Below are 71,909 nucleotides of genomic sequence, written 5' to 3'. Positions count from 1 at the left end.
ATTTTTGTAAACATTTTGTAAACAAAGGAAATACGGAGATAATACACAATAGTTTTAGTACTTATTTTGATAAAATACATTTCTGCTCTCAAATATAGTTGTTCTATAAGTACATTGGCAGCATTTATTTTTCTTTTGGATCAATTTTTTTAAATTACAGCTTTATTAAGGTAGTTGACAAAAAAAAAACTTGTAACACATTTAAAGTGTACATCATGGTGTTTGGATAAATGTCTACATTGTGAAGGGAACCCCATCTAGTTAACCCCCATTACCTCACATATTTATCTTTTTGTTTTGTTTTGTTTTGGTGAAAACATTTAAGTTCTGCTCTCAGAAACTTTCAGTGATACAATATAGTGTTACCAACTGTAGTCATCATATTTTATATTAGACCCTCAGAACTTAACTCATTTTATAACTGAAAGTTGATACCTTTTCACCAATCTCTCCCTACCTCCTGCTTCCCCTCCCCCACCCCATCCCCACCTCTGGCAAACAGTGTTTTTACTCTTTGAGTTTGATTCACCTGCAACACCTAAGTGACACCGTGCAGTCTTTATCTTTCTCTGGTTTTAATAAGAGAAAATCTACTCGAAGACGGCTGACCAAACCAGCAAGGAAATTCCAGTCCCTGTCTCAAAGCCCCTCCGGGTTCTTCTTTCCTACACCATTTCCCTCACACCCCAAAAGTTCCAAGTATGCAGAAATAGAAGGGTATAAATTACCTCCCTGCTTGTGCTCGGGGCTCAGACCTTTAGAGAACACTCTCCTCTGAGCCCACCAGTGTTAAATAAACCTCTGGTCCTCCAAAGTCTCCGAGTGCCCATTGGTTCTTCCGTCAGGATCCAGTCCGCGTTCCATAACAGTTTGTTTCACAGAACATAACACCCTCAAGGTCTATGTTGTTGCAAGTGGCAGGATTTCCTTCTTTCCTATGGCTGAAGAATATCCCATGTGTACATAACACATCATCTTTATTCATCTATTGATGGACACTTAGCTTGTTTCTCTATCTTGGCTTCCGACAATAATGCTACAGTGAATATGGGAATGCAGATACCTCTTTGATATCCTATTTTCATTTCCTTTGGGTTTATATCCAGAAGTGGGATTGGTGAATTATATGGTGGTTCTATTTTTAATTTTTGGAGGAAACTTGATGCTGTTTTCCATAGTGGCTGCACCAATACACATTCCCACCAACGGTACACAAGGATTCTATTTTCTCCACATTCTCATCAACACTTATCTCTTGCCTTATTTTTTAGATTTTAGATTTTATTTATTTATTTGTCAGAGAGGGAGAGAGAGAGAAAGCACAAGCAAGGGGAGTGGCAGAGAGAGGGAGAAGTAGGCTCCCCACTGAGCAAAGAGCCAAATGTGGGACTCGATCCCAGGACATGGGGATGGATCATGACCTGAGGTGAAGGGAGACACTTAACACTGAGACACCCATGGGTCCCTCTTGTCTTTTTTGGTAATAGCCGTTGTAATAGGTGTGAGGTGGTATCTCATTGTGATTTGAGGTTTGTTTTTTTTTGTTTGTTTGTTTTCTTTTTTAAGATTTTATTTATTTATTTGAAAGGGGGAGACGGAATATAAGCAGGGGCAGTGTGGAAGAGGGAGAAGCTATTTCCCTGCTGAGCAGGGAGCCCGAAGCAGGACTAGATCCCAGGATGCTGGGATCATGACTTGAGCCAAAGGCAGACGCTTAACTACTGAGCCACTCTGATGCCCCTCATTGTGATTTTGGTTTGCATTTCCCTGATGATTAGTGATGTTGAGCACCTTTTTCATGTGTCCGTTGGCCTTTTATATAAGACATATGTCTTCTTCAGAAAAAATGTCTATTCCATTTCTCTGCTCATTTTTAAATCAGATTTTTTTCTTTCTTTTTTAATTTTTTTTGCTACTGAGTTGTATGGGTCCTTTTACATTATGGGTATTAATCTCTTGTTGAAGCAGAGAGTGAGGTTCCTGTCCCAAGGAGTTGAAGAATGAATCTTACAGACAAAGTACAATGAGTAAATCAAAAGCATTTTATTAAGGGTATCAAAAAAGCTCTCAGGGGGGCACCTGGGTTGCTCAGTGGGTTAAAGCCTCTGCCTTCAGCTCAGGTCATGATCTCAGGGTCCTGGGATCGAGCCCTGCATCAGGCTCTCTGCTCAGCAGGGAGCCTGCTTCCTCCTCTCTCTCTGTCTGCCTCTCTGCCTACTTGTGATCTCTGCCTGTCAAATAAATAAATAAAATCTTTTAAAAAAAAAACAACCTCTCAGGGGTGAGAGGAGTCCCAACAGCATTGCCACTGAGGGCTTTTAGGATTGGTCTTTTACTGAAGGCTAACCAGGAAATTTAAATCTTTTTCACTTCTCTACTGGCAGCACCGTTCAGTAAAGACTAGTGATAACATCTTTAATGGCTTACTTCTTTGTAGGGTCTGTTTATTTTCTGTTGACTACAGGAGTCATCATAAATAAGACCACCCCCCATCACCTTGGACACCCATGGCAGGGTGGTCTGGTGTGTTCCTTTATATCTGATTTCCTTATACCTCCACATTTTGGGGATTTCTGTGGGCCTGATCACATAGCCCCCTATCTCTCTCTCCCTACCTCGCCCTGTCTGTTGCTTACTCATTATCAGGTAAATAATTTGTAAGTATTTTCTCCTATACTGTAGTTTGCCCTTTTTAGGTTATTATTTCCCTTGCTCTATAGAAGATCTTTAGTTTGATGTAGCCTCACTTATTTTAGCTTCTGCTGGCTTTGCATTTGGTGTCAAATCCAAAAATCATTGCCAAGACCAATATCAACCAGCTTACCCCCTGTTTTCTAAGAGGTTTGTGACTTTAGGTCTTATGTTCATATTGAATCCATTTTTAATGGATTTTTGTGTATGGTGAGGGATAGGGATCTAATTTCATTCTTTTGCATGTGATGGTCCAGTTTTCCCAGCACAGTTTATTGAGTTTATTAAAAGGGACGCCTGGGTGGCTCAGTTGGTTAAGCAGCTGCCTTCGGCTCAGGTCATGATCCCAGGGTCCTGGGATCGAGTCCCACATCGGGCTCCTTGCTCGGCGGGGAGCCTGCTTCTCCCTCTGCCTCTGCCTGCCTCTTTGTCTGCCTGTGCTCGCTCGCTCTCTCTCCCTCGCTCTCTGGCAAATAAATAAGTAAAATCTTTAAAAAAAAAAAAAAAAAAGGCTACCCTTTCCTCACTGTATGTTCCTGGCTCCTTTGTGTAAATTAATTGACCACATAGGCATGAGTTTATTTGTGGGGTCTCTATTCTGTTCCATTGATCTAGGTGTCTCTTTTTATGTCAGTGCCACACTATTTTGATTATTATAGCTTTGAAATATATTTTGTAATCTGTATCTATCTATATACTTTAAAGATTTATCCATTTATTTGAGAGAGAGTGGGGGGAGGGAAGAGGGAGAGGGAGAGAGAAACTCAAGCAGACTCCTCACTAAGTTTGAAGCCCAAAGTCGGGCCTGATTCCATGACCCTGAGATCATGACCTGAACCAGTGAAACCAAGAGTGGGCCACTCAACCAACTGTGCCACTCAGGCGCCCCTATTTTGTAATCTATTTTGAAATCAAAAGGTGTGATGCTTCTAGCTTTGTTCTTCTTTCTCAAGATTGCTTTGGTTATTTGGGGTCTTTGGTTCCATACAAATTTTAGGATTGTTTGTTTTATTTCTGTAAAAAATAGCATTGGAATTTTGATAGGGATTGCATTCAATCTGTATATTGCTTTCCAAAGTATGGACATTTTAACAATATCAGTTCTTCCAGTCGATGAGCATAGAATATTTTCCCATTTGTGTCTTTTTCAATTTCTATCATTAGTGACTTATAATTTTTAGTATACGGATCTTTCACCTCTTTGGTTAAATTTATTCCTGGGTAATTCATTCTTTTTCATACAAAAATTTATCCTAGTGGGGTCAAGTAGTATTTCATGGTTTTGATTTGCATTTCCTTAATAACTAATGAGGCCAAGCATCTTTTTGATGTAGTTTGAAGGTTGGGGTTCGGAGCCAGTGCCCAAGAAAGAATTGTTGAACCATCTTTGGTGAAAATAGGTGGTTTTGTTAAAGCAAAGGGACAGGACCTGTGGGCAGAAAGATCTGCTGCCCCGGAATTGTGAGGAGCAACTAATTATAAACTTTAGGGTTAAGGTAGGTCTCCAAAAGGATTTTCAAGGGAATCTTGGTTAACCAAGATTAACCAAGGCAGTTGGTTAAGCAACTGTCTTCAGCTCAGGTCGTGATCCCAGGGTCCTGGAATCGAGTCCCAACTCAGACTCCCTGCTCTGTGGGGAGTCTGCTTCTCCCTCTCCATGTTCTTACTCTCTGACAAATAAATAAATAAAATCTTTTTTTTTAAAGATTTTATTTATTTATTTGACAGAGAGAGATCACAAGTAGACAGAGAGGCAGGCAGAGGGAGAGAGAGGGAGGGAAGCAGGCTCCCTGCTGAGCAGAGAGCCCGTTGCGGGGCTCGATCCCAGGACCCTGAGATCATGACCTGAGCCGAAGGCAGCAGCTTAACCCACTGAGCCATCCAGGTGCCCTAATAAATAAAATCTTAAAAAAACAAAACAAAACAAAACAAACAAACAAAAACCTGATTTTCATATGCTTAAAAAGACTCACAGGATCCAGGAGGCTTAGGTACTGATAAAGCTAAGGTTGTTTTTCCCTCTAGCAAAGTATTAACATTGAGACAGTTGTGAGTTTCTGGAGGAATGTTACACTCCGTTTGCCTCAAGTATTTGTCAGTGGGCTGCAGGCTATAAGGAAATTTAATTTTTTTCCTTTGCCTTGGTTTCTCACATCATTTTCTTGTGCTTATTGGCCATGTGTAGGTCTTCTACGGAGAAATACTTCTCCAAATCTTTAGGGTAGGTCTATTCCTAATTAACTCTTAGCCCTTTGTGGTTTGTGCTTTATTGGGGTTTCATCTTTTAGAATCCATACTTTGGAAAACCCTGGCTGTAATCTGAGTCTCAGAATCCAGTGCTCAGGTTCACTTGGTTTGACAATACCCTAGCAGTGAAAACGGTTTCCCTGGTATATCTGACTGGTTTTCTGCCTTTGTTCCATTTCTGGTCTGAATATTCCTCACTTTCTTCTCAACCCATGGATGTGTTTAAGGGGATTTTTTTTTTCTGGTTGTTGTTTTTTTTTTTTTTTTCCCAGCATTTTAGTTGTTTTCAGTGGGAAGGTTCAACCTTGACTCCTACTCCACCATGTTGCCAGAAACAAAAGTTGAGTTTCTTGCAATATAAAAAGCTATTTCATGGGATGCCTGGGTGGCTCAGTTGGTTAAGCTGCTGCCTTCAGCTTGGGTCATGATTCCAGCATCCTGGGATCGAGTCCCACATGGGGCTCCTTGCTCAACAGGGAGCCTGCTTCTCCCTCTGCCTCTGCCTGTGCTTGTTCTCTCTCTCTCTCTCTCTCTCTGACAAATAAATAAATAAAACCTTTAAAAAAAATAAAAATAAAAATAAAAAAGCTATATCATGGGGTGCTTGGCTAGTCCAGTCTGTAGGGCATATGTCTCTTAGTCTGGAGCTGTAAGTTTGAGCCCTTTATTTATTTATTTATTTATTATCTTTATTTAGTTATTTGTTTATTATTTATTCATTATTTAAAAAGAAATAAATAAAAATAAAAAATATGTTTCTCTTCAGTTTGTTTGTTTTTTTAAAGATTTTATTTACTTATTTGAAAGAGAGAGAGAACAGAGTGAGTGAAAGGGAGAAGCAGACACTCTGCCCAGCAGAAAGCCTGACGTTGGGGCTTGATCCCAGGACCCTGAGATCATGACCTGAGCAGAAGGCAGACAACTGGCTGAGCCGCCTACATGCCCCTCTTTTCAGTTCATTTTTAATAATTAAATTTATTGAGGTGTAACTGATAAACAAAAATTCACCAATTAAATGTATAAAGTAAATGTATAGTTCAATGTGTTTTAATATATGCACCAGTCATTTCCTTACTCTACTGACAGTTCAAGACAACTGTTGACCTATTATCATTTTATTTGACTTCTGTCTTTTCTAGCACTTCCTATAGATGGAATCATATAGTATTGACTCTTGGGCCTGATTTCTTCCATTCAGCCCACTGTCTTGGAGCTTGATCCACATTCTTTTACATGTGTCAGTGGCTCATTCCTTTTTGTTGCTGAGTAGTAACCCAGTGTTTTTACATATATCACATTCAGGTCATTTTTGAGATAAGATTTCTGCATATTACAGGACAGAGAAAAAGGCGTCAATAAACAGGAAGAAGAGAGTTACTAACATGGAAGGTTAATATGTGAGATTTCTGCTATGTGTTCCTTATTAAAGAAAATCTTTCTTTCTGTTTCTTTAGTCTGTTAAGTTAAGATTTAAAGGACTGAATTTCGCTTTTAATGCTAACTAATGAAATGCCAGAGCCTGGCCGCTAAAAGCAAATCTTGGGGCACCTGGGTGGCTCAGGTGGTTAAGCAACGGCCTTTGGCTCAGGTCATGAGACTGGAGTTCCAGGATGGAGCCACACATCAGGACCCCCTGCTCAGCGGGGAGTCTGCTTATCCCTCTGACCTTCCCCCACTCTCATGCTCGCTCTCTCTCATTCTCTCTCAAATAAATAAATAAATCTTTAAAAACATGAAAATGAAATAAAAGCAACTCTCAGGGAACCTGGGTTTCTCAGTCAGTTAAGTGTCTGCCTTCAGCTCAGGCTACCATCTCAGGGTCCTCGGATTGAGCCCCACGTTGTGCTCCCTGCTCAACAGAGAGCCTGCCTCTCTCCCTCTCTGCAGTTCTCTCGCTTGCCCGCTCACTCTCTTTCAAGTAAATGAATAAAATATTTAAAAATAATAATAATAAAAGGAAGTCTCACAGTTTTTTTTTAAAAGATTTTATTTATTTATTTGAGATAGAGAGCAAGATCATGGTGCAGAGGGAGAAGCAGGCTCCTGCTGAGCAGGAAGCTCAATGCAGGGCTCGAACCCATGACTTCAGGGTCATGACTTGAGCTGAAAGCAGACACTTAACTGACTGAGCTTCCCAAGGAGCCCTAAGACTGACATTTTTATAAATGTTCTCAATTTAACTTGTGGTCAAATCAGATTCTTTGAACTAGTTTGATAATGCAGAGTGCTGTTGCTCCCTCTGCTGCTGCAAGGAAGAGGGAACATCTTCATTTCTTTCACAGATACTTTTGTTAAAATTGTCAGACTTGGAGTGCCTGGGTGACTCAATCAGTTAAGTGTCTGCCTTCAGCTCAGGTCATGATCCTTGGGTCCTGGGATCGAGCCTCTTGCCCAATGAGGAGCCTGCTTTTCCCTGTCCCTCTGTCTGCCACTCCTCCTGCTTCTGTTCTCACTCTCTTGTCAAATAAAGAAAGAAAATCTTTTTCTAAAAAAATGTCAGTCTTGTTTTCCATTTCCATTCATGCCAATTGGAGACTTGGTGACTATAACTATTACCAACTTGCTATGTTCTCTCTTAATTTAAATATCCCCTTAGAAGTGTAATTTGAATAAAGGGGTCATATAAGACTTTTGTCCTGGGAAAATCACTTAAAAAATAAACCTATAGGGGCGCCTGGGTGGCTCAGTGGGTTAAAGCCTCTGCCTTCAGCTCAGGTCATGATCCCAGGATCCTGGGATGGAGCCCCGCATCGGGCTCTCTGCTCAGCAGGGAGCCTGCTTCCTCCTCTCTGTCTGCCTCTCTGCCTACTTGTGATCTCTGTCAAATAAATAAATAAAATCTTTTTAAAAATAAATAAATAAATAAACCTATAGTTCATATTAGTTTTCTTACACATTTGTATGTTTGATTTATTACCCTAGTAATATTGTGCTAATTGGTATTTTTATGTTCCTAAACACTGTGAATATTCTAAGTATAAATACTGTCTCCTCAAATCAGAAAAGGATGATTGGCATAATGCAAAATATAAAAATTCCTAACTCTGCTAGGTTTTTTTATTTTCAGAAGAAGATTACATCTGTTCTCTTGTAAATTAATACCAAAGAATGAGAATAATTGTGAAAGAAGCGCCCTCCAGAGGCAGGAAAGCATTAGTTTATATTAATTTTATACTTAAGTATATACTTAAAAGTTTATACTTAAATAATGTGTGGTTACAAAATTACACAATCACACAGAGAAGTAAACATAGTTCATTTTCTATAAGTGATCAAATCTTCACAACCCCAATACCACTAGTGGGTTGGTGCCTTAAACCTGCCAATTAATAGAATCTCTGTGTCTTTTGGTTTCAACAGACTCTTGGTGGCCAAACAACTCCTTCAGGCTAATTCTGAAGTCTTGAGATTGTCTCCTTCTACTCTTCTTTCTGATAGGTCTCCTGGAGGGTGAAATGAGTGATTACCTCCTGGTAAATGGAGAGAGTCTTAGATTTGCTCTCACTGGGTGTCTGTTGCCCCTGGTTTCTGAAGTAGTTTTCTTTCTGCCTTTCTAATCACTTGGAATCTTGTTGCTACTGTCTTTGAAGTCTGCATGCGATGAAGTGTTGGTCTAATTTCTTCATCCAGTTATGACTTAACAGTACCTCCACTGGTAACTGTCTCATATGGGCTCCAGTTGGCTCTAAGAATCTCTCTGAGTCTCCCCCATGTCCTTGAACCATCTCGGTTCAAGCTGAAATACTATGAAACACTGAGATCTCAGGAAATCTTGGAGGCTATTTTATGCCTTCTTTGCCTAGTTAGGGCACATTACCAGGTCTGCAATTCTATGCATGGCAAGGGAGGGAGGTGAATAGAGATGCAAGTCACCCACTTCTTAAATCCCTCAAAGTTGGGTGCTTGGGTGGCTCAGTTGGTTAAGTGACTGTCTTCAGCTCAGGTTATGATCCCAGACTCCAGGGATTGAGTCCTGTATCAGGCTCTCAGTTCAGAGCAGAGTCTGTTTCTCCCTCTGACCCTCTCCCCTCTCATGTTCTGTCTCTCTCTCTCATAAATATATAAAATCGTAAATAAATAAATAAATAAATCTCTCAAAGTCCAAGTTCTTTGCCTTGCCTCTGACTTCCCTTTTCTTCCCTGACTCAAGGAATTTTTTTTTTAAATAAAGATTTTATTTATTTACTTGTGGGAGAGTGAGAGCAAAAGAGAACTTAGATGAAGAGAGAGAAGCAGGCTCCCCACTGAGCAGGGAGCTCAAAGATGCCATCAAGAAAGTAAGAAGGCAGAAAAAAGAAAGTAAGAAGGCAAGCCACTGTATGGAAGAAACTACCTGTGACACATATACCTGACAAAGCACTCAGAAGAATATATGAAGAATTCTTAAAAATTAGTAAGGGCGCACAGGCGAATTGTGGCTTTCCACAATGTCAGCTTTATTCAATCATAAAACAAAGTTAAATCACAACTATGAAGCAGGTTCAGGCTCCCAAACTTAAGGATAACTTAGCTTTCTACACAGCACACAAAGCAGGACAGGAGACAAGCCACACAACAAACAAGATAACAGCAGGGCGCGGGAAGTGAACGGAACAAACGCAAAGTCAGTCTGTGGGTGTGCAGTTGAGATAAGGCCTCAGTCTGGTTCGCTCAGCCACTGGCACTTACTGCTTCCGATGTTCAAGCAGGGAAGGAACTTGGTTCTGTTCGGAGATCCATCCCGCAGAGCCTTCCGTGGCAGTTAACCTTTTTTTTTTTTTTTTTTAAGATTTTATTCATTTATTTGACAGAGAGATCACAAGCAGACAGAGCAGCAGGCAGAGAGAAGGGGAAGCGGGCTCCCCGCTGAGCAGAGAGCCCAACGTGGAGCTCGATTCCAGGACCGTGAGATCATGACCTGAGCCTAAGGCAGAGGTTTAACCCACTGAGCAACCCAGGCGCCCCGGCAGTTAACCTTTTTTAAGTAGTCATAGAGGGGTCATATCTGAAGGGTCTGACAGTTTGCTGCCAAAATCCTTCCTTTTTTAAAGGGATTTAATCGGTTTCAGGTCCCCGCAGACCTCCTCTGGTTCTGCTCATTCTCAGTTCTGGAATGTCAGCTGACATTGGTCCCCACAATATCTCCTCGCTGCAGTGCCTTAACTGCTTGTGTCATTGCTTGACCCAGGCTCCTGCCTGACATGAGAGACTCCATTTTGCTCTCTACAATAAGAAAAAAGAGCACCTGGGTGGCTAAGTTGGTTAGGCGGCTGGCTCTTCATTTCGGCTCAAGTCATTATCTCAGCGTCCTGGGATCAAGCCCCACGTGGGGCTGTGCGCTCAGTGGGAAATCTGTTTGAGGATTTTGTCTCTCTCTCTCTCCCCGCCCCGCCCCTCCTCTGGCTTGTGCTCTCTTGCTCGCTCTCGCTCTCTCTTTCCCTAAAATAAATCTTTAAAAATAATGGATAAGAAAAAAAAATGGATAAGAAAAAGACAAGCCAATGGAAAAGTAGGCAGGGGAATTAAGCAGGCAATCACAAGGGGATATTTGAATGGCCAGTAAACACTTGAAAAGATGTACCATCTTATTTGTCTTTAGGCACAAGGAAATTAAACCAAACAATGATATAGTACTCATATCAGTCATGTCCACAGGATTCACAGAGTTATTGAGTGATGACATGGAGAAGCTAATGCCTTTGAAAGAAAATTTGTATTCTTTAGAGTTTCCAGGAGAGAGGGGGTACATATGCCACATAGGTCACCTGGGGAAGCATCAGGTTTGGTCATCAGGGAAAGCAGGAGTGAGGGAAAAGCATAGGTCACAGCCTTTAGGAGGTCTTTGAAAGAAAGGCAAGGCAAGGCAAGCAATTTAGGATTGGTTCATTTGAATCATGTCAGCTACAGGAGTCGTTCTAGTTAATCTGGTACCTACCCCTGGTTGATTTCGGCAGAGGAAATACTGACTTGGTATGAGGGTTAGATAAAGAGGGGTTGAAGGGATGGATGTGGGATTTGTTGTGAGGTTTGTAATATGACTTTTGCATGCTCACAAAAGCTGGATTACACTGGAGATACTAACAATTTGGGCTGTTAATTTGGCCCTGTAATTAATGGATGCCAAAGAGACAAATACAGAATCTAAGAAAACAGAACAGCACTACATCTACTAGAAAGGCTAACACTGAAAAGAAAAAACTGACAATACCACGATCTGGCGAGGAAGGACAGGAAGCAGCTGCAATGCTCACACACTGTTGGTATATGAAGTTCAGCAATAGCACAAACCAGTCAAGGTACTAGAAGTCAGAATGGTGATTTCATCTTCTTGGGGAGAGTGTTACTGAGAAAGGAGGGGCCCAAAAAGATATTGTGGTGGTGAAGTCTTTCTCTTGGGCTTCATTACAGAAAACAGATGTAATACAGAACCATATGCATTTATCACATCGTGTCTTGGTTACATAAATACAATTTAGTACATAGGGATTTTGACCATCTTACCCATCCCACAAGACTTCTTGCTGGATGTGACATAATAAGAAATATGTACTTGATCTCTTCCCTCATTCCTAACAAAGATCTCCTAAAACCCATATAATTTCCTGACTAATGGGATGATAGGAGCATCTTACACGAAGTTCTGAAATCCCTTAGAATATCCTGAGTGATTAGAATGACTTTGGTTCTAATGAGGTCCCTCTTGGTGGGATCCTGTCTAGGGGCTGGTCACCAGAAAGGCTAAGCCATGATTTAAAATTTGGAACTTTTAGCCCCAACCTCCATCCTCTGGAGAGATGAGAGGAGATGAGGCTGAGTTCATAATCAATGCCCATGTGATAAAATCTCCATCGAAATCCCTGAACCCCAAGGTTTAGAGAGCTTCCGGGTTGGTGAACACATCCATGTACCAGAAACCTAGCACAACGTGCTCAGGATCCTTCTGGATCTTATCCTATGGTTTCTTCCCTCTGGTTGGTCATCTGTATCCTTTATAATAAACTAATAATAGTAAATAAAGTGTTTCTCTGAGCTCCATGAGCTATTCCAGCAAATTACCAAACCTGAGAAGGGAGTCATAGACCCCTGATTTGTAGCCAGTTCAGACAGAAGTGAGCCACTGAATAGATGGCATCAGACACGCAGCGTATAAAATGGCAAGTGCCAGGGGCACCTGGGTGGCTCAGTCGATGAAGCATCTGCCTTCAGATCAGGTCATGATCTTGGGGTCCTGGGATCAGGCCTGTCAGGCTTCCCTGCTCAGCAGGGAGCCTGCTTCTCCCTCCAACCCTCCCCCTAATCATGCATGTCTTCTCTCTCAAAATAAAATAATAAAATAAAATAGAATAAAATAATAAAAAACATAACATAACATAAAAATAAAATAAAATAGCACGTGCCTTATGTGCTTTAGGAAAGAGGTATGTACCAAAGGACTGGGAGACTAAAGTACAAAGGGCTCTCACTTCATTGAGGTGTCCGTGATTTTGCACACAGCTGTCCCCTCCAAAATGAAGGACAAATGGCTTTACCTATGCTATCTGCCACTAAATGAAGAAACAAAGAGACCACGCTCACGTGAGTTTAGAGACAGTGTTTACCATATATAGGTATACTATTCTGATCTCCTTACCTGGTCCCCTGAAACGAAGCCACGTTTTGAGTGAGGCTCTGAGGAAGGGAAGCTTCTCCAGGTGGTCGAGTCAGCAGTGCAACATGGTCCTTATGATCCCCTTGATGTGCATAGTGTCTGCAGAAGTCCTGTGTGTAGCCTGTGGCAGGTTCTGACAGGAGAATGACAGCAGAGGTCTTTGACCATGACCTTTGTCAAGGAAATATTCTCTCTTTGAGAATCCGCTTTCAACTTGCTGCTGGGCCATGGACACAGAATTACCGTGGACCTCAAGCTGCTCATCGCGATCTCTGTCGTCCACCTGAACATGAAGCTGGGTGTCATCAAATAGAAATGATCTGTACAAGGTGATGTTTGAGCAGATCCTGGAGACACCAGCAGCTCACAGCACCCATACCCCTACTTCTGGGGCATTGCTGCTTCCATCACTGTGACCTGATGAGCTGTGCCCTGACAGCTGTGGTGGAAAGACATCAACATTAGTTTGTAGCCGACTTTACCTGATACGCAGGCATTAGAAAGAAATGGACTGCTACACTATTATGGCCCCAAATCAAGGGTAGCCCTGGAGGACATTGGGGGTAGGCAGGACTTCAAGAAATAATGCATATATGTAGTTTTCCCAAAAGAGAGAGGGCCTGAGGTAAAAATCTTCACTGATTCTTGGACAGAGGCTAATGGTTTAGCTAGATAGGGAATTAGAAGTAATATTAAAAAGGAAATTTGGAGAGATGCCTCGGTGGCTCAGTGGGTTAAGCATCTGCCTTCAGCTCAGATCATGATCCCAGGGTCCTGGGACTGAGTCACACATGGAGCTCCCTGCTCAGCCAGGAGCCTGCTTCTCCCTCTGCAGCTCTCCCTGCTTGTGCACTCTCTCTCTCTCTCCCTCTCTCTGACAAATAAGTAAGATAAAATCTTAATTAAAAAAAAGATAAAAAAGATTTAAAAATAAATAAAATCTTTAAAAAGGATTTAAAATCTTTAAAAGGATTAAAAACAAATAAATCTTTTTTTTAAGATGGCTGCCACCACCGTAAACTATCAGATTAATGAACTTGTAACCACAGAACCAATTTCTATGCTGTGAGCCACAGCAGCAAAGTAGATACCTTGCACTCTGCCTTCTCTGCTCTTAACTCAGTGAGTTCAGTTTTATTTTCTTGTTTTTTTTTAAATATTTTATTTATTTATTTGACAGAGATCACAAGTAGGCAGAGGCAGGCAGAGAGGAGGAAACAGGCTCCCCGCTGAGCAGAAAACCTGATAGGGGCTGGATCCCAGGACCCTGAGATCATGACCTGAGCCGAAGGCAGAGGCTTAACCCACTGAGCCATCTAGGCACCCCAGTCAGTTGTTTTAAATTCAAGTCTCATGTAAGTCCAAGATTGACAGAATCCCTTGGGGCGCCTGGGTGGCTCAGTGCGTTAAGCGTCTGCCTTCACCTCAGGTCATGATCCCAAGGTCCTGAGATCAAGCCCCTGAGATCAAGCCCTGCGTCTGGCTCCCTGCTCGGCTGAAGCCTGCTTCTCCCTCTCCCACTCCCCTGCTTGTTTTCCCTCCCTGTCTCTCTCTCTGTCAAATCAATAAATAAAATTAAAAAAAAAATTTCTACAACTCAATACCCCCAAAACAAATAATCCAATTAAAAATGGGCAGAAGATGGGGTGCCTGGGTGGCTGAGAGGGTTAAAGTCTCTGCCTTTGGGTCAGGTCATGATCCCAGAGTCTTGGGATTGAGGCCCACATTGGGCTCTCTGCTCAGCGGGAAGCCTGCTTCCTCTTCTCTCTGCCTACTTGTGATCTCTATCAAATAAATAAAAAATCAAAAAATTTTTTAAAATTAAAAAAAAAGAAAAAGAAAAAAATGGGCAGAAGATATGAACAGATATTTCTCCAAAGAAGACCTACAGATCTCCAAAAGACACATGAAAAGATGCTCAACATCACTCATCATCACGGAAATGCAAATCAAAACCACAACGAGATATCCCCTCACACCTGTCAGAATGGCCAAAATAAAAAAAGACAAGAAACGACGAGTGTTGGCAAGGATGCAGAGAAAAAGGAACGCTCTTGCACTGTTGGTGGGGATGCAAACTGGTGCAGACACTGTGGAAAACAGTATGGAGTTTTTCAAAAAGTTAAAAATAGAACTACCTTATGATCCAGCAATCACACTACTGGGTATTTACCCCCCAAATACAAAAACACTAATTCAAGGGGTTACATGCACACATTCATAGCAGCATTATTTACAATAGCCAAATTATGGAAGTGACCCCCTTCCATTTTTAAAGCCAGTAATGGCTGGTCAAGTCTTTTTCATGCTTCATCAGTGGCATTGAATCTCCTGCCTCCCTTTCATTTGTGAGGTAAATACTTGGGAGTACATTGGGCCCACCTGGATAATCTAGGACACTCTCCCCATCTCAGGGTCAACTGATTCATAATCTTAAAGCCATCTGCAGCCTTAATTCTTCATGCCATGCAACCTAACGCATTCACAAATTTTAGGAATTTAGGCGTGGCCATCTTTGGGGACCATTATTCTGCCTACCACATCATCGACTCTGTGCTCGGCTAGTAAGAAAGGTTTGACCGAACTGGCACAATAAGAGAGGGCCAGATCACCACTTGGCCATTTTGGACTCCTCAGTGGGTCAACAGGGAAAAATAAAAGTTCCAGCATTGACTAGAATCATTAGTCCTAATTTTCAAGGTGAAATAAGTTTGTGACTACATGATGGGGTCAAGAAGCATATGGATGGGACCCAGAGTGCCTCCAGGGGTACATCCTTACACAGCCATGCTCAGGACTAGAAGTTAATGAAGGACTCCTTCAGCCTCTTATATAAGCAGGACCATCTGAAGTCTTGCCTAAAGGCATAGAGAACGTGGACCAATTAGAGAGGGCAGAGGTCATAAATACCCACAGCCTTACGCCATTTGTTGTGGAAATGAGAACTGTAGTTTCTACCCCTATTTCCTTCCTCAATTTCTCCTAAATATGTTCTCATATATCTAAACTGATTTCTCTCTTTCCTGAATTCTTTTCCCACTTTTTAAAGTAGTTTACTTGTTTTCATCATATCTGTGCCCAGCATGGGGCTCGAACCCATGACCCCAAGATTTAAGAATCACATGCTCTTCAGACTGAGCCAGCCAAGTGCCACTCTTTTCCCACTTTTTGAAAAACATGAATGCCATAATTGATTGATAACTTTACAGGTTAATCTACAGAGACAGCAGGATGGACCTGGGCAAAAATAGGAGGGAAGCAGGCATCAGCAGACACTAGACTTGGCACAGGTTGCAGCAACTGTTGAAACCTGAGGTGGTCTTTTTGGGAAGAGGAAGTAAATGATTTCATTTGTTTAAAGAATATCTAGGGGTACCTGGGTGGTTCAGTCAGTTAAGCATCCGACTTCGGCTCAGGACATGATCTTGGGGTCCTGGGATTGAGCCCTGTGTAGGGCTTCCTGTTCAGTGGGGAGTCTGCTTGGTCCTCTGTCCCTCCCCCAGCTTGTGCTCCGGTGCATGCACGTGCTCTCTCACTCTCGCTCTCAAATAAAACTTTTTTTTTTTAAGGATTAAAAATAAATAAAATAGGGGTGCCTGGGTGGCTCAGTGGGTTAAAGTCTCTGCCTTCAACTCAGGTCATGATCCCAGGGTCCTAGAATCGAGCCCCGCATCGGGCTCTCTGCTCAGCAGGGAGCCTGCTTCCCTTCCTCTCTCTCTGCCTGCCTCTCTGCCTACTTGTGATCTCTATCTGTCAAATAAATAAATAAAATCTTTAAAATAAATAAAATAATAAAGTAAAAATTTTTTTAATTTGTCAGAGAGAGAGAAAGAGAGTGCACACACCCACGAGTACAAGCAGTGGGAGCAGCAGGCAGAGTTTTATTTTATTTTCAACTTAAGTTAGGCAGAGTTGAGATGTCTTTTTTTTTTAAGATTTTTTTTTTTAATTTATTTGACAGAGAGAGAAATCACAAGTAGGCGGAGAGACAGGCAGAGAGGGAGAAACAGGCTCCCCACTGAGCAGAGAGCCCAAAGTGGGGCTTGATTCCAGGACCCTGAGATCATGATCTGAGCCAAAGGCAGATACTTAACCCACTGAGCCACCCACGTGCCCCGAGAGTTGAGATGTCTTACTTATACCTAAAAACCCGATTGACACAGCTTCCCAGCCTGCCTTATCCCTCCTCTCTCTTCACACCTATCAGTTTCCTCTTCCTGAAAGACAGGAATGGTAAGATCACATTATTTTGTCATGTAGAAGCCTCCAAAGTCTTCCCCACTACTGACAAGGAAAATTCTAGACTCCTTACCCTGCAATGCTAGGCTCTCACCAGGCTGATGCCAAGCAGGCTTTCCAAATTCGTCTTTGCCTGCTCCTTTCTAAAAATCCAGCATTGGCGGGGGGATGGGTGGGGATTGTCTCTTGGGTGGCCAGAGAATCACCAAGAACATTGCAATGTAACCTTTTCTCAAGACAAAGGAGTATAGCCTTTGACCAACCCAGACTTCAAAGAGTTCTCCCTGCACAGAACTCTTGTTTGTGACATTTGGACTCTAGGATGCACCACTTCTTGACATATGTATTTTTTATTGTATCTCAAGAGGACTACAAATACCCGCATGGTGACATCTTCTGGAGGCAAAGCAACCCCTGATGCAATAGGACTGCTCTGAGCCAGTGAGACGCTGCACGACTAACTCCAAGACAGTGACTGACCTGCCCTTTCCTGCCCACATGCTGGTACCCACTGACCTTTTCCCACATTTTCCTGGAAATATTTTTGGCACTCTGAAGATCGTCTCTGAGATGCTGGTCCATGGTCTTCCCGGCGGTGGCCTCACTGAAATATGTTCTTTTCTTGTTTCATCACCACTTGTCTCTCTGTATTTGGATTTTGTCACAGTGAGTGGTGGAAACTGGTCAGTTTGGGACCCCTGGAGCCGGGTGCTCTTGCACCCCTGCGCCCCAGCTACAATGAATACATAAAATCTCTCTCTCTCTTTTTTAAAGATTTTATTTATCTGAGAGAGAGAGCAATTGGTCATAAGCAGGGGGGAGGGGTAGAGGGAGAAGCAGACTCTAGGGGGAGCAGTGAGCCCCATTTAGGACTCAATCCCAGGGTCCTGGGATCACCACTTGAGTCAAATGTAGACCCTTAACTGACTGAGCTCACCCAGGCATCCAAATAAGTAAAATCTTTAAAGATTTTAAAAATCTAGGATTTAATCTGCAACCCTTCTCCTTTCCCTTTCTGGAGGTCGATGGGTGGGGCTGAAAGTTTCCGACTTTCTAATCACTTGGTCAGCCCTATTTTAAGGGTATCTGAGTTCTCACCCTAAGTCACCTTGTTATCATAAACTCAAGTGTACTTATTAGGGGATCCTTAAGAATAAACAAAGACATTCCTATCAGGAAATTCCAAGGGTTTTAGGGACTTGGTGCTAGAAACTGGGGGAAAAGGCCAAATATATTTCATACTACACACAATAACCTAATAACCTTCTGTATTAGTCAGGATTCTCCAGAGAAGCAGAACCAACAGGATGTGGATATATATAGAGATTTATTTTAAGGAATTGGCTCATGCAGTTGTGATGGCTTGGCAACTCCAAAGTCTGCTGGGTAAGCCAGCAGGGAAGACCCAGGGAAGAGATGCACTTCAAGTCTGAAGGCTGTCTCCTGGCAGAATTTCTTCTTGCTTAGGACTATCACTTCTGTTCTACTAAATCCTTTGACTGATTGCATGTGGCCCACCTATATTATGGAATTAATCTGTTTTACTCAAAATTCACAAATTTAAAATATAAATCTCATCTGAAAAAAAAAACCCACTTGTACTAAGGCCTCCAGAATATTGTTTGTCTAAATATCTGGGCACAATGGCTGAGCCAGGTTGACACATCAAATTAACCATCACACCATCTAATTGATTCCATTTTTAGTTTAAACTAGCTCAAGTTGGTGCTGTTACTTGCAAAAAGAAAAAAATTTAAATATCCCTGAATTGTTTAAAACTATAATGATAATAGCTGCCAGGAACACTGTTAGGTTTTGGTTCACAATGATGAGTAAAACATGGTCCCTATCTTTGAGAAGTTCATAGGGTTTTGTGGTTTTGTTTGAGTCCTCAGAACTTAGCTCACAACAACTAATAATCTAAAGGAGATCCAACTTATGTCTGCTTCGGAAATTCACTCTAGCCATGGGTCTGATGAACCAGTGGCAAGGGCCTGATAAACTAGTCTAGGGACCATCCTTGGGAAAGAAATCATTCTAAGGGAAGAGAATGACTGACAAATAAACTTTGACTAATGACAAAATGTCTGTGACAATTAATTTTATGTGTCAAATTGACTGGGTCATGAAGTACCCAGGTATTCATATAAAAATTATTATGGCCATGTCTATAAGGGTGTTTTTGGATGAGATAACATTTGAATCAGTAGACTGAGTAAAACAGATTGCACTCCCTAATGTGAGTGGGACTTATCTAATCAGTCAAAGGCCTGAATAGGACAAAAAGGCTGTCCCTCCTGCAAGTTAGAGGGAACAACTGTATGACTCTTTGAGCTGTGACATCAGTTTTTTCCTACCTTCAGACTCAACTGACTCAAACTGGCTTTTGGACTAGAACTATATACCATACCCTGTCCTAGATCTCTAGCTTGCTGACTACAGATCTTGGGACTTCTGCACCGCCACAACTATGTGAGCCAATTCCTTATAATCTGTCTCTTCTTTCTCTCTCTCTCTCTCTCTCTCATTCTCTCTGTAGTCTCAGAGAAGCCACTTCCTTTGGCTCTCCATCAGAGTGCTGGACTTTCCACATAGTACCTCAGGCTCCTCAAAGCAAAAGCTTTCCCAAAGGGAGGAAGTGGAAGCTTCCAGTCCTTTTAAAGACCAGGAACAGAACTGGCCTAGTGTCATTTCCACCCTACTCTATCGGTAAATGTGAGTCATAGATTAACCTGCATTCAGAGTTGGAAGGGACTATGCAAGGGTATTATTACTGAGAATTGTAGATCATTGGAGGCCATCTTCACAAAGCTGCCATGGATAGTTTAGCTGGGTATCAGGTCTAAGTTGAAAATATTTTTGCTGCATTGTACCCTCTGAGAAGCCAATCCCACTCTGATCCCTAACCCTCTGTACGTGGCCTCTCTTTGTCTCTGAAAGATTGTAGGATATTCTTTTTGTTTTCAGTGTTCTGAAACTTCTGGGTCTTTTTCATTCATTGTATGTATTGGGAACTCAGAGGGCCTTCCAATTTGAAGACTTACCCTTCAGTTCCAGGAATTTTTATGTATCATTTTATTTCTTTCATAATTTCTCCCCCCCGACCCCCACCATCTATCTCTCATGTCTCTGGAATTCCTATTGGTCAGATGTAAGATTTCCTGAACTGATCATCTAATCATTTAAAGTTTTCTTTTTCCTCAATGTCCATCTCTTTGGCATTTGTTCACTCTCTAAGAGATTTCCTTAAGTTCTACTCTTCAATTAAAATTTTTATTTTTCCCATTATGTTTTTTTGAATGGTTTATTTTATTTCTTTTTTCAGAGAGAGAAAGAGAGTGCACATGAGTGGGGAGACGAGTAGAGGAAGAGAATCTTCAAACAAAGTCTCTGCTGAGCATAGCCCAGTGTGAGGCTCAATCTCATTCACAACTTTGAGATTATGACCTGAGCAAAACCAAGATTCAGAAGCTCAACCGAGCCACCTAGGACTCTATTGCCCATCATAGTTCTAACTTCCAAACAACCTTTCTGATTTCATTTTTATAGCCTATTTCTCTTGTTTCATGGTCAAAATACCATCTCATGTCTTTTTGAAGATATTTTTACTTTCATTTTTTATTTTTTAAAGATTTTATTTACTTATTTGAGAGAGAGATAAACAGCACAAGCAGGGGGAGCAGCAGAGGAAGAGGGAGAAGCAGACTCCCCACTGAGCAGGGAGCCTGATGAGGGGCTCAATCCCAGGATCCTGGGTTCATGACCTGAGCTGAAGGTAGACCTTTCATGGACTGAGCCACCCAGGCACCCTGAGAATATTATTACTATTGGTTTTAATGTTATTTTGGCTTTCTTTCTTTGTTTCTCTGAGTTTCATTTTCCTTTATTTTTCTTTTTAAGTATTTATTTATTTAAGTAATCTCAACACCCAATGTGAGGCTCGAACTCATGAACCCCAAGATCAAGAGTTGCACACTCTTCTGATTGAACAAGCTAGGTGACTACTCACCCCCAACCATTTTAAAAATGTCTGATGTTCAGGTTACAGGCAGTTCTCAGGTGGTGATCCTTGGCTGTTACTTGTATTTAAGAAAGAGGCACTAGGAAGCTGAGTAGCTCTAGGTGCATGGTTTGGCCTTGTGGGCAAGTGGGCATCATTGCAGAGTTCCCCAAATGTTGGTGTCTATAGACCTTTTCTCTGGGGGGTGATTCTGTTTCTTCAAGGGAGAATCCTTTCAGTCTCCTGGATAGGAATATAGGGTTGCCTGCCTGTATTCTAGAAGCAGGTTAAAAAAAGGATTGGACAGTCTTGCCAGACTGTTGTCCTGTTTTTTAGTATGATATCTCATCACCAAGCTCTGCTGTGGAGACTGCTCTAGAAATAACCTCCCATCTGTTGGGGAAGGAATGGGGCAGTCATCTGGTTACATGGGCTAGAGGAAGAGGTCAAGGGGTCCAACTGCTCCTTATACCAACTTAAAACCCAATTCTACTCTTTCAACGCCACCTCCAGCCCCATTGTCAGAGGTACTTGGGGTCTCTGAGCTCATCAGAGCTCTGTGTATGAATCATCTGGTCTCTTTTTGGATACCTCCCTGCATGCCTGTTTCTGCTTTGCTGAGTCAGTTAAGCATCACCATTTGCTTTCTGTTTTCCTAAATTTTGTCAGCATCTCTTGTCTGTTCTCATCATTCCTCTTACTTCCTTTGTCCTTGAATATTTGCCTTTTTTTTCTTGATCACCTTTTTTTCTTTTTTTTTTTTTTTAAAGATTTTATTTATTTATTTGACAGACAGAGATCACAAGTAGGCAGAGAGGCAGGCAGAGAGAGAGGGAGGAAGCAGGCTCCCAGCTGAGCAGAGAGCCCGATGTGGGGCTCGATCCCAGGATCCTGAGAACACGACCTGAGCCAAAGGCAGAGGCTTAACCCACTGAGCCACCCAGGTGCCCCATCTTTTTTTCTTTTTAAATTGAAGTAACATTGACATAACCAAAAAATTAACCATTTTATTTAATTTTTATTTTTTTTAAGATTTTATTCATTTAGATAGAAACAGAGCATGAGTGGGGTGGAGGGGCAGAGGGAGAGGTAGAAGCATACTTCCCATTGAGCAGGGAGCCCAACACAGGGCTTGATCCCCAGATCCTGAGATCATGACCTGAGCTGAAGGCAGACGCTTAGCCAACTGAGTCACCCAGATGCCCCCAAATTAACCATTTTTTTAAAGACTTTATTTATTTATTTGACAAAGAGTGACAGTGAGAGAGGGAATACAAGCAGAGGGTGTAAGAAAGGGAGAAACAGGCTTCCTGCTCAGCAGGATGCGGGAGTCAATCCCAGGACTCTGGGATCATGCCCCAAGCCAAAGGCAGATGTTGAATGACTAAGCCACCCAGGCACCCCACAACCATTTTTTTAAAGATTTTATTTATTTATTTGACAGACAGAGAGATCACAAGTAGGCAGAGAAGCAGGCAGAGAGAGAGGGGGAAGCAGGCTCCCTGCTGAACAAACAGCCCAACGCAGGGCTTGATCCCAGGACCCTGGGATCATGACCTGAGCTGAAAGCAGAGGCTTAACCCACTGAACCACCCAGGCACCTCAAGAATGTCTTTGTATGTTATTTTTATTGTGGGGAAAAAAACAGAATATTTAGCCTTTTAACCATTTTTTAAAAGATTTTATTTATTTATTTGACAGAGAGAGACACAGCAAGAGAGGGAACACAAGTAACAGTGGGAGAGGGAGAAGCAGCCTTCTCGCCAAGTAGGAGCCCAATGTGGGGTTTGATCCCAGGACCCCAAGATTGTAACCTGAGCCGAAGGCAGATGCTTAACCCACTGAGCCACCAAGGCACCCAGCCTTTTAACCATTTTTAAGTGTAGGGTTCAGAGGCATTAAATATACTCACATTGTTGTGCAACTATCACCACCATCCATTTCCAGAACTTTTTCTGTACCTGTCTTTTTGATGAACATATGTGCTTATTTTTGATGGGCATATATCTCAGAAAGGCTGGGTCATAGTATATGTTCAACTTCAGTGAATACTGCCAAAAAGTTTTCCAAAGTGGTTGTACCAATTTATATGCCCACTAGCCCTATATGAGGGTTCTCATGGGTCTGTGCTCTTGTTTACACTTGGTATTATTAATCTTTTAATTATTCTTTTTCCCCCCTTTCTCCTTCAGAGAGAAAGTGTGTGTGTGTGTGTGTGTGTGTGTGTGTGTGTGTGTGTGTGCATGTGAGCAGAGGTGGGCAGAGTGGGGGATGGGGGTAGGGTGGAGAGGAGAGGCAGAGGGAGAGGGAGAGAGAACACCATGTAGGCTCCATGCCCAATGCGGAGCCCAACTTCGGGCTCCATCTCACAACCTGAGATCATGACCCAAGCCAAAGTCAAGTCAGAAACTCAACCCAGGCACCCTTGTCTTTTAATTATTCTAGTAAATGTTTAGTGTAGTGTATCTTTTTCCATTTCTGTGATAACAAAAGTGGTTTAGCACCTTTTCGCTTTTTTTTTTTTTTTAAGAGGGAGAAGGTGGGGAGGAGCAGAGGGAGACTCTTAAGCGGGCTCCTTGCCCAGTACAGAGCCAGACATGGCCTTGATCTCATAACCCTGAGATCATGACCTGAACCCAAATCAAGAGTTAAGCACTTAACTGACTAAGCCACCCAGGCATCCCATAACTTTTCACATATTTAATAGTCATTGGATAGCTGCTTTTGTTAAATGACTGTTCAAGTCCTTTGCCCCTTTTTAATTGGATTGCCTATATTTTTCTTATTGATGTACAAGGTATATATTCTAGTGCAAGCACTTTGTTGGTTAAATGTTTTGCAAATATCATCCCTTGTTCCATGACTTATGTTTTCACCTCCTTAATAGTGTCTTTTGATAGATCAGTTTCTAATCTTGAATATAATATGTACTCATTTATTTTAGAGAGTTGGGGAGGGGCAGAGGGGGAGAGAGAGAGAGAGAGAATCCTGAGTGGGGAGCCCAACATGGGTCTCAATCCCAGGATCCCAAGATCATGACCTGAGCCAAAATCAAGAGTCAGCCACTTAACCAACTGGACCATCCAGGTGCCCCCAAAGTTTCTAACTAATACAGTCTTATTTACCAGTTCTTTCATTTACAGTTAGTGTTTTTGTGTCCTATTTAAGAAATCTTTCTTATTGAGAATATGAAGACTGTCTCTTATGTTAGCTTCCAGAAACCTTATTGTTTTATCTTTCACAATCTAAAATTTATCTGTAGATAGATTATCAATCTGGAATTAATTTTCGTGTATGGTACTAGGTAAAGGTCAAGATTCATTTTTTTCCCTGTAGTTATATGCCCAGTAAACCCCACATGATTCATTGAAAATATCTTCTGTTCCCCTGTGCACTGCAGTGCCACTTTTGTCTTAAATCAAGCATAGATTTGTTCCTGGACTCTGAATTGTACTCATTGGTCTGTTTGTCTCATTGTGCTAATGTCACACAGTTTTACTTTATAGTTTTCTAATAAATATTTCTCTTTCTTTCTTTCTCTCTCTCTTTCTCTCTTTTAGTAATTCTCCAACATTCAATGTGGGGCTCAAACTCACAATCCCACATGCTCTACTGACTGAGCCATTCTGGTGCCCCTGTAGATTTCCAATAAGACTTAATATCTGGTAGCATTCTTCTCGCAGAGTGCTTTTGCTATTCTTAGACTTTTGCATTTCCATACAAATTTTAGAACCAAGTTGTTGATTTCTATCAAAAAACACATTAGGATTACATTGACTCTATAGATCAATTTGGGGGAAAATTAACATTTTTACAATATTGAGTCTTTCAGTCCATGAGTATGGTATATCCCTCCAGTTACTTAGATCTTCCTTAATTAGTTTTGTTAATGTTTTATAGTTTTCTATTTAGAGATTTTATACTTCATTTATTAGATTTATTCTGAAGTATTTAGCATTTTTTTGATATTGTTGTAAATGGGTCTGTTTTTCCAATTTTATTTTCTTTTCTTAAGTATATAGAAATACAACTGATTTTTGTATATTGACCTTGCTTTCAATGACTTTGATAAATCCAACTAGTTTTAAAAATAATTTATTTGTGTATTCTTTTTTTTTAATTATTTTTTTGTCCATGAGATTTTGCTCACCATTTTATTCACTCAGTCTAGCACAGTGACTACAGATTGGTATTTCCCAATCCTTGTTTTTTTTTTTTTAAGATTTTATTTTATTTATTTGACAGAGATCACAAGTAGGCAGAGAGGCAGACAGAGAGAGAGAGAGAGAGAGAGAGGAGGAGGAGGAAGCAGGCTGCTCACTGAGCAGAGAGCCCGATATGGGGCTTGATCCCAGGACCCTGAGATCATGACCTGAGCCAAAGGCAGAGGCTTTAACCCACTGAGGCACCCAGGCACCCCTGTTTGGTTTTGTTGTTTTTTTTTTAAGATTTTATTTATTTATTTATTTGAGAGGGAGACAGCATGAGTTGGGGGAAGGGGCAGAGGGAGAGGGAGTGGGAGAAGCAGACTCTCTGCTGAGTGGGGAGCCAAACAGGGGCTTGATCCCAGGACCCTGAGATCATGATCTGAGCCGAAGGCAGATGCTCAACTGACTGAGCCACCAAGGCACCCCCCCCAATCCTTATGTATTTGAATTGCACCTTCATGATTTTTCCTTTAAGAATACTACTAATACTACAGTTTTCTTAACATTATTAAAAGTCAACTTTAGGGGCACCTGACTGGCTCAGCTGGAAGAGCATGCTCTCTCTCTTGCTATCTCTGTCTCTGTCTCTGTCTCTCAACTAAATAAATAAAAATAAAAATCTTTTTAGAAATGACTTGCTATATATATATATATATATATATATATATACACACACACATATATATACATACACACGTGTGTGTGTGTGTGTGTGTGTATGTATACGTATATACATATATCCCCAACATGGGTCTCGAGCTCACAATCCCAAGACTGAGAGTTGCATGGTTTACAGATTGAGCTGGCCAGGTACCCCTGTTAGTGTTAGTTTTTTAATTATTTTGTAAGCAGGGGTGCCTGGATGGCTCAACTGGTTCAATGTCTGCCTTCAGCTCAGGTCGTGATCTCAGAGTCCTGGGATCAAGTCCCAGATTGGGCTCCTTGCTCAGCAGAGAGCCTGCTTCTCCCTCTGCCTGCTGCTCCACCTTCTTGTGTGCTCCCTTCTCTCTACCTCTCTTTCTCTGGCAAATAAAGTCTTTGAAAATTTATTTTATAAGCAGTCTTTTTTTTTTCTCATATAAGCAGGCTTTTCTATTGGTCACACAGACCAACCCTGCCACCATATAGGAAGGGACTATACAAGAGTGTGAATATCAAGAGACAGATCATAGGGGACATTTTGGGGGCTGGCCGCCATATCTTAGGAACATAAATTGCTTGCTAGCACACAAATAATGCCACCTGGATTTCAAATTTCATAGGCTTCCCTTATGTTATAAAAATTTAACCCTTTTATATTGTAAAAATTTTCATACTGTATATAAACATGCTTAAAACATAAATGTGCATTTTACTAAGTTATGAAAAAGCTGTTATCTGTGGACAATCACCCAAGTAAAGATATGGAACAATGTGAACACCCCAGAAACCCCTCCCCATTCTCCTGAATCACACCACCCCCCCACCACACTTAGGATGATCACCATGCTGATTTTTATGGTTTTCAGGTTGCTTTTCTTTATAATGTACCACCTAAGAATGTACTCCTAGTCACTACAGTTGGGTTTTGCCAGTTTAAAAATGTTTTATAAATGCAATCATGCAGTATGTAGTAGTTTTGTAACTATTTTCTTTGGCTCAGTGTTATGTTCTTTAGATTTATTTATGTTATTGAATTAAGCAGTTTGTTAATTTTCAACTCTGTACAATATGCCATACTATAAGCAAGCCAAAATGTATCCATTTTACTGTTGAAGACTATGTGGACTGTTTGTCTATTACAAATAAAGATTCTGTGAGCATTTTTTAAGATTTATTTATTTATTTATTTATTTATTTGAGAGAGAGTGAGAGAATGTGCAAGCAGTGTGCAGGGGCAGAGGGAGAGGGAGAGAGAAAATCCCAAGCAGATTCCCCACTGAGCATGGAATCCAATCCCACAACTCTGAGATCATGACCTGAGCCGAAATCTAGAGTCGGACACTCAACTGACTGAGCCTCCCAGGTGCCCCTTATGTGAGCGTTCTTTTTTTTTAAGATTTTATTTATTTATTTGACAGACAGAGATCACAAGTAGGTAGAGAGGCAGGCAGGAGAGAGAGTCGGGGAGGGGAGGGGAAGCAGGCTCCCGCTGAGCAGAGAGCTCAATGTGGGGCTCGATCCCAGGACCCTGGGACCATGACCTGAGCAGAAGGCAGAGGCTTATCCCACTGAGCCACCCAGGTGCCCCATTATGTGACCATTCTTGTATATATCTCCCAGTACAGACCTGCATATGCATTTCTTAGGATATATGCTTAGGGAAAAGATTGTATAGTCGTTTTCAACTTTAGTAGACAATGCCAAACTGCTTTCCAAAGTGGCTGTGCCAACTTACACTTCCATCTGCAGCATATGTGAATGTCACTTGTTTCACATCCTCCCCAACATCTGGAATTTAGCTCTGTTAGTAAGTGTAAAGTGGTATTTTATTATTATTTACTTTGCATTCTCATGATTATTTGTGAGCTTTTTCATGTTCACTCGCCATTTGGATTTCCACTTTTGATCAGATACTCAAGTATTTTGTCCATAGTTTGATCAAAGTACCTGTCTTTTCCTTATATTACAATTGTTGTTTATATAGTGTGGCTATGAGTCCTTTTTATGTGCAGCATGAGAATGCAAAGCATATCTTTTCTGACTCCATTCTCTTAATGGCATCTTTTGAGAAGCAGGAATTCTTAATGGCAATGAAGTCAAATATATCTATCTTTTCCTTGTCAGTTGTGTTAGCCTGGTTCCCTAGAAACCAGAGCCTCACTGTATTATTAGGGAGTCCAGGGAGCAGGTGTGAGGGACAAGGAGAGTGAAGCAGGAAAGAAAGCAGAACTAACAGGAGGATGGTTTCACCAACTCGGCCACTAAATCAAAGTGATTGCTGGATCTGGGGACTGTGTCCTCAATAAACAAATTGCTTCTCAAGACCATCCTGGGAGAAGTGAGGTAATGGGAGAAGTGGAAGAAAATTACTCATTGGCTCTTGTCTTTCACTGATCAAAATTCCACCCCACCAGGAATTATCTCCCTCACACTTACAGGTGGCATGTATGAGGGTATGCCTTAAAAATCAGACAAGTGAAACCCTTTCCTGTCATTTTAGAAGAGTTTAGGGACCTAACAGTGACAATGCATGGATTGAATCCACCATGTTTAACACAAAATCGTATTTTCTAATTAGCTATTGCTAATATATAGAAAGTAGTGATACCAAGGTCCTGCCGTTCCATTCACTGAGCAATGAGAGCCTAGGCTCAGTTCTCAACTAAGGACTGTCACTTAAGTTGGGCACTTAACTGAATGAGTCAACCAGGTGCCCCTTCCCTTTTCAAATTTTTTCTGTCATTGCTATTTGTCTGCTACTGTGTGTGTGTGTGTGTGTGTATGTGTGTGTGTGTGTAAACCCATCTCATCATTTTCATCAGGAGTAAAGTTAGAGGAGCACCTGGGTGGCTAAGTTGGTTAAGCATCCAACTCTTGGTCTGGCTCAATTCTTGATCTCGGGGTCATGAGTTCAAATCCCACATTGGGCTCCACACTGGGCTTAGAGCCTGGTTGAGAAAAAAAAAATGTCTAGTAAGAGTTTCTTGAATTGATGACAGACAACAATTGTGACAGGATGTTAATTAGATTCTTCCTGTTGTCTTTGGAGTTTTAGCAAAAGGCCTCAAAAGCAGAAAGAAACACAACAGATGCCAGGTACTGCTCACCCCCACCTCAAAGGGAGATGGGAAGAGATTGTTACCAAGTGTGCCAGCTTTACTAATGTTCTATAGTTTGTATAAGAGAATGAGAATTGTGTTGGAGAGTTGTGTATGTTTTGAATTTTCTCTTCTGCAGGGAGTAGGGTTGTTCCCTTTACCTAAAGCCAGGTGAGTTAGAAACCTCCACTGGCACCTCTCAGAATGTTTGTCTTATATTTCCTGGAATGGGGTTGGCAGTCATTAGGGACTGATATCCTAACTCCAACCTGATGAAGTGTGAAAGCAGGATGCAGGCTGACTGGCTTTCCTGGGATGGCAAGTAAGGTGTGTGGCATGAAGAATGAGCTGTACTGCCCTTGTCAGCAGGGCAAAGATGCAAAAGTTGTCCTGTGGGCCAAGTGCACCTAGAAGGAAACCAACCTAGAATCATTTTAAAAGGATCCTGTCAGGATGGCTAAAGTCAACCACATGAGAAACAACAGGTGTTAGTAAGGATGTGGAGAAAGGAGAACCCTCTTGAACTGTTAGTGGGAATGCAAACTGATGTAGCCACTGTGGAAAAGAGTACAGAGTTTCCTCAGAAAGTTAAAAATAGAGCTACCTTATGACCCAGGAATTGCACTAATAGGTATTTACTCAAAGAATACAAAAACGCTAATTCAAAGGGATACATGCACCCCAATGTTTATAGCAACATTAGCAACAGTAGCCAAATTATGGAAACAGCCCAAATGTCCACCGACTGATGAATGGGTAAAGAATATGTGGTGTGAATATAAATATATACAATGGAATATTACTCAGCCATAAAAAAGAATGAAATCTTGCCATTTGCAACAACGTGGATGGAGTTAGAGAGTATTATGCCAAGCAAAATCAGTCAGAGAAGGACAACCATATGATCTTACTCATATGTGGAATTTAAGAAACAAAACAAATGGGGCACCTGGGTGGCTCAGTCAGTTAAGCATCTGCCTTTGGCTCGTGTAGTGATCCCAGGGTACTGGGATTGAGCCCCACCTTGGGCTCCTGCTCAGCAGGGAGTCTGCTTCTCCCTTTCCCTCTGCCCCTCCCTTCCCTCTTTCTTGCTCTCTCTCTCAGATAAATAAGACACACACACACACAAGCAAAGTGGGGAAGAAGAGAGAGAGGCAAACCAAGAAACAGACTCTTAACTATAGACAACAAACTGATGGTTACCAGAGGGAAGGTGGGTGGGGGAAATGAGGGAAATAGGTGGTGAGGATTAAGGAGGGCATGTATTGTGATGAGCACCAGGTGTTGTATGTAAATACTAAAGCACTAAATTGTACACCTGAAACTAATATCACACTGTATGTTAACTAAGTGGAATAAAAACTTAAAATTGATTAATTGATCAATCAAGCCTTCCCATGATGTATGCCTGGAGAGGAAAGGGACTCCAGCAGAATGAGTTTTATGTGGGATGACTCTACAAGACCAGGGGCTAGAGGTAGAAAAGTAATAGGCAGTCAGCTAGAGAAGAGACATTATCTAGGTCCCAGCGGAAGAGTCATAAAAAAGCCCACAAATGTGACATAGGAGCAAAAGAGTCAACATTTGTGTATCCTTCATGCCCATAGGGAACCAACTTTTTTTTTAAGATTTTATTCATTTATTTGACACACCGAGAGAAATCACAAGTAGGCAGAGAGGCAGGCAGAGAGAGAGGGGGAAGCAGGCTCTCCACCAAGCAGAGAGCCCGATGCGGGACTTGATCCCAGGACCCCAAGATCATGACCTGAGCTGAAGGCAGAGGCTTAACCCACTGAGCCACCCAGGCACCCAGGAACCAACTTTTGAAGATGAGAGTATCCTGCATCACCCAGGAAAGACTGCCCTTTCCCTTAATCCCTTCTTTTCCTGCACCAAATGCTGGGGGAGGGCAGTTCAGAAATAGCAGCTGGCCAGTGAGAGAGGACAAATATACACTGAGGAGTAAAGGCTGGGATGTGGAGAAGCCTGGCACACCTCCCTTCAGCACAGTAAGTTTCACATCCGTAGCAGGCAAGAGCTGGGGAAGGAGAGAACCTTTAGCTTGAATGAAGTTTATAGAGTTGTACTTGTTACCATGGACAAGGTATTTTCACTACTGCGGTAAGACTACTCTTGTGACTGAAAAATACTTAACAAGTGAAGGGATCTGCAAGAGGTTTCGTGCAGGGCACGGAAAGAACTATGCAGAAGGCAGATGTGAAGGGGAAGCAGGAAAGTTTTCCAATTTTATCAGATGGAGGCCAAATCCCTTGATAAAAATCATTATTCCGTATTACAGAAGGATTGAAGAGGAAAGGTTTTTTTGTTAAGAGTTTATTTGCTTATTCGACAGAGAGAGGACAGAGAGAGAGCACAGGCAAGGCGAGCAGCAGGCAGAGGAAAAGAGAGAAGCGGACTTCCCACTGAGTAGGAAGCCCAACCCTGGGATCACGACCAGAGCGGAAGGCAGACATTTAACCAACTGAGCCATGCAGGTGCCCCGAGCATGCAGCTCTTGATCTCGGGGTTGTGAATTTGAGCCCCACATTGGATATAGAGATTACTAAAAAATAAATAAATTTAAAAAAAATTTTTTAATGTATGGACCCCAAGTATCTGTAAATACCTATTAACGTTTTCTTCAGCATGGGTAACCAAAATTCACATATAAGCTAATAAAGATAGGGTATACCCCTCTGGCAGATTTTTTATTTTTTAAAATTTTATTTTTTAAGTAATCTCTACACCCAACATGGGACATTGTTAGGGTACGGAGTCGACCACCCCTCAATTAGAGAGAGGACACTCTCAATAATGCAAGTCACACAGCAAGGTTTATTTGACAAGCTTAAGCTTGGGCCCAAGTATACCTGACACAGAGGAGTAGGGACTTGGACCCTGAGGTGACATGCTTACGCTTGGGCCCAAGTATACCTGATGCAGCAGAGTAGGGACTTGGACCCCGACACTAGTTAAGGCAGGGGTTTTTATGGGTCATTACAAGAGGCTGGGCAGGGGGAGGAGGAGAAGTTCAGACTTTTCTGCAGTAAGCTGATTGGCTGTTGCCAGGGTGTTGCACGGTGGGGTACTTTCATGGAACTAAAGCAGGGTGGGGTCCCTGGAACTAAAGTAAAGTAGGGGAAAGTTCAGCCCTTTGTCACAGGGGCCTGAAATGGCTGCCAAAGCTAAGATGGCTATACTTATGCTAAGGCTAAACCTCAGGTGGGATGGCCTTAATTTTTCTCAGCCTCCACAACATGAACTCATGAAGTGTGATCAAGAGTAACATGAGCCAGCCAGGTGCCCCCATATTTTAAATTATTTTTTCATCAAAATAATTTAATGGGTTTTTTATTTTATATAAGTTCTATAAATAACCCCAAAGTCAGAAAATACAAATAAGAAAAAAACAAAACACCAAAAAACACCTTCATAATAGTCACATTTGGGAGGTTTTACTATGGTAGGAAATTATCTGTCAAAATCTCGGTGTTTTACACAACGAAGCTTTATTTCATGCTCATGGTATATGTTCTACTCAGGGTAGCGTGTAGTGACTGCTCTACTGAGTCACTCAGGGACTCAAATTGACAGGCTGTACCATCTGGAACATGTGGCTTCCTCAGTTGTCCCAGCAAGGGAGGAGAGAACATGGAAGTCTTTTAACTGTTCTTTCCTGATTGGGCCTGGAAGTGCTTCCATTCACAGTCTGTAGTGGATAGAAATAGTCACATTGCCCCCTTTCTGATAGAGGGAATGGAGTAACCTTCTTTGTGCCCCAAATGAGAGGAAACACAGATGTCAATGTGCCCGGCTAAGGTCTGTCAGATTCCCAGATCTCCTGATCTCACTAAGCCAGAGATGACTAGAATCATCTTATCCGGACTATTTTATTATTTCAGATTTTATTTATTTATTTGAGAGAGAGAGAGAGAGCAAGCAAGCAGCGGGAGGGGCAGAGGGAGAGGGAGAAGGAGTCTCAGACAGATTGTGCTCTGAGCAGAGAGCCCCAAGCAGAGAGCCCCAGGCTGGACTGGATCTCACCGTCCTGACCTAAAACCCAAAAGTCAGATGCTCAACCAACTGCACTACGCAGGCACTCCTAGACTATTTTATATGGCAGCTCAGCTTACATACACTGTCACCCTTTAGTTGTTACTGTAAGGTTTTACAGGCAAGATATATACCACACCAGGCAAGATAGGCACAAGGCAAGGTTTATTAAAGGCGCCCTTGGGCGAGGTTCCGAGACTCAGGAGAAGAGAGTTGGGGAAGTCGTGCCCGGGAAGGGGTCAAGTGGGTCTGTTATTTGGGTTAAGACAGGGCATAGGTTCACAGCCATATAAAGTAAGGTATTCGGGGCGTCGGTTCACAACTATATATGGTAAGGTATTTGGTGGTTGGAGGGTAGGGGGAGTCCTGACGTTCCTGTTCCTTTCATAGGTATCGGTTTACTTACAGTGACGTGTCCTCGGCATATGTCCTTCTGGCGGGAGAGTCATAAGGGAAGAGGTCGGCCATTTTATTGTTCCTCCTGCATTCCCAGAGCCGCCGACCCAACAGTTACCTAAGCAGGTTCATTTTGCCCCATGTACAGCAGGCCAATCACTGAGACTTGGCGGTAGATGGCAGAGAAAGGAATTTATTTGCAAGGCAGCCAAGCATGGAGATGGGAGAACCAGTCTCAAAACTCCCTTCCTGTGCAAAGGAGTCTTGAGCATTTGTGGGATTTTAGGGAGAACATGGGTGAATGGGATTGGAAGTTAGAAAGGGTGATGAAAGGTCAAGGAATTGTTGATCTACACAGGTGCAGTGCATTGTCATGCCTGTTCAGAGATGGTGTATTGACATGATCAGAGGGCGGAGATTTCAGTCCCTTCCATGTCAAAAGGTCACCTGTGGACATTTGCGCAGGCCCAGTAAGAAGTTCTTGACAACTGAAGCAATATCATGTGACTTGTACCTCAGGTAGCTTTCCTCATAGAAGCAGTCCTCCATCCTTACGATGTGTTCCGTGGGCTGCCTGCTGTTTGGAAGCAGGCGGTTAGAAAGTTCATTGTTTGAAAAAAATGGGTCATAGGTGATGGTTTGACCAGGAGTCTTCCCCATTTCACTCTGACAGGCCTTTTACGTTACTTAGCTGGTGTGCCAAGTGGAGGTCTCTGTTGCATAGGACACATTATGAAATATGTTCTAAACTATACAGAAACCTTACATATAACTCATACGTTCTGATTAAGAGCCATCACTTTTTCGGTGATCGATGTCCATCATTGATACTGGTATTTTATTTTTTCACAAAGAAATCCCATTAACAAAATCTTTTTTTTTAAAGATTTTATTTATTTATTTGACAGAGATCACAAGTAGGCAGAGAAGCAGGCAAACACAGAGAGGGGGAAGCAGGCTCCCCACTGAGTAGAGAGCCCGATGGAGGGCTTGATCCCAGGACCCTGAGATCATGAACTGAGCAGAAGGCAGAGGCTTAACCCAGTGAACCACCCGGGCACCCCAACGAAATCTCTTTACTATTAAATTACACAACTTAAAAGAAAACAACAGAAGTGGACTGAGATGTGAATGATGAGCATTTGCCAAGTTTCTTTCATTCCCTCACTGTTGCAGTATACACTACACTGGTAATACCAATTCATGTTTGAACAAAATTGACTATCCATCCATGAAAAGTGATTTTAGATTTTAACTTAATAGAATGATTATGTAAGGATTCATTCATACATAAAATTCCAGATAAACTAACCTGGGAAAACAAAATCATTTAAGTGTTAAAATATACATGGAATATATTGATAATCTTGACATGATGAAGACCTTAAGACGTGAAACCCAAAAGTCAAGGATCAAAAATGCAAATGCTGGGGGTGCCTGGATGGGTCAGTTAGTTGTCTGCCTTTGGATCAGGTCATGATCTTCCGGTCCTAGGATCCAGTCCTGCCTCTGTCTTCTTGCTCAGCAGGGAGTCAGCGTCTCTGCCTGCTGCTCCCCTACTTGTGCTTTTTTTCGCTCTCTCTCTGGCAGATAAATAGGTAAAAATTTTTTTTAAAATGTACTTTGTTGTTACTGAGCTATGTTATAAGCAAATGTCATTATACAAACACGTAATATTGGATATATTTTAGATTTAATATGGAAACATAAATTATGGGGCGCCTGGGTGGCTCAGTTGATTGGGCAACTGCCTTCAGCTCAGGTCATGAGACCAGAGTTCCAGGATCAAGTCTTGCACGGGGCTCCCAGCTCCACTGGGAGGCTGCTGCTCCCTCTGACCTCCCCTCTCACAGTCTCCCTTTCTCTCTCTCTCTCAAATAAATAGAAATTTTAAAAAGAAAAGAAACATAAATTAGAAAATGGAAATTTTGTGGTTAAAAAAATTTGTTCTGCCTTTGCTTTGGAAATAGAAACTTGATTTTCTTACCAATTTCAAATTTTGTGTTTCTAGTTGAGAGATGAAAATCATCAAGCCACTGTTTTGTTTGGAAGAGTTTGATAAGGGTCAACTTTTTTTTCATGTTTTTGACCACTGTTTTTCTTCTTTTGTGTGTTTACTTTTTCTTGACTTTTGCAGGCTAAAACTGGGGACTACTACAGCCAGACGTCCAGGAAAATTCTGGTCTAGACTGGAGGTTCCGAATCGCTCACAAAAACTCTCTAGGCCTCCTGTCATTCTACAGACCCTTTGGCAGTGAGTGACTTTCCCCACGACCAGAAGTATTCTGGTTGAGAGAGCCAACAATTTACTCTGATGTCTGCTCTGGGTTTGACTCTTCGCCCCTCAACCCATCCCCATTCTGCATTATCCTGTCCTCAATTTCAGTCGCCAGAATTCAGGAGAAATGGAAAGTAAAATGATGGCTGAGGCTCCTGTGGGGGCCGGGGCGTTGGTGGTCATCCTTGCTATACCTGCGCCATAACTGTTTTGGGGGTTATTTGTATCCCATAACTTATAACCACTTACTGTCCCCACGTAAATTAGAAGGTTTAGGGAACAGGGCGAAGATGCTCCCGCGATGTCCCCAGGCTTCGAGCACCCCCAGAAAAGCCTGTTTCGCTCCCGCTAATCCCGTCTCTTCCGCCAGGCTCTACCCGCGCGGAGGCCCTCCAGGTCACGTGGCCACCGGGGGAGGGGAAGTGGGCGGCCTTCCCGCCGCCATCTTGCCGGCTTGGGGCGGAGCGTGCCGGGCGCAGGTCGCGCGCTCCGCTTCCCCTCCCCTCGGCCTGCCTCGCTCAGGCTTTTGCGCTCCTCCCCACTTCTGGCTTCTGTGGCCGCTCCCTGAGTGGAGGAGCGGGGAGCCCCGGAGGGCGGGGGGGTGTGTCGGACGCGTGCTCGCGCGTCCAACCGCCAGCCGCGGCCGCGCGCTCGGCCGGGCCCCAGGGGCGGCGCGGGGCCGAGGGGAGGGGGCGGCTCCGGCTGCGGGGGCGGCGCGTGGCGGCCGTGGCGGCCGAGGCTGCAGCTGCAGCGGCGCGCTGGGGCCCCGCGTCCAGGGGGCCCCTGGGTCGGAGCTGCCGTCGTGGCCGCTGCTGCCAGAGCCATGTACCGCAGCGGCGCCCGCTCCTCCGTCTCTTCGCACCGGCCTAAAGAGAGCGGCGGGGGCGGCCCGCGCACCGGCCGCAGCTCCGGCTCCTCCTCAGGCCCGGCTCGCCGCACCTCGCCGCCGCCCTCCGGCTCCTCCTCGTCGCGGAACGCTGCTCGGCGGCCCCGCTCGCCTTCAGGGCACCGCGGCCGCCGGGCCTCTCCGTCCCCTCCGCGGGGTCGCCGCGGCTCTCCGTCCCCGCCCCGCGGCCGCCGGGCCTCGCCTTCCCCGCCGCGGGGTCGTCGCGTTTCCCCCTCCCCGCCGCGGGCCCGTCGTGGCTCCCCATCGCCGCCGCGGGGCCGACGACTCTTCCCGCCGGGCTCGGCCGGTTTCCGAGGCAGCAGCCGGGGGGAGTCCCGCGCCGACTTCGCCCGGGACGGCCGCGGAGACCATCCAGGCGACAGCGGCAGCCGGGTAATCCCACCCCTCAACCGAGACTCCCTCTTTACCCTAGCCCCCTCTCCCGGGCTTCCCGCCTCCAGAAACGCCCGCAGCACAGGCGCCCCGAGGCCTCCAGGCCAGAGTCCCAGGATCGAGGGCCCTCCATCCCCCCACGGGCTCCCTCAGCGACGCCCGAACCTGGAGGTTCCCTGTCAGCCCCGGGACCCCTTTTTGCACAATAACGGGCTCGGGACCCAAACGGGCGCCTGGTCGGGAGGCAGTGCACCGTTTCTGGAATAGGCTGTTTCTCTCACTCTAGGTGAGATGCGGAAAAGTTTGCCAGGGCGAGGGGAATGCCCTCCAAACCGTGTGCCTGGTACTTGTGCAGTTTCCTCAGAATTCAGTGGTTTGGTATCCCCTTAGACATGAGCTGCTTCAGAGGTCTTGGAAAAGAAGCTGGAATGTCTTTGTGGCCAGTTAGGGTTGCCTAAACCCCATCAGCATAGACCCCTCGAGTGTAAACTCTTAGCAAACTGGAGGTACTTCTCCGAAATGAACTGTGCGTCCACAGTCATTGTAATAAATGCCACCACTTACTGAGTTATGTGGCAGGATTATGCCCAGCCCTTCGCTTTACACATTCTCTTTGAACAGTCACAGCCTTGTGAGCCGAGGCAGTGAAAATCGCGTTATTGACTAGCTGAGGTATTCAGAGAGGTTTGAGCAACTTACTGTCACATGGCTAAGAAGTGGTGTAGCAGTGATTCAATCCGTATCTACCTGGTTCCTGGCACCCGTGATTTTCACGGTTTTGTTCTCCTGCTCAAGGAACAGAACATGAGGTTAAGAAGTTTAGGGGGGCCTGTCCAGCTTAAGTTGGTAGACTGTGTGCCTTTTGTTCTCAGGGTTGTGAGTTCAAGCTCCAGGTTGGGTGGAGAGATTACTTAAAACATGAAATCTTTCTTTCTGTGTTTCTCTCCCTCTTTCTGTGTTTCTTTCTTCCTGCCTGCCTTTCTTAGAAGTAGGCTCCATGCCTAGTGTGGGCCTTGAACTCATGACCATGAGATCAAGAGTCGCGTGCTCCGTCAACTGAGCCATCTAGGTGCTCCCCCAAAATAAAATCTTAAAAAAAAAAAAATTAGATGTAATATTAAAAATGTAATACTAACCTATAACCACCTCTGGCCTGGGGCTGGTGTTTTGGAATTTGTTTTTATTTTCAGTTCACCAATCTTTTTTTAAAAACCCAGTGACAGAGTTTTTGTTTTCTTGGGTGGGGTGGCTTTCTAAAAATATTGGAGAGTACTCTAAGTACTCTGCTCATAGGTGAGTTGACTTGTCACTATGCTGAGATTTTCATAGCTGAGCAGGTATAGTCTGAGGAATCAAGCATTTCTACAGAGGAAGCAAAGAAAGTTGACTACTACTTTCCATAACGTCTCTTTTCTCCAGTGCTCTGGGCTTTTCTGTCTCAGTAAAAGACCTCATCCGTTGCTCAGCCAGAAACAGTGATTGTCTCCCTTTTCCAAGTGCAGGCTGTTGGTCACTTCATCTAATTTGTCAGCTCTCAGTCCAGGATACATTCCCCAAACTGTCCTCCTACCATCTCTCTAGTCTAAGTCCTATTACTTCCCATCTGTTAGGATCCTTTATATTCTTGTTACCACCCAGTTTATTCTGCATCCATCAATCAAAATCATTTTTTAAATCGTCATTATATACATTTGAGAAGTATTTATTAAACATCTAGCATTTATTAGGCACTGTTCGGGGCACTGGGGTTACAACATGAACAGTCAAAAAACCCTGCCCTCATAGAGCTTATATTCTACCAGAAGGGGGTCAGATAATAAATAAGATGGAGAAGTCAATTATTTTGGCATGTTAAATAGAACTAAGAACAAACAAGAACAGAGAAAGGAGTTAATACTTGTTAATAGGGTAGCCAGGGAAGGTCTGGGAAGGTGACTTTAAGAAAGACCTGAAGGAGATAAGAGGATGAGCAATGCAAGCATCTAGAGGAAGAATGTAGTCAGATCATATCACTCTTGAGCTGCAAATCTTTCTGTGGCTTCTTACTGCACTAAGAATAAAATTCAAATTTCCTAACTGGTTTCTGCCTGTCTTCTGTCACTTTGCTGCAGTCACACTAGCTGCCTTTCTGTTACCCAGAACACACTAAGCGTATTACAGAGCTTTTTCTTTTTGCCTGAAACATCCTTCCATCTGTTTTCAAGGCTGACATCTCATCATTCAAGTGTAAAGTTAAATAGTATCACCTCAGGAAAGCCACCTTTAACCCTTCTCTCTGAAGTAGCTCCTTTTCCCTAATCTCTTTCATGTTATCATGTTTTAATAATTTTATAGCACTTTCCGCTATCAGAAGTACTTAAAAAAAAAAGGTTTTTGCTTGCTTGCTTCACTATAATGAAGAGTGAGTGTATGTAGAGATTCTGAGAAGAGACTTAATTTACTCTTCTCGTCCCATGCCCAGTACTAGTAAATGAAAAAATGAAAGGGCACTGGTGGGGAGGGTTGGAAGTGTGGCCTTTCATCTAAGAAAATGATTTGTTGGGGCACCTGGGTGGCTCAGTTTTTAAGCATCTGCCTTAAGCTTGGGTCATGATTTCAAGGTCCTGGGATCAAGTCCCACATAGAACTCCCTGCTCAGCAGGAAGCTTCTTATCCCTTTCCCCATTCCTCCTGCTGTGTTCCCTCTCTTGTTGTGTCTCTATGTCAAATTTTAAAAATCTTAAAAAAAAAAAAAGATTTTTTTAAATGTGCTTTATTCTGGGGATAGGATCTTACCATAGCCATTCCTCTCCGTGTTGGGCTACTTTATAATTAAGGAGGAGTACATTTTTGGGTATAGGGATGTCTTGATCCTATGGACTATTACATTATCTTTTATGTTTGTAGAGGCGCTCTCCTGGTCTGCGTTCTGACTCTTCTTTGGAACAGAGCTTAAGGATCACTGTTGGCAATGACCATTTCTGTGTTGGCATACCAGAACGGCGACGGCTTAGTGATCGACTGGGGTCACCAGTGGATAATCTGGAGGACGTGGACAGGTAGGCTTCATGTGAGGAAGGTAGAAAAGTTGCTCTTTTCTGCATGATGTATTTGAAAGAGTGGTGCCAGCACTGAAGTTATGTCCTATATCCAGTACAAAGTACTGCATTGGAAAAGGCTTTCTGAGTGGGGATAGTATATTGATGTAGACTCTGTTGCTGAAAGAGTTATGTAGAAGACTTCAGAATGTCGTCCTTGTCCATCTGGAAAGCTGAAGGGACATAAGCAGAGTTCCCCAGATTAAAACAGTTGAGATGATAAGGATTCTAAGATACTGGAACTAGGATCCTTTCTACAAAGGAAAGTTCTGGACAAAATAGGAAATCTTTTAGTGGTGTTGTTTTTCAACTTGATCAGGTTGAAATATAGGTTCAGAAAGGGCTTAGATAAATTTATGTCTAATGTATGTATCTAAATATGTAAGCATTAATGGAAAGTTAAAGGTCTTTAAAAATGTTTAATTTCAGTTACTACTTTACAATTGTTGGAATGCTGAGGAAGGACAAACACACTCCGCAGAGTGTAATAGGTCCCAGGTATTAGGAACTTAACTGTATATGGGAAGTAATCGCATTAGGTATGTCTCACCACAGGAAAGTAAATAAATAAGAATGGGAGTACAGGGAAAGCAATCTTTCTGAGAGCTGAGAGCCATGTCTCTTACAGTCTCTGCCCAGTATACTGGGAGTTTTCACAATGATGAGCAGTAGCAACAAATCGATGTGATAGTCTTACAAACTGAGACTGTTCATGCCGTGGTACACCTAGCATAGGCAGACAGGTGGGGGACAACTGGGCAGGAAGTCTGAATACCAGTGCTACCCTTTGGTAATATTTTCTTAGAAGCCGTAGTGGCAATTTGATGTGGCAAAGCAAGGCAGGACAGTTCTAGGTCATACAACATAAGCTTCTGAAGATAGGGCTTCAAGGTATGTGACTGTGTCCCTTAACTGAGGCAAAAGCCCTTGCCCTTCTGACTGCTTCTATTTTGGGAGATGATTGAGTAGGTGGTGCATGGTGTGACTCTCTTCCTTCCTTGTTAAGGTTTTGAGGTAACTTTAGCATTTCCTCTTGTCAGTTCCAGGCTGTCACCTCCCCTTTCCATAAGCTTCGTTATGCACGTGTGCTTCAGAGAGCTAATTGTCTTTTTTTAAGTTGTAAAAATTAAAATTTTCCTTTTAGGGAGTTTGGGACCCTAGTTTTCTTTCCAGAATCATGTGTTTCAGAGAGACAAGTCTATTTTAGAGAAAATGAGATGAAGGTTCTAAAAGGAGCTACCAGTGGGGCACGTGGCTGGGGCAGTTGGTAGAGCATACGTCTCTTGATCTCACAATTATGAGTTTGAGCCCCATGTTGGATGTAAAGATTATTTAAGGAAGAAGAATAGAAGGAGGTACCAGTCCATTATTTTGATGTTTGTTCTGTGTACTTTTGCTCAATATGGTTTGTGTGGATAATTACGGTCTACTAAAATCGGGTCATAGGACCATTGACATTCTCAGGATGTCTCCTGACAGCGTGTCTAGTCTTCAGCCTGACCATTTCTAGGTCCAGGCCATTTTTGTACTCTGTATATAGGTGTTTTAAATTTTTTCCTGGGCACACCTGGCTGGCTCAGTCAGTAGGGCATTCAGCTCTTGTTCTTGAGGTTGTAAGTTCAAGCCCAACGTGGGATATAGAGATTACCCAAAAATAAAATCTTTAAAGTTTTGGGGTTTTTTTTAAGATTCAGAGAAAGAACAAGAGAGCAAGCACAAGCAGGGAGAGCAGAAGGCAGAGGCAGAGGCAGAGGCAATCTCCCTACTGAGCAAGGATCCCGATGCGGGACTCCATCCAAGGACCCTGGGATCATGACCTGAGCCAAAGGCAGATGCTTAACCAACTGAGCCACCCAGGCATCCAAAAATAAAATCTTTAAAAATAAACCAATAAACATTTTCCTGGGACTCTGGTATTCTTTCTCTTCCCTTATTGAATATATTAAACTTTATATCCAGTTTGGATTACAGCCAAATTGCCAGAGTTGTCTGCGTTCTCACCTTGGCATCCCTGTGTGTATTAATCTAACTTACTCTGGAAAGGGAACATGAATAGGTTGTAAGAAAACAGTCAGCTTTTGAAGATTTGTGGATGTGAGGTCAGTTTCCCATGTTATCAAAGTGTTCCATTCATGGAATTCTTAACCCTTCTTGCCCTAACATAGGTTGAAGGAGCAGGATTTTTTCCCTCCAGTTTGCCATAGGGAAAAGACAGAAGCACACAGTTTTCTTCCAGCATTTTGGGGAATCAGCAGAGGAAAAGAATGGGATGTTTGGGCTCTGGAGGATCTTTTTCCTGTTTTTATCGTATATATATTTTAATAGCTTTATTGAGCCATAATTCACATACCATAAAATATACCCATGTAAAGTTGTACAGTTCAGTGACTTTTAGTATATTCTTAGAGTTGTGAATTCACTACTGTGATTAGTTTTAGAATAGTTTTATTACCTCTACTCTTAGCTATTTATTAGTTAACCCTACCACCTGCCCTAGCTTATCACTAATCTACTTTCTGTCTCCATAGATTTGCCTATTCTGGACATTTCATATGTGACTTGCCTCTTTCACGTAGCATAATATTTTTCTTTTTTTTTTTTTTTAAGATTTTATTTATTTATTTGACAGAGAGTGAGATCACAAGTAGGCAGAAAGGCAGGCAGAGAGAGGAGGAAGCAGGCTCCCTGCTGAGCAGAGATCCTGATGCAGGGCTCAATCCCAGAACCCTGGGATCATGACCTGAGCCGAAGGCAAAGGCTTTAACCCACTGAACCACCCAGGCGCCCCAGCATAATATTTTTCAAGACTCACTCATGTAGTAGCATATAATAGTACTTCTTTCCTTTTTACTGCCTGTAATACTTCATTGTGTGTGTTTTGTTTATCCATTTATCAGTGATGAATGGATAGATAAATTTGGGTTGTTTCCATGATTTGGCTATTGTGAATAATGCAGCTATGAACAATTGGTGTATAAACTTTTATGTGGATATATGTTATATTTCTTTTGACTGATACAGTGCAATTCATAAGTAGAAAAGTACAGAGAGGGAGCTCCCCTCTACTTGCTAGATGAGATGCTGCCCAATTCATGAATAGCTTAATAATGCTAATTAAATCTTAAAAAAAAAAAAAGTAGAATAGGACAGTGAGCCCTCACGTACTCATCACCTACATCCAACAGTCAATTTTTTAAATAGATAGACCTTATTTTAGAAAAGAGTTGGATTTAACTAAAGCTTTCAGAGAGAGTGGGTCCCTGGACTATTCTGAGCTACAGGGTATGGTTACCTTTTTAGGGCTTACTTTTACTGCAGCTAGTGCTTTCTCTTATCCTTTGGGAGACCTGGGAAAGGAGTACATGGACTTCTAATAAGCAACTTAATTTCTGCCCTGTGTTTACATGATGGCTCATTCTTTAAACTGTTAATGTGCAATTTTTCATTGTGGATTTTTTGTTTTGTTTTGTTATGGAGGTTTTTTGTTTTTGTTTTTGTTTGCCTCCTTTTGCTGGAGATTATAAGTCTGGACGGAGACTCTGGGAGGAGTCTGACTTCTTGATATACAGGGGTGGATTAGATCTTGAGCTGGTATGTCATTTGGTGTAATATGTAATAGTTTTAGTGTGGAGCTGAACATAGAAGTATGGATGAATTTGCCATTACCTGTGGAGCCTGTATCTTTCCCCCCTAAACTAATACAGTCAGAGTTTTCTATGGTAGATGGTAGCAGTGGAGCAACTCACGAACATTCTTCCCTGGAAATAGGTATGTTCATGGCCAACAAACTTAAAGAGCAAAATGTTTTACTCTGGTTTGATTTCAGAGTTTGTCCTTTGTTCAATCCCATTTTTTTCCCTATTTTATGCTATATTGAAAGCTCAAAATTCTCCTGATTCTTGGGGAGCAGGTGAGTTATAGGAACATGGATTCCCATGGGTGGCATTCTTTTAGTGGACGTGATAAAGTTTATCTTCAGTAGTCTTTCATAAGGTTATTTATAGCTATTACCCAGGTCTAAAACAAAGACAGGACTGGTGAATAAGAAAAGGCCATTCTTTGATGTTCTGCTAACTCAGTCCCAGAGAAAGCAACTAAAAAATCAAACAAAATGAAAGAAAAGCTAATTCTTAGAAACTTTCAAAAAATAAAGGTAGGTACTGGAAACTGTAGAAAACACCAGTGTGAATGGAATGTGAGTGACCTGTAAATTTTTCATTCATATTATTTAAAAGTTGTATGCTCAAAGTGCTGGAGGATCTTTATTTCCACCTGTGATTAAATCAGAGATTGTTTCGGGGGGCAGTAGAAGCTCTGTAACTACAGTACCCAAAAAGATTAGGACTTGTGTGTAGTACAGAGCTCTGAACAGACAGGTGTTCCAGCCTATATTTTTATCTTCATGCCACAAAGGTCCAAGACTGTATTATTTTTATGAAATAAAAATATATAGTGAGCCAAACAATCACATACTTTTTCCAGACCCAGGACTAGCAGGGTGCCTGTGGATATCCAAGCAAAGTAGAAAAGAGGGAATTAAATAGGCTGTGAAGGAATTTTATGGCTTTTAATATGTGAACTAGCGAAACAAAGCATTGGAGAACCTTCTAAAACTTGTGAGAAAATAAAGCCAGTTAGGTAGCTCAGTAGTTTAAAAAATTTTCCCTACAGTGAAACACTTCTTTTCCAAATGATATATAGAATTTTATCTCATAAACAGATAAAATTAGAGCTAGTACAGTTTCAGTGAGGTGGAAGACCCAGAGCCATGCAGGCTTTGCTTTTTTTCTTTCTTTCTTTCTTTTTTTAAGATTTTATTTATTTATTAGAGTGAGCACAAGCAAGGGGAGGGGAAGAGGGCAAGGGTGAGAAGCAGACCCCCCTCTGAGCATGGAGCCCAATGTAAGGCTCTATCCCAGAACCCTGAGCTGAAGTCACACACTTAACTGACTGAGCCACCCAGGGGCTGCCAGGGTGTGCTTTCTTAACATGTCTTTCTTTTAGGCACCTCCTGAGCAGTCTTTAGAATCTCTGTAGAACATAGCTTGAAAATCATTGATCTGGCCTAGTGTTCCTCATATTTTAAAGTGCATACCTATTACCTGAAGATCCTGTTAAAATGCAGATTCTGGTTCAGTAGGCCTGGATGGAGCCTGAGAGTTCACATTTCTAAAAAGTTCCTGGGTAATACAGATGCTGCTGATTCACACTTTTGGTAATAAAGAGCTAGAATTTAAGCTAGTGTGGAGTTGTGTAATCCCGGGCTTTTTGTAATCTGGTAGTGATATTTTCAGATCTCCCAAGCCCTAGTGTGATAGTGTGCATCTCCAGAGTCTACTCAAAGAGATTAGCCTACGAGCTCTGTCCAGACAGACTAGTACTATCTCCCTTTGGTTAGAGGCTAAAGTTGCTTGTGTCCTGGAGAAAGGCAGAAGAAATGTTCCATGGGTTTGTTCTTGGACTTCATGATTATTGTGTTTTGTCTTGAGTATTCTGTAGCCCCTTGCTTGAATGTCAGGCTCTTAGTCTTGCCTGGTCTCGCTGTTTCCAAGTCCATTGTATTCAGTGATGCTTGTCTCTTTCCTCAGGGATGACCTGACTGATGATTCTGTCTTCACTCGAAGTTCCCAGTGCTCTCGAGGTCTTGAACGATATATTTCTCGGGAGGAGGGACCTCTTAGTCCATTCTTAGGACAACTTGATGAGGACTACCGGACAAGAGAAACTTTCCTGCATCGTTCTGATTATAGTCCCCATATTGGTTGTCATGATGAGCTGTTGCGAGGAACAGAAAGGAATAGAGATAAACTCAAAGGCTCCTACTCCATAAGACCTGAGGAAAGGAGTCGGGAGGCCAAACGGCCCCGTTATGATGACACAGAGAAGATACACAGCATGGGAGGTGATCACTCAGGTTTTACATCAGGGACCCGCAACTACCGACAGCGTAGACGAAGCCCAAGCCCTAGGTTTCTAGATCCTGAGTTTCGAGAGCTGGACCTTGCCAGGCGAAAACGAGAGGAAGAGGAGGAACGAAGTAGGAGCTTGAGTCAGGAGCTGGTTGGAGTTGATGGTGGTGACAATAGCTGTCCCATTCCTGGACTATCAGGTGTCCTGACAGCATCGGAGCCAGGATATTCTTTACATCGGCCTGAGGAAGTATCTGTGATGCCCAAGAAGTCAATTCTGAAGAAACGGATTGAGGTGGACATGGAGCCTTCCATTCAGGTCTCTGCTGCATTTCTAGGGTCTCTTGCTAGTTCCTCTAATGTCTTAAAACTTGGTTACTTTCTCAGGGGTGTATGTTTCTAATGATATCTTTGTAATATATCCTGGAACAACCTTGTTAGGTTTATGAGCTGTATCTTCCAGGATTCTCCAAAGGAAACTGTAGGCCTAACAGTGCATCAGTAGAGGGCTTCTATTGTCATATATTAGGCTTTCTAAATAAACATTTTTGGGTATTTATTGTAAGTTTTTTCTCTAAATTGGATAGCCATGTAGGAATCTTGGAATGTGGATATCTTCGAAATTAAGTTTAAAGGCCAAAGATAGGAGATGATCTGAATTTTCCTCATTTCTCTTTGGAGAGAAGACAAAATTAATCAGTGGTAGGACACTAGACCAGAAATCAGGAGATTCTGATTCTGGTCCCACTGCTGCCAACTTGCTGTGCGATATTTAGGCAAGTCACCTCACCATTCTGGGCCTTGTTATTTTTTTTCATCTGTGAAATGATGATCAGGCATGAGCACTATTTTTTAGCTATTCTCTTAGGAGTTAGAGGTTTCTGAAGAAGTACCTAAGGGGGCATAAGGAAGGAAGGGAAGGCTGATCAGTTAGGGTTTCACAGTTTCCAGATCCCACTTGAACCAAAGCAGCTACATTTTTATATGCCTTTTTTTCCTCTTTGAGGAAATATGAATATGAATCATATTCTTTGATAAGGGTTACAACAAATGGGCAAAAGTGAGAATTCATGCTAGTCTACCTTACTTCTTATTTCCCCTTGCTTCAGCAGAAGCATCTGGAGAGATGGAAACCCGAATCTTGAACCTGCCTAAGCATACTGTACCTCTTTTTCATTCATACTTATCATTCTCCTATTAATTCAAGAAGAACAAAGTATTTAAGTATCTATTTCAATTATTAGTTTTCTGAGATTCTGCATCGAGGCTAAATCACTTGTGCTTGTCTTTGCAGCTTGAGAGTTTTTCCAGCAGTACCAGCTCCAGCCAGGATCACCCTGTCTACTCTGGTCACCCATCTCTTCCACTAAGTGGTGCTATTGCTGCTTTTGCCTCCGAGATTGAAAACAAGGGGGCTATGGTAGAGACTACCCTAAAGGAACCTCAGGGCAACCTTTACCAATGGGGTCCTCTCCCTGGGATACCCAAAGACAACAGTCCTCTCAGAGAAAAGTTTGGAAGTTTTCTGTGCCACAAGGAGAAATTGAATATGAAGGCTGAGGGGCCTGAGCGACACACAGATTTCTTGCTGCCCCATGAGAGGGCTAGCCAGGATGGCAGTGGTTTTTCCCGCATTTTAAGCATGTTGGCAGACTCTACCAGTACACAGGAAAAAAGGCGCCGTAGTTTCCCTGATATCGAGGATGAGGAGAAATTTCTCTATGGGGATGAAGAAGAGGATTTAAAGGCCGAATCTCCACCAAAACCCCTTGGGGGCTCTGAGAGTGAAGTCTTGAGACAGAAGGCAAGCTCCCTGCCCTCTTCAGCTCCAGCTGTAAAACTAGAATCAAGAGAAGAGACCAATCCAGAATACGCCAAGATTCATGACTTGCTTAAGACCATAGGGCTGGATATTGGGGTAGCAGAGATTAGTAAACTGGCTGCCCGCACCCAGGAACGACTTCATGGCAAGAAACCGTCACGTTCCTCAGCCGACCGCCGTTCGTCAGTTGACCAGCACTTTTCAGCAGACCACTGTCCCTCAGTTGACCACCGTTTCTCAGCTGATCGGCACTCCTCAGATCCTCACAGACTGGAGAGCAGGGAGGCACACCATAGCAATACCCACTCCCCAGAAGTGTCCCATCCACATCCAGTCTCCCCTGTAGATCCTTACCTGCTCACAAAAAACAGCCCCCCGTTTCTAAAGTCTGACCATTCAGTGGGTCATATTGCAGGGCCAGAGGTAGTTGGCAGTGGTTTTCAGTCATCTGTGGCCGTCAGATGCATGTTACCATCAGCCCCGTCTGCCCCAATTAGACTTCCACATCCTGCTTCATTATCTCAGTTTCATATGCCAAGGGCATCTCAGTTTGCTGCAGCTCGGATACCTCCAAACTACCAGGGACCTGCCATTCCCCCTGCTTCCTTCGATGCCTATAGGCATTACATGGCATATGCAGCCTCTAGGTGGCCCATGTACCCTGCTTCTCAGCCATCCAACCATTCTCTACCTGAACCACACAGGGTAATACCTGTTACCAAACAAGCTACTCGTAGCCGTCCCAATCTCCGTGTGATCCCCACTGTGACTCCTGATGAGCCCAAACAGGAGGAGTCAGTGCTAAGCTCACTTCCTACTGCTCAAGTGCCTGTCCAGGTGTCCATCCCATCACTCATAAGATACAATCCAGAGAAGATCTCTGATGAGAAGAACCGTGCTTCCCAGAAACAGAAGGTGAATATTAGCTTTGGCAACATGTACCTGGGCCTTCCTATTTTAATGTAAATTGGTATTTGTCTTTTAGAGGGAGTAGGGTCCTTGAAGTGAGGCTGCTGTCCTCTAAGTAATGCATATACACCCCCCCCCATTTTTCTTATTAGGACTAAACTGAATTCTGGCCCTAGGTCCCACTGTAATTTCTTGACTTCCTTTTTTTTTTCTTTTTTAAGTGTCTCTATCAAAATTACTGGCCTTAGAACCCTATGGGTAGGACTTGAGAGCCTTGAAGTTTTCAATATGACCTCGTCAGGGAGCGAGGAACCAAAATTGGATTGGGTGAAGCAGAATCAGTAAACCTGTTTTCACCTTAGTGAGTTTTGGATCTTTTTCTTATAGTGATTATGCAGGTTAAAAGCTAATACCTGGTTGTTGCTTGGTAATTAAACCCAAAAAATAAGTTTTGCTTGTTCTGATTTGTTTTAGAGTCCAGGAATAACACCGCTTTTTTAATGACACTTTTAAAAAAAAATAGTCTTTATACTACAAAGTTCATTGTGTTCTCAGGTATAGGAAGGGAGCAGTGGCTGGGGTAATGATGTAACAATTCTAGGTGTTTGAAAACAGTAGGTAAAAATTACATAGGGGTGAGGAATACAGAATAGCAGAAATTCAAATGGAAAAATTAATGCATTCCCTTAGTAACTAATAACTCACTTTGTTTAGGAACATAAAAATGTAATATGTATAAATTTGTTTTGCTAGTAAAGTAATGAAAACCTGAGGAGGAAAAAAAAGAAAGGGAAAAAAATGAAGGGCAAGTCATTTTTTTTCTGGTTTAAAGGAAATGTAACTAATTCTTGGGAAGACAGAAATTAATTCTTGATACTCTAAACTCCAGAAAGAGGAGGATAGGTTCAATACAGACAAAACCTGAGACTGCACAGACACTTTGTAGACTGAATGCTTTCCCTTTACTACTCCTTCAAGAACCTAGCACTAAGTCAGGGCTGATAATACGTGGGTTTTCCACACTAATCCATTATAGACAAGCTGTATTTGTTTTTTCCATCAAGTAGTAGTAATACAGTTGAAACATTGTGGGCATTTGGCTATATGTACCAGGATTTGATTTGACTTGATTTGATTTATATACCTAGATTTTACATTTTTCTCTAAAAATTACTTATTTGAGAGAAAGAGAGACCACAAGCAGGGAGGAGGGGCAGAGGCAGAGGGAGAAGCAAACTGCCCGATGAGCAGGAAGCCCGATGTGGGACTCAATTCCAGGACCCTAGGATCATGACCTTAGCAGAAGGCAAACACTTGGACAACTGAGCCACTCGGGTGCCCTGGATTTTATGTTTTCTTACTGTATGACCTTGGGTATGTTACTTAATCTTTCACAACCTCAGTTTTCTTACTGTAAAACAGATAATGTCATGAGGATTAAAGAAGATATATGTAATGCACCTAACACAGTGTATCCCCTGTAACACTTACTGGTTCCCTTTGAGCTCAGAACCCCTGTCGAATAGTTGCTGTCAGTAGCTTTAGGTTACTATCAATAGTATAACATTTCCTGGAGCACCTGAATGGCTCAGCCAGTTGAGCATCTGACTCTTGGTTTTGGGCCAGGTCATGATCTCAGGTGATGGGATTGAGCCCCTTGCTGGGATCTATGCTGTGGAGCCCACTTGAGATTCTCTGTCTCCACCTCTCCATCTGACCCACCCCCACCCCAGGAAAAAATATATATAGTGCTTTGTGCATAAAAATAACCCTTTCTGGACAATGTAGCTCTGAAGAGGATAATTTTATTCTGGAATTTGGGTCAGAATGAAATATCACCTTTGATATAAAGTCAGAACTTTTGTGTGCAGACATTTGGATCCTTGGATTCTAATACCATCTAGCATAAAGGCTGATGGAAGAGAGCAATAGAAAAGGGAGGATGTTGGAGGCTGAAGGATTTTGTATTTTGCAGGTTATTGAAGAGAGGGAAAAGCTAAAGAGTGACCGGGAAGCTCGCCAGAAGAAGATGTACTACCTCAGGACTGAATTGGAGCGGCTTCATAAACAACAAGGTATCAGACACTCCTATGCGTGGCTGCCTTTTTGGAGTAACTTGAGTAGGAAACCCAGTTGAGCTGTGAGGACTCTCGGGTTCAGTGACCTGAAGCCTTAATTTTTAAAAAATTTTGACTTAATTGGACTTAACAGAGAAGTTGCAATAAAATGTTACAATAATAGTGTAAAGAATTCTCAGGTAGTATCTATGATTATCAGCATATTTACCATAGTTACCATACCAATATGCCATATTTTACCATACCAAAAGCTCCATCCCTTTTTCCCTTTCAGTCTGTGTGTGTGTGTGTGTGTGTGTGTGTGATTTTTCCTGAATTCCTTAAGAATAAGTTTTACATACGATACTCCTTTACTCCTAAATACTTCATGGTGAAGATGAAGTGAACATACTCCTAACAACAAAGAATTCACTTGCATAACCATAGTACACTTTCCTAAATTAGGAAATTAACCATAATGTAGTACTAGTCTATTGATCTTACTTCTATTTCACTGGTTCCCCTAATAATGCCCTAAAGCAAAAGAAAATGCAAGATTATGCACAGCATTCAGTTGTCATGTTCTTTTACTCTCCTTTTTCTGTAACAGTTCCTGAATCTTTGTTTCATGACATTGACATTTTAGAAGAAAAGTCACATATTTGTAGAATGTCCTTTAATTTTGGTTTGCGTGATGTTTCCTTATGATTAAATTTAGGTTATGCATTTTTGACAGGAACATCACAGAAGTGATGCTGTGTTCGTATCAGGTGTTGATTTCAGTCCCATTACTGGTGAGGTCAACTTTGATTATTTGGTTAAGGTGGTGTTTTCAAAGGTGTCTTCAGTGGAAAATTATTTTATCCTCTATAATTAGTAAGTAACTTATGGGAGAGATATTTATAGGAATATTCAGTTACTCCTCAAATTTCCTCTTAATAGTTTTAGCATTCTTTGGTGATTCTTGCCTAAATCAGTTATTGTGATGGTTGTTAAATAGTGATTTTCTAATTTCATCATTCCTTCTACTTTCATGAGTTGGTTTTCTACCGTGATGAAGTGCTTCCTGCCCATCCCTCTTCTCCCATTCATTGATCCATTTATGTTGGTGTGAATGCATGGACTCTTCATTCAGCAAGTTATAATAATTTACTGTTGTTCATTTTCATTCCCAAATTGCCCCAGCTTTGGCCAATGGGAGCCCCTTTGAGTTGACTTCTGTGTCCTTTGATATGTCCGCATCATTTCTGAGTACTTGCTTCGGCACAAAAAGATGTTCCATGATGCCTCTTTGACTCCATCTCTTCATCTGTTCTTTTAGAAATTCACATACACACTGAGGAAAGAACATAACAAGGCTTCTAAATATTACAGCTTGATAGCATTGCAGAACAGAGGGAGAAGATACAGTTTCTTCTAAGTGGGTTTAGACTGTTTTGGGATGAAAAATTTAGTTAGTGATCTGGTGAGGATTATTTCATGAGGACCTGCAGTTTGGAATAGAAGATAACATGAGGTAAACCTGAGGCAAAACCCAACACTCAATGCAAGTACTGGTGAAGGGTCCTTAAATCACCTAAAGTCAAAGATGTGACTGAATGTTTTTTAGCCTCTGAATAATACTTTGGTTTTCTGAAGAAGACTGCCACTGGATTCATAGTTTGGGTTCTGGGGTTTTTTTTTAAGAGTGATTTATTTATTTTAGAGGAAGTGAGAGCATGCCGGGAAGGGGCAAGGGAAGTGGGAGAGAGGTATTAAAGCAGACTGCAGACTGAGCAGGAAGCCCGATGTAGGGCTTGATCCCAGGACCCTGAGATCATGACCCAACCAAAACCAAGAGCCAGACACTTAACCGACTAACTCACCCAGGTATCCCTGGATTCATAGTTAACAACCTAAGGACAAATGCAGACAAACTTTGATATACCATTTTAGGGATTCATGGAGTTCTTGAAGCCTGCCTGTAGATCCTTAGCAAATAACTCCTACATAAGAAATAATGTAGTCACTTATCCTTTACCTCCATAGAAACTTGACCTAGGGGTGCCTGACTAGCTCACTTGGTTAAATGTCTGCCTTTGGCTTAAGTCATGATCCTGGGGTCCTGGGGTGGAGCCCCAAGTCAGGCTCCCTCCTCAGAGGAGAGTCTGCTTCTCTCTCTCTCCCACTGCTCATGCTCACTCTCTCTCATAAATAAAATTTAAAAGGAAAAAAATGGGAGAAAAGAAACTTCACCTAAACTAGCCCATGTGGAAGAAGAGTCTCTCTTGCTTTTAGGAAGGAATATTTTAACAGCAAAGATTTTGTCACCATAAACTCTTGGGAGATTACTACTTACAACAGAAAAATGACTTGTCTTAATTTACTTTCCTTGTGTTTGTTTCTTCTGACATTTGACTACTCAGGGGAAATGCTACGCAAGAAACGAAGGGAGAAGGATGGCCACAAAGACCCGCTTCTGGTGGAGGTGAGTCGGCTTCAAGATAACATTATGAAGGACATTGCAGAACTTCGACAAGAGGCCGAAGAGGCGGAAAAGAAGCAGTCTGAACTGGACAAAGTGGCTCAGATCTTGGGAATTAACATTTTGGATAAATCCCAAAAGTCTTCAAATGACTGTAAAGAGACTACAGAGAAGCCTGGAAAAGCGGAAAAATCTAGGAGCCCAGAAAAAGTGTCCTCATCCTCAAATTCCTCTTCCACCAGCAAGGTAACAACTCAGCTTTTCCGTTTCTATTACATCTTTTATTTCCATGGACCCCTAAAGAAGCCTTCTAACTAAGCATTTCCTTAGTTTCCTTTTCCAACCTATTCTTAACTCATGTTAGAGTTATTTTTGTAAAGCACAGATCAGATCATAGGACTCTACTTCAGAATTTTAGTAGTTCCCATTGTCCCCAGAGTAGAATCACAAATCCTTAGCATTCAAGCCCTCCCATGTTTTTGTTCTAGGCTTTACTCCTTAACCCACACCAGCATGGTTTTCTTATCTTCTTGTAGCTTCTATATACCATCTTGTGCATTCACAGTTAGCAACAGGGACACCGCCATGCTGCATGGCCAGTGAATACATTTAAGTTCTCAAATCAGTATTTGATACAGGAAACCACTGTTTCCTAAAAGTGCTTTCTTCTCTTGGCTTCTCTCACATTTCTTTCCCTCCTAGTATGCTGGCTGCTGCTACTTAGTCTCCTTTACCGCCTGTTGTCTTATACCTAATATTTAAAAATTTTAGTTCTGCAGGACTTAGTCTTAAACCAGTTCTCCAGAATTATGCTCTCTCCGTAGGTCATTTCATCCAGGTCTATGCTAAAATACCATACTGACTACTTCCGGTTTTATATTCTAGCTCAAATGAGTCTGGCGAGGTCCAGATTTGAGTGTCCCAACATTTTATTCACCATTTCCATTTCATTGTTTCATAGACACTTTAAAATCATCATAGCCTGGGGCATCTGGGTGGCCCAGTGGGTTGAGCGTCTGCCTTTGGCTCAGGTTATGATCTCAGGATCCTGGAATCGAGCCCTGCATTGGTCTCCCTGCTCAGAGGGGAGCCTGCTTCTCCCTCTCCTACTCCGCATTTGTGTTCCCTCTCTACCTGTCTCTCCCTCCCTCAAATAAATAAATAGTCTTTTTTAAAAAATAAAATCAACATATCCTAATCTAAATTAATGATGTGCGCATCCTCCCTCTTTCCTGCCGTCAAGTGTTCTCCATCTCAGTGGCCTCACTGTCCCAACAGTTTTCATGCCAAAAACCTGAAAAGCTTTATCAGTGCTTCCCTCTCCCTAACTGCTCCATACTGAATCAATGACGGATTCTTTCAGTTCTCCCTCTGACATAAATCTTGGTTTCATCTGTCTCACCATCTTTATTGCCCTCTAAGTTCAAGCCACCTATGATTCCTGCTTGTATGACTACACTCTTAATCCTTTCTCCACATATAGCCAGTGATTGCAGTACTTCCTTACCTGCCTCTTCAGCGTCATTTCATGCTTCTCTTCCCCCTTGCTCATTATAATTTCATTATTGGCCTTTTCTTCTTCCTTCCTTTTTTTTTTTTAAAGTAATCTCTAGGGGCGCCTGGGTGGCTCAGTCGTTAAGTGTCTGCCTTCAGCTCAGGTCATGGTCCCAGGGTCCTGGGGTCAAGCCCCGTATCAGGAACTCTGCTCAGCAGGGAGCCTGCTCCCCCAACCCCCGCCGCACCCCGCCCCGCCCGCCTGCCTCTGCCTACTTGTGATCTCTCTCTGTCAAATAAATAAATAAAATCTTTAAAAAAAAAAAAAAGAAAGAAAGAGTTGCATGCTCTACCATCATAGCTAGCCAGGCACCTCTCATTACTGGCCTTTTTTTTTTTTTTTTTTTAAGTTTTTATTTATTTGTTAGGGCATGCAAGCACAAGCAGGGGGAGTGGCAGCAGAGGGAGAAGGTGGGGGACAGGACATGATACCAGGACCCTGAGATCATGACCAGAGCTGAAGGGAGACGCTCAACCAACTAAGCCACCCAGGCATCCCGATTACTGGCTTTCTCATTCCTCAAATACATCACCTTCTCTAATGTCTATAGATTTTCTTTCTTTCTGGTTATTGTGCAGATCTGTCTTCTCTCCTAACTTATGTTCATCCTTCAGAGGGTAGCTTAGATTATTACCCTGCCTCTCTTCCTTGATTTCCCAGCCTGCTATATTTGCCTGACAGACACTCTCGTAATAATGTGTCATTTAACTTCTTAGCATTTTTGACGGTTGTAATTATGTAATTACATGGGTTCCCTCACTTGGATTTTAAGGTTCAAATGGTTAAGGAGAATATCCATCTCATTCTCCAATATTGTCCTCAAATCATAGCTCAGTGCCTGGCTCATAGTAAATGAGTAGTGTTTAAGAAATATTGCACTACCTCTTATACTCCTGTCACCTCAGAATGCTTGCACTTTTCCAAATGTGCAGTTTGCTATTATGCCTCTCTGATTTTTCATTAATAATCCTCTTATCATTATCTTTCTTCCAGCCTTACTCACTCCTAAGGCCCAATTTGAATACCATCCTACTCCATGAAAAATTCCTGAATTCTACCCCAATTAATCGGCCCTTCTTTAATATATTAAAGAATATATTCATATATAGTCAGCCCTCCCATAATATATTATGGTTTCTTTATAAGATTTATTTCATTCTGTCTTATTTAAAACTTGATTATGGGGGTGGCCTGGGTGGCTCAGTCGGTTAAGTGTCTGCCTTCAGCTCAGGCAGGTCATGATCCCAGGGTCCTTGGATCGAGCCCCTGCATTGGGCTTCATGCTCAGAGGGAAGTCTGTTTCTCCCTCTCCCTCTGCTGCTACCCCTGCTTGTGTGTGCTTTCTCTCTCTCTTTTGCACTTTCTGTCAAATAAAATCTTTAAAAAAAACTTGATTAAGATTATGTCTGTTCTCATGCCCATCTCTTCCACTAAGTAAGAACTCCCTGATAATAAAAGGATAGAACTCATTTATCTTTGTGTTTCCAGTGGCATCCACTTTGTCTATTATATAGTACATGCTCACTTAATGTTGGGGAGATAGAGAAGAGGATATTCTGTATTTCCTATCAACAAAGCTCTAATTTTTCCATTTTTTCTGAGAGAGTTCTCTTTTTCAATCTGGTAGGACTATACTCTTTTTTATACCAGGGCACTGAGTTCAGGGCCTTTGATGGAAAAGAGCTTGAAAGTTCTGGCCCTTTATAGTTGACTTATACATTGTTTGGGGTCCATTTGTGCACCAGCCCCATAATGACCAGTCACCTTGATTTGAATGAGGCTTCACATTCTCTGAGGCCAACATGGATATGTTACAATTCAGTATTCATTTTAATAGTAAGGAATGTTGTGTCTACAGCCTCTTTCCTACCTGGTTGGTATATCTTCTTTCTTTGCCTCTCTTTAAAATGCATCAGTGGTTTAAGGTTTTCTTTCTTTTTCTATTCATTTCATAAAAATAAACACACATGTACACAATTTCACAACTCATATATCTGTAGACTACTGTCATTAATATCTTGGTGTATATTATTCCAACTACTCATGTTTTGTTTATTAAACAGAAGATTGTATATTAAACAAATATTTATTGATCTCTAAAAAAGTGACAGGCACTATTTTAGATGGTGGGGAAGTATAGAAGTATAGAAGTGGGGAAGTATAGTTAGAACAGACGTTCTAACTTGTGAAATGTGGGAGAAAACAAGTACAGGTTAGGTAATGACAAGTGTCTAAAAAAAGAAAATGGGGTAAGGGATATAGAGTAGTTACAGAAAGTTATTTGGATAAGGTGACACTTGATATACTATGCCTATTTACATATCTTTATTGATTTTTCAAATGTATTTAGTTATTTGCTTTTTTCAGTATATCATGAACATTTTACCATGTTAATAGCTAGGTCAGGACATAAAGAATTTTGAGGTGTGTAGTATGTATTCCTAGTTTATATTGCAGAAATGTGGTGCCAGTTAATACTTGCCCACAGTGTATGCATGTGCCCATCCCTTTTCTGCTGGGTGTGATTTCTTTAGTGACTTTTAAACAAGACCCTAGTAAGGAAAGATATCTTTGAAGTTAAATTATATCTCTTTCTCCAGACTGTCTTCCTCTTCCCACCAGCCCATGTGCCCAGTTCTCTGATCTTTTCTCTTCATTCATACTTACCTTCCTCTGTTCCAAATTATTTGTTTTCTGTGCCTCCCTCCTCAACAGTACCAAAATTCTCACTTCCTAAATACCTTGTTCCCAGCTTGCTGACACATGAATTCATATTAAAGTATTTTTGTTAATAACTTAATATGAGGAGTTGATATGGGTTTTTTTGAGTTGATATATTTTAAAAGAGGATTCTTGTTAACTCAAAGGTGTTAAATTCTAATGATGGTTGGTATTTTAGGCAGCTCCAGATATTTTACCCAGATTCTTTAAAGTCATCCCACATAGATACCTGTCTGCTTTATCTATGCACAACACCAGCCTTTCTCTCCAGTTTTGTGTACCAGGATGTGTCTATGATAAGTGGGTTCACTATTACATGTTTTCTGTATTTGCTTAACCTGTCAGTTACCTCTTCCATATTGTCTTGTCTTTGCTTCTTGGGTGTCGTTACGATTTCTAAATTTAACTAATATATTTAATTGCATAGGGAACACATTCAACATCTACCAAAGGGTGTATAGTAAAAAGACTCCTGTCCATCCTTGTTCTCAGCTTCCCCCTCCAGAGGCCACCATTATACTCATAATCTTGAGCATTTTTCTATTTTAAGATATATAAGTAAATATATTGCCATTATGATGTATTCTCCATGATAAGGTAGCACTATGGAGTCTAGTTCTGTTTGAGCCTTGTAGACAGATTTCTCATGAGGTTTTCCCCAGTTTATATGGCTTTAGGCACTGGAAATATGGTCATGTGGCCCTGTATCAATTAATGTGGTAAGCTACCTGCTTTTTCTAAGAAAAGACAGATCTAGAATTCCTTCTGAGTGCAGGTGTTTTCCCTCTAGGAATCAAAGGTAAACAGTGAGAATTCCCATACTAAGAGCCCCAAGCCTGCCGAGAGCCCCCAGCCAGCTGCTAAGCAGTCTGATCAGCCTATTGCTGCCTATGAGTATTATGATGCTGGCAATCACTGGTGCAAAGACTGCAACACCATCTGTGGAACCATGTTTGACTTCTTCACTCATATGCACAATAAGAAGCACACACAGGTAGGTATCTTGCCCGCTATTATTTCCATTCTTGCCCTCCTTCCCTTCAAACTTCTGCACCCCCATCTGCATTACAAAGGTGGAAAATGAAACATTCTCATATGGGCAGGAGCCCCAATCTGAAGAGCCAAGAGATACCATCAAAGGAGACATCATCCCCAGGGCTCAGTCCAGGGGACCTGCCTATAACTAAACAACATGACAAGTGTAAGTGAGGCTTCTGCCTCTTTTGATTCCTTGAGTACCTGATTATTTGTTTCATTTTATCCATTGCTAGTACTTGCTCTAACATGTGTTTACCTTTTCCACAGGTGATTTCCGTTTAAACAGTTGGCAGAGTGGGTGGGGGTGGGTAGCTGGGGGTTTCTGGTCCCCCTGGTGTGGGGGAGAAAAAGAGAAAAGTGGGTCATTGAATTTTAGTGCTGTTGTGTGAGCGCCTCTGCCTCTTGCAAATAGACACTGGATCCCTACAACAGACCTTGGGCTTCAAAGACCCAGAGTGAGGCCAAGCAAGATGCTGTAAAGCGTACTGACAAGATAACTGTTCCTGCAAAAGGTATGTTCCCCCCTGCCTCCTCTGTGTTTTTCTTACATTTAGCCAAATAAGAGATGTCCCTGAATTAAGGTGCTAGGAAGCAGCATAGGGGGAGAAATAACCATTTTGTTAACAAAGATGTAAGGATTCCTTCTATGTGCAAAATAGTGTGCCCAAGCCTGAAGAAATAAAGAGATCTATACAACAAAAATGATCTTTACCCATATGGCCAAAATTCTAACAAATGTTAAACATATACATACCTACTTTAAAATATAACTGAGGGGTTCCTGGCTGGCCCAGCTGGCAGAGCATGCAACTCTTGATTTTGGGGTCATGAGTTCAAGCCCCATACTGGGTGTGGAGCCTACGTTTAAAAAAAAAATTTTTTTCTTTAATGCACATACAACTTTTTTTTCACTGACTTATGTACCAAAATCTTACTTATTTGAAATTCAGGTAAAAGCATAGTAAAAGGTATAGTAGTTTAACTGCTTTTTCAACTGAGAGCTATAAAATATTTTTGAATAGTTGTTATTGGGGGTAGGTTGAAAAGTAGAAAGTTTCTTTGTCTTTATACTTCTCAGATTCTTACCTTCCTAAGTAGTGCTAATCTACAGAAGGTAGATTCCTGACTAATTCATACCAGCATGAGAGATCTTCATACAAATGGTACTGAGCTGTTTGAGAGTATAGTTTTTAAATTTCCTACAATGCTTAGTGGTAGTTGGAGTTTGAGGGGCATCAACAACAGAAATAAGTTTGAAAGAGAAAACCCTGAATTAACTAATTAGTGTTTCCAAGAGGGAGAAGGGCCAAAGGTCCTGAGTTCAAGCTTTAAATTGGAAAGACTGTGCCATTTGGATTAGTCTAAATGGTACTTCTGACTTGAAAATGGGTAAGGTCCTATATACCATTAACTTTTTTATTACAAAGGGGAAGTGGGATTTCCTTTAATGACATCCTGGGTGAAAATGACTTATTTTCTTGACTTCTACTTCTTCCAGGTTCTGAGTTTCTGATTCCCATCACTGGATATTACTGCCAGCTCTGTGAGGAATTTTTGGGGGATCCAATTTCTGGAGAGCAACATGTGAAGGGTCACCAGCACAATGAGAAATATAAGGTTGGTCTTTGTAGTGGTTGTGGAGTTTCCCACTTTCTACAGTAATCCTTTTGACTTTGTCAGACTTCAGAGTCAGGAAGTCATTAATACTTTAAATTCCATGTAATTACTAGGAAGTTTTCTTCAATCCTATTAAGAAATGCTGACTTGGTAGAGCCGTCTGTATACTTGAAGATGACTCTTCTTCAGGGGTTTCTACCAGTTGAATTCCAACAGTAACAGAGACAATATTTCCTTTCTAACTATATTTTGACCAGTTGTTGAGCTTCTATCTTTTCTCTTCCCAGAAATATGTGGTTGAAAACCCATTGTATGAGGAGCGGCGGAATCTGGACCGCCAAGCTGGCTTAGCTGTGGTCCTGGAGACAGAACGGCGACGACAGAATGAACTAAAACGTAAACTTAGTGAGAAAACAAAGGAAGAGAAGAAAGAAAAAAAGGCAAAGGTCATGAAGGAGGTAAAAGAGGATGACAAAGTCTCTGAGGAACTAGAGGACCAACTCTCTGAGGGTGGGAACTCCCCTGAAAAGGCTGAAAGTAAAAGGAAAGCTAGCATCAAACTCCAGTTAAAGGAAGAGGTAAAGAAAGAATCACCAACATCTTCCTCTTTTGGGAAATTCAGCTGGAAGAAGGCAGAGAAAGAGGAGGAAAAAGGTTCAGTGGCCACAAGTATTCACAAGGAAGAGGTTATGGAAAACAGTAAGGACAAAGAGGATGGCAAAGCCGAGGCTGGGAAGGCAAAGCCCATCAAAATCAAGCTCTCTGGGAAAACGGTTGTCGCACACACTAGCCCATGGATGCCTGTTGTTACAACTTCAACCCAGACTAAGATCCGACCCAACCTGCCCATCCCATCTACAGTACTCCGCAAGTCAGGTTCAGCTACAGTGAGCAAGCCAGCGCCTCTTAACACCTTTCTATCCATCAAGTCTTCTGGAACTACTGCTAAGCCTCTGCCAGTGGTTAAAGAGTCTTCAGCTGATCTCCTCTTGCCTCCTGACATCATCTCCAAAGCATTTGGAGGGGAAGAGGTGATTCTGAAAGGGTCTCCAGAGGAAAAAATGGTACTGGCTGAAAAGAATGAGTCATCCCATATACCTGAACAAATGCTGCCACCTCCTCCACCACCCCCTCCACCACCACCTCCGCCACCCCCAGTTATACCTCATCTAGCTTCCCCATCTCCTACTCAAACAAATGCCATCTTGGCACCGGTCAAATCAAACCCACCTGTATCTCACACTCTCAGCCCCAGCTTCCTGGGTCCTAACATTTTGAATCCTGTGTTGCCAATAGCCATCATGGCCTCAGCACAGCCAGCTGCCATCCCTTCTGATGAGACAGCTCCTGGGGTGAGTGAGAGTGACAGGGACCAGAACTTTTTCTCTGTGTTAGTGCGTCCTCCACCTCCCCTCTCAAGTGTATTCAGTGAACAAGCCAAAAAATTGGAAAAGCGAAATTCATGCTTAGCCACAGCCAATGCTAAGGACCTGTATGATATATTCTACAGTAGTGGTGGAAAGGGGACACCTGAGACTAAGCTGAGTGGTGGTCTGTTGACCAATGGGGAAAACAGCCATCTTTCTAAAGTGGAAAGTTCAGATACCTCTTCCACTTCTACTTTGAACAACAGTACATCCCAAGAGAAGTTGCCTCCAGATAGAAGTTTGATCTCTGCTCCTTTAGTCAGCAACCCTGAAAAGCCCGTTCCAAAACCTCTGGTGTCTCTAGGGAAATGGTCAGTGGTAGAACGCACAGACTCAAAGAGCAGAGGTAGTAGCTATGGCTTCCTACAACCTCTGACGAGGTTGTGCCAAAGCAGGCCTTATGAAACTGTTACCCCAAAGACAGACACTTTGGCCATGTGGACTTGTAGCTCCTTCCAGAGTGATGCTAATAGGGATATATCTCCAGGCGGAAAAATCGAACTTGACCTGGGAGAGCCAGGGCCACCAGGTGTAGAGCCACGCCCTCAATTGTCAGATACACACTGTCAGATCATGGAATCTCAGAAGTTGGTAGAAACTCACCTTATGGAATCTGGTAACCAGGATGAGAAAAGCCAAGAGCTCCACAAATCTAAAGGTTGTGGGGAAAGTGAGGGAGAGGGAAATACTGAACTACAAGAAAAGAGACCAAAGCTTTCTGAGGTGATGGTGGAAGAAGGAACAGGTATCTGTGTTGGGCCCAATAGCATAGAGGATTCTAATTTGAACCGTGGGAACAGATGTGCATGGGTGGGTGAAATAGAACAGCCCAAGTTACAAATGACTGACAAAAAGCCTGAACAGTCCAAGAAATTGATGACAAGAAGTGAAACTCAAGGTAAAGTAGTGATCGACTTGAGTGCACAGGCCCTTTCTTCCACAAAGGCCAAAATAGACTCATTTCCATCAGAAGCTAGATCTTTACTCCAGAACCCACAAGATGTACATATGAAAATTTCTGCCCCAGAATTGCTTCTCCAGTCCCCAGCCAGATCAGATATGTGTTTAACAGATAGTGCACAGGAGCAAGGAGTTTCAACTGATAGTGAAGAGTGGCAAGCAAATTCAGCTGCAGAATCAGCTTCCAGAACTAGTTATAGAAGCCTCAAACTCAAGAGAGAAAGATCAAAAGACATTCAAGGTAAAAGGATTTATGAAGTGGCTGTTTGGGATGAAAATAAGAAGTCAGAGACCTGGGAGAGCCCAGAGAAACCAGAAACAGAAGCCCTGGAGCTACGAGATGTCCATCCAGAATTGACTGTGATAAGAGGAAGCAAGGCCTTAGAAGACTTTGAAGTTACAGACTTAAAAGTAGAAGAGCTTGCTGCCCTGGGGAACCTGGGGAATATAAGTGTTGATTTCTGCAATCCTCGGGTAGACCAAGCACATAGATCCCCAACTGCCCTGTCTCAGAAACTACGTGAAGAAAATTCTATGTCACCTATAGGATGTAATCCCTCTACTCTCAGTGACTTGGAACCAGTCCCATCCTTCTCTGAGTTTCCATTAGATTCTCCCAAAACCCTGGTGCTTAGCTTTGGAGCAGAGGGTGAACAAAACTCATCTAATCCCAGAAGTGGAAGGATCACTCCTAACATTCTGAAAACTGGACTTCCTATAGAAAATGTAGACCTTGGCTTAGGGAGCCTAGAGGGAACACACCAAGCACTTGACCTGTTAGCAGGAGGAATGATGCCTGAGGAAGTAGAAGAAACTTCTCAATTAAAGAAACCAGATTCTCTCAGATTGGAATCAGAACCAATTAATCCTGCAGGCCTTGGGCCGTCTCCTTGCCTTCCAGATCTTGTTGAATTTGTTACGCGGACACCCGGAGTTCAAAAAGAGAAGTTATGTTCTCCTCTGTCTGAGCCAGGTGACACTCCTGAGTGTAGTTCCCTGGAGATGGGTCCACTACAGCTAGAAATACCGAAAGTGTCCATAACACAGCTAACAATTCCTCAAGCGGATGAGGACAGTGACCATCCTTTGAATTTAGTAAAATCTCTGGCTTCAGGGTCCCCTACAAGGGAGCAAGTAGTTGGAGGCAATATGGTCCCTCAGGAATTACCCACACAAGAAGCTCCAGTTGCTGCCACCCAGGACCAAACAGCATCCACTGTTCATGACTAAGAATACACATCGAGAGCTTTTTGCGGATGAATCAAATTGGCTTCTAGATATCAGGTGCCCAGATGATCCAGGACTAGTTGGCTGTCTCATCTGGAATCTACACCAAGAGATGCAGTCAGCATCTTACAGTAAATGTTCATGGAAGCCAAAAAATTTACCTCTTTTCTGTTTTTTTTTTTTCCTTAAGATAACAGATGAATCAATCATAACTTCTATACATATCTGTAAAAAAGTATTTTCTGTTATTATTATTATTATTATTATTATTTTGCCAATTTACTTTCTCCTACTTTGTCATTAAAATCAAATGTCTGTCTGGCTCACCACACAGTGTGCTTTGATTGTATTTTGGCTTTGACTCTGCCATTTCTGGAATATGGGGGAGGAGGGAGACAGAGCTGACTTCTGCAATTGCTATGTTGTATTCCTACCCAATTTCCTGGGCAGCTGATGGATCTCTGGGAGAAACACCAGAAAGCCTGCTGAAGTGGAAAACTACTAATGAAGGAAGGATTGTTCATCTCTTAGGCTTCCATTTGGATGGGCCTGCCTTAACATTGTTTGAAATGCAGCGTGAGTAGCTCTTTTGTTTACTGTTTACTTCCTTGTGCCATGTCAACCCCATACTTCTTTATTCTGTTGCCTTTACTTGAGATGGTCCCGCTAACCCACAAACCTGTTTGAAAATGGCCTCAATAAACGTGGAAGAAAATCTAGCAGGTTCACTTTTGGAAGACGACAAATCGGTAAGGCTGATTCATGGCTGAATGCCAGGTGCAGATATGCTTTTTGGGTCACTTTTATTTTTGAAATGGCCTTTTTTTCATTATATTGTGATCCAGTAACACTTTGTGTTAAATTGTTTAGCAGCCATTTATGTTCTGAAGAGGTAGAAGAGCTGAAACTTGTTTTGGGATTGGACTCATTCTCTGTTCCTCAATTCATATGTATTCCTTCCTCTACCTCTCCCTTTCCCAAGTTATTTCCACCATAGTGTGATGTTTTGGGTTGTACATTTTGTTCAAAAGATTAAAGAATTTCTGAGTTGGCTTGGACAAGTTTAATTTTATTTTTAATGTGTTAATTACTTGGAATAAATGCATTAACCTCCTGTTTCTTTCTTGATTTTTGTTTTGAACCACACACATTTGAACTCCACAGGAAAACTAGAAAAGTGAACTCCTGCTATCCTGTTGTCTATCTCCTCCCTCCCAGTTTCTTTTTCCCCACCTGTTGGGGCTGTTTTCTTCATGTGAGATTGGGAAATTATGTAATCTATGCCCTAGTGCTGCCTTGGATGGGTAGTGAGTAGGCAACATTGGTCTGGTTTTGGCATCTCCCTATTGTGAAGCTTTTCATATACCCTTATGTTAGCTCTCCCCTATGCTACTTTGGAAGCTGAACTCCCCCAAGAACATTCGTGTTCTTGCTGAGGGCATTCTTAGGGACCAAAGAGGTTAGTCCTCAGATTTCCTAATCTCTGTCCCAGTTTCCTTTTGACATCCTTGTTGTCAGAAATTTGTAACCTGGCTCAACAGAGGCATCAAGAGTCTTATCTTCTACCCACTCAAAAATAATGCAAAGTTGACCTTTTCCCCTCAGAATGCTTTTTTCCCTGTTAACTTGTATACAGAGGTGCAGAATCCTATGTTGACTCTGGGGAGACTATTTAGTTTTTCTTGACTAATGTCTATTTAGAAGATGTCCTGGCCTCTGCTGTTCATCATGTTGTGGAAAGAGCACATATTCGAGAGAGTCCAGTCCGTGATTGTCCCTCAGCCATTTGCCTTGCTGTGATTTTGGACAAGTTACTTCGCCTCACTGTTCCACAGGGATTTTTTTTCCTTCTTTAAAATGAGGATCATTGTCTTCCATCTCAGCCCCAAATATGTCCAGGGTCATGCCATCCTGAGTAGCCCTCCTAGGCCTGCTATTTTAGGTACTTTTCTGGCCCAGAAACCATAGAGTGACTCAGAAGGTACCCTTTAGACAAACGTAAACCCAGATGAGCTTCAGAAATATATTCGTTTTTCTGGAGACCTACTCCCTCCCTATTCTACCAGCCTATCTATAGGAATTCAGAGAACATACAAGTTAAAATGCCAGTTGTTACTGATTTTCTGGCCTCTTCACTTAGTAAATTCATCTCCCTTTAGGGAGAGATGGGTGGGATTAGACTGGGGAGGGGTAAATCAAAATCCTATTCTTTAGATTAGGAGGGGGACTCATGAGAAGGATAAAGTAGGGAAGAGGAGAGGCAAAATCTACGACATACAGAACTAATTCAAGTAGCTGGGACTGGAGTACTTTGAGCTGTTACTGTTGTATTCTTTTGATAACTTCAGCCTTTTTCTAGAATAATGAATGCCTCCTTGTAAGAAGTAATGTCAGTCTTCATATCTGCCTTGAACTAGCAAAGGGAGAGCCTTTAGTCTAGGCCAGAAGTGTGATTCCTCTTTGATCGCTGGGGTCTAGTTTTGTAGCCCATTCAGAGAAGCCCTGTGAAAGGAAAGGCAGAACTCTAACCCAGTTGCCAGAACCTAAAGGTAGGACCTACTTCTTTTTATTCGGTACTATGACAGCACTGAATAAATGTTCACCTTTGGAGACAAAGGCACATGCAAGGAGGGGCCCCTAATCTTTACATGTCGTTTATGGTATCATCTGTAACTACTTTAAAATTCTGCAGACACCAGAAAGGTTTTATTAGACTCCCTCGACTGTGAGAATACATCATCAGCAGTTAGGTTTAAATTTGGGCAAACACCTAATTTTACTTAAGTTGTGAATATAATCCCCCAGATATCCCCTTGGCTTTGTGAATGGAGACCTCTTGCTTCATGAGCCATCTTTCTCCTATTTACAGCTAGCTTCAGGGCATATAAGACTTAAACCTTTCAGGTAAGTATTCCCATTGTACCTAATAAAGTTCCATCTCTTAAAAAAAATGTAAAAGTCAAAAAGTTAGCTTAATGCTTTAGTATCAAAGCATGCCAGGCCATATGTTCATTTATCAGGCTGCCAGGTTCAGGGACTAAAGAAGAATAGTAAGGTGTTAGATAGGGAGGGTTGGACATAGAGATACAGGCATCCAACAGGGACATTAAGTGTATTTTTTAAAAAAAGAAGGTGGAGACAGGTTCAGAGAGGAGATAGCCTACAAAGAAAGTGAGATGGGTTTTTAAAATTGTATTCCTAGGGTGCCTGGCTGGCTCAGTTGGTAGAGCATAGGACTCTTGATATCGGGATCATGAGTTCAAGCCCCATGTTGGGCCTAGAGCTTACTTAATATATTTTCCTAAACCTTGGGTCTCACATTAACAAAACAAACCTACCAACCCTGGGGCAAGCAATCTATTGCTTAGATAATTAATTAAATAGTTAATTAATAAAATTAAATAAACTTAACAGTTTTGTGAGAACATGGACAAATGAAAAGAGTTTGTGATTGTGAACACATTTCCTTATAGAGTTGAATTTTATTATAATTTTTATTATTTATAATACATAATTTTTAACCAAAAAAATTATGTATACACTCAGTGTTCATTGATATAAGCCAAGCAGTTGAACTGATAATGAAAATCTATCATTAAAAAAAAAAAAACTGCCATGATGATTTGCCCATAACCCTTATATACTTTCAAAGGGCTGTGTACCTTTTCACTGTAGCAATGTGGTTTTAATTTTACATTTATGTGTTTATAAACTCTCCTAAGCAGGAAGTCTGCCTTTGCTTACTTTTTTTCCATTGTATTCCCAGTACACAGTTGCCTGACACACACACAGTACTCAATAAAAATTTGTTAAAAGAATCAATGTGGTAATAGTAGCTATTTTTTATTAACTGATTGTAAATATTGAGCAATTTATAAGTGGGTGAAAGCTACAAACTGCTTTTGTATTTGTTGGGTACTTAGCATTCCAGAAACCAGCTACCCTGCTTCTGTCCTGGATCTTTGTATACAAAGCACTGTCTGTGGCAATGAATGCATATCAAAGGCTGTCCGTGGCCTTCATTTCAGCAGCATTCTGGAATAGTGGTGTCAGGCTAGGAGGGGGACACATTGCCCCTGAAGCTCCTGGAAGAAAAACTGAGGTTGGGAATGGGGGTAAACTGACTGTAGTGTTAGCAATCAAAGGCTTTGGGTACTTTGATATTCAGATGGCTAACTTTCTCCTTCCAGCCATATTTCATAAGCATGTTGAAATCAGTCAGTCAAATCCCAGATCTCTGATTTGGCGCAACATCCTCTTGTCACCTCATCAGAACCAGAACCCAAAATCAAGCTGCCAGTTTGATTTCTGGAAGGAAACAACAACAACAACAGCAAAAAACTTTTCATTGGTAGAAGGAGAAGGAACGCTTTCTTTTTTTATTTATTTTTTGCTTCAACATCCTGATCATAAAATGCATTTTATATAAAATACAAATATTTCATGCACATATAAAATAGGTACACACATGTAAAATATGTAATTTTATGTCAGTAAGGGTTATTTGATGCTGTGGAATTATAAACCAGGGTTAATTTTTTTCCTTTTGTGTACTTTTATGTATTAAAAAACAGTGTTTTGTTTTGTTTTTAAAGTATGTGTCTCCTACTCAGTACATCCCTGTCGTCGTTCCTCTCAATAGTTTTCTATCATTACAAATAGTTTCCTGCTGCTTTTCCCACAAGACTCCCTAAATTCCTCTATTCCCTTCAAGGCTGGGCAACATTCATTCAGTCTCCATTCTTGAAGAATATTAGTCCTTTCTTTTTTCCTCTTCCTCTTCCCTTTCTCTTGCTCCTACTTCTGTTTGGCTGGTTATGCATTTCCAAGTGTACAAGCATTTGGACATGAAATTCTATAAATCAAACTGCCTGTCTTTACAGAGCTTTACCTGTAATGCAGGTACACAAAATATATCACAAAGTCTTTGTTGCATGCAAGAGAATAGAAAATTTGTATCTAGATGTATAGATTAATCGCTTTACAGGCTTTTGTTCATTCCACTTGTGGAGGATCAGCAGAGAAAGTATTTTGTAGAAAGCAATGGAAATGAGCATGTTTAAGGGAAGTGAGTAAGCAGGGTGAAAGTAGAGGCGGTTACATGATAGAGAGTACAGAGAAAGATTGCAAAGAGGTAAAAAGCATATTGAGGTATTATTTCTTTCATCTCCTCTCTGATGTTCTGTCCCTGCTAAACTACCCAGCTCTCCTATAGCCTACCTATATGAGGTTAACTATGAAGACATTTACTCACTCTTGCCCACCTCTCTCCTTTCTTTTCAGGAGCAGTTGCCAAAGTCCAGATTTCTAGAAAGAAGAACTCCAAAAGACATCTTTGCCTCAGAGAGGCAGGGATAGAAGTCACAGAGACCAAAGAAATGATGAGCATCCTTGGGGTCAGTAGGCAGTCATCTCTAGGGTCTGACTTCCAGAAGGTAGGTATGACTGCTGGGACAGGCATGGGTTGTGGAGAAGGCCCTCAGCTATCAGGAAATGGTGAGTTGGGTGAGCAAATATGTTGTGTATGTATGTCTGTATCATTATCAAAGAGGAATAAGATAAGAGGCATAGAGATACATATTTTAAACTTGCCACTCATCTCAGTTTATCTCCTAACTTCCATCTCTCATTTTGTGCCCTGATACTTACGTTAAAGCTGTGACTTTCAGATCTTCTCATCCCTCCTGGAGCCTGGGTGCCAGTGTGTCTAGCAAGTAGAACATCTACTATTTCAGCTTCATTACTGGTCCATTTAAGAATCAAGGTAGAAATTGGGTATATCCTTAGAGGAGTGGGGTATGTGTAGACAAAAGAGGTGGGAGGATGGGGAGAAAATCACAAAGGTGGTACTTGAAAAATCCTGGGATTTTAGACTTCAGGACAGCTGTCAACTAGTTTCCAGTCAGTCTCACTGTCTCTCCTATACACACTGAAACTTCTGGCACACAGAAGTAGGCAAGCATCATTTCAGACTACCAAGGAAACCCCTTCCCCTCCATCTAAAATGCCAGTAGGTAATTCATTTTTCTCCTTTTTGCACTTCGGGTCTGTGGAGGGTGAGAACCAAAAGCAAATAAAATTTAGCTGACCTCAAAGTCCTTTAAATTCTGAGACTCATTTAAATCTGAGCTGCCTCTGATCCAGATTTACCCTTAAAATTGTTAGTCTACTTTTGTTCCGGCATTTTTAGAATCCTAGAGGTCTAGTTTACTACCCAAATAAATCTATAGTTTGTGTAGTTTGGGGAATCCCCAAAATCTATAGTTTGGGGAATACTCATAACACTAGAAGTATAAAGAACTGTGTAATATCCAACCAGAGCCATCGAAAGAGTAAGAAGTAAGGAGTAAGGGGTACAAAATATCTCAGGGTCTCTGGCTATTGAGGCTGAAATCAATTAGTTAAGGACTACTCATTCCTAAGGCATCCACCCTGTGGATGAAGCAATGGAAATGCTCTGGTGCCAGGGCTGCCAACACTTTGTCACCACCACTTTTAACTTTCTTTCCCTTGCTCCAGCCCAAGATCTGTTTCGCATCAGCTACCACATTCCTCTGTTCAGGGACAATCAGGGCTCTTGGTCACAGTTTTTATTCCTAACTGCAACTGATCTACCTCCATTCTCCAATGGTATCTGAGGTCCACCTCTAAGAGGTCCTGATCTGAAGGATGGGCAGGGGAAAGGAACACTTCCAGAGTAATATTTTCCCTTTGAACTTCTTTTCTTTAATATGCTAGGGTTCACATACATTGTGAAAATATTTAAGATCTTTTTTATTGAAATGTATTTCATATAACATTAAATCTCTTGCAACATAAAATTCATCATTTTACAGTGTCAAATCCAGGGCGTCTGGGTGGCTCAGTCAATTAAGCATCTGCCTTCAGCTCAGGTCATGATCCCAGCTTTCTGGGATAGAGTCCCACATGGGGCTTCCTGCTCAGTGGGGAGCATGCTTCTCCTCCCTCTGCCCCTCTTCTCCTTTCTCTCACTCACTCTCTCAAATAAATAAAATCTTTTTTTAAAAAAGTATAAAATCCAGTGGTTTTTAGTATCTTCAAGATTATGCAACTATGGGGTGCCTGGGTGGCTTAGTCGGTTAAGCATCCACCTTCAGCTCGGGTCATGATCCCAGGGTCCTGGGATGGAGCCCTACATCAGGCTTCCTACTCTGTGGGAGCCTGCTTCTCCATCTCCCTGCCACTCTCCCTACTTGTACATTCACTAACACACACACACACACACACTCTCTCTCTCTCATTCTGTCAAATAAATAAAATCTTTTAAAAAGTACACACATCACAATTGTTAAGCCCCCAAATTTTAAGATAATGACCACAACTGGGTAACCAACACCCAAATCAAAAAATAAAATATGACCAACATCCCAGAAGCCCTCTCATGTCCTCTTCCAGTCACTACTTTTCTGAAATGTAACCACTTTTCTGACTGATGTCTCAGGTATTGTGTTTGTTTATTTGTTTTATGGAGGTGAAATTCACATAACTAAATAACCACTTTAAAATAAACAAGTGGCATTTAGTCCATTCACAGTGTTGTATAATCATCACCTCTGTCTAGTTCCAAAACTGTTTCATCACCCCAAAATAAAACCTTGTGTCTATTAAGCAGTTAGTTCTCATTCCTACTTCCCTGCAGCCCCTGGCAATTGCCAATCTGCTTTCTGTCACTATGATGTATGTATTCTGGTTATTTCACAAAAATGGAGTCATGGGATATGTGACCTACTCTGTCTGGCTTCTTTGATTTAGCATAATGTTTTTGAGGTTAGCATGTATCAGTAGTTCATTATCTTTTATGGCTGAATAATATTGCATTGTATGTGTATACCATAATTTGTTTATCCATTCATTCACTGATGGACATTTGGGTTATTTCCACCTTTTAGCTATTGTGAGTAGTACAGCTGTGAACATTCCTGAATAAGTATATGTTTGAGTACTTGTTTTCCCATGGATACGTACGTGTTTGAGTACCTGTTTTCACTTCTTTTCAGAATATAACTAGAAGTGGAATTGCTGAGTCATTTGATTATTTTGTTTAACTTTTTGAGAAACTGCCAAACTTTACCACAGCACCTGAATCATTTTACATCCCTTTCAGGAATGTACAGTGGTTCTAATTTTTCCATATTAATAACACTTGTTAATTTCTTTTTTATATATATTATAGTCATCCTAGTGTTTCATTGTGGTATAATTTACCTTTCCTTGATAACTAATGATATTGAGCATCTTTTCATGTGTTTTTTGGTCTTTTATATACCTTCCTTAGAGAAATGCCTACTCAAGTCCTTTGCCCATTGTTTAAATTGGGTTGTTTGTCTCTTTGTTCTAGAATTGTAAG

General features: G+C 41.9%; 1 protein-coding gene across 3 annotated transcripts; it reads left to right on the top strand.

The window, feature by feature from the left end:
- Positions 1-36,237: 36,237 nt before the first annotated feature.
- Positions 36,238-69,213, top strand: ZNF318 (zinc finger protein 318). Of its 3 annotated transcripts, XM_044251357.1 has the most exons (10): positions 36,238-36,758; positions 39,645-39,796; positions 45,424-46,063; positions 47,039-48,481; positions 50,451-50,550; positions 52,938-53,242; positions 58,063-58,266; positions 58,723-58,822; positions 59,809-59,927; positions 60,215-64,657. In XM_044251357.1, the coding sequence occupies exons 1-10, from the start codon at positions 36,303-36,305 to the stop codon at positions 63,542-63,544; spliced, it is 6,849 nt and encodes a 2,282-aa protein (XP_044107292.1). In that variant the 5' UTR covers positions 36,238-36,302; the 3' UTR covers positions 63,545-64,657. The 3 variants fall into 3 exon arrangements, with proteins under 3 accessions (XP_044107292.1, XP_044107309.1, XP_044107300.1); XM_044251374.1 differs by lacking the exons at positions 58,723-58,822; positions 59,809-59,927; positions 60,215-64,657 and adding an exon at positions 68,825-69,213; XM_044251365.1 differs by lacking the exons at positions 58,723-58,822; positions 59,809-59,927; positions 60,215-64,657 and adding an exon at positions 58,376-58,716.
- The last annotated feature ends 2,696 nt before the right edge of the window (positions 69,214-71,909 follow it).

This window comes from Neovison vison, chromosome 1 (assembly GCF_020171115.1).
Source record: "Neovison vison isolate M4711 chromosome 1, ASM_NN_V1, whole genome shotgun sequence".
NCBI lineage: Eukaryota > Metazoa > Chordata > Mammalia > Carnivora > Mustelidae > Neogale > Neogale vison.
This window is presented reverse-complemented; position numbering and strand designations above follow the sequence as displayed.

Coding starts and splice junctions, on each gene's coding strand:
- ZNF318 (XM_044251357.1), top strand. CDS start 36,303: ATGTACCGCAGCGGCGCCCGCTCCTCCGTCTCTTCGCACCGGCCTAAA. Junction 39,797..45,423: donor AATCTGGAGGACGTGGACAG/GTAGGCTTCATG, acceptor CTCTTTCCTCAG/GGATGACCTGACTGATGATT. Junction 58,823..59,808: donor GATAACTGTTCCTGCAAAAG/GTATGTTCCCCC, acceptor TACTTCTTCCAG/GTTCTGAGTTTCTGATTCCC.